At 44.2% G+C, this 72089-nt stretch overlaps 3 protein-coding genes and 2 non-coding genes across 5 annotated transcripts; 3 read left to right on the forward strand and 2 right to left on the reverse strand.

The window, feature by feature from the left end:
- Positions 1–19897: 19897 nt before the first annotated feature.
- Positions 19898–24202, reverse strand: LOC123444044 (lipid phosphate phosphatase 2-like). Its single transcript, XM_045120645.1, has 7 exons — positions 23801–24202; positions 23614–23701; positions 23408–23517; positions 23212–23305; positions 22870–23058; positions 22680–22739; positions 19898–20226 (listed from the first exon to the last, which is right to left on the reverse strand). The coding sequence occupies exons 1-7, from the start codon at positions 24032–24034 to the stop codon at positions 20057–20059; spliced, it is 945 nt and encodes a 314-aa protein (XP_044976580.1). The 5' UTR covers positions 24035–24202; the 3' UTR covers positions 19898–20056.
- A 432-nt stretch (positions 24203–24634) lies between these two features.
- On the reverse strand, positions 24635–24785 carry LOC123445897. Its single transcript, XR_006631251.1, has one exon. It is a non-coding gene; the product is annotated as a U4 spliceosomal RNA (small nuclear RNA).
- A 225-nt stretch (positions 24786–25010) lies between these two features.
- Positions 25011–27788, forward strand: LOC123444045 (high mobility group B protein 14). The gene is made up of 5 exons (XM_045120646.1): positions 25011–25275; positions 26431–26488; positions 26566–26610; positions 27478–27558; positions 27640–27788. Exons 1-5 carry the CDS (start codon positions 25097–25099, stop codon positions 27670–27672), a joined length of 396 nt encoding a protein of 131 aa, XP_044976581.1. The 5' UTR covers positions 25011–25096; the 3' UTR covers positions 27673–27788.
- Positions 27789–28054: 266 nt separating this feature from the next.
- Positions 28055–28127, forward strand: TRNAR-ACG. Its single transcript has one exon. It is a non-coding gene; the product is annotated as a tRNA-Arg (tRNA).
- Positions 28128–35107: 6980 nt separating this feature from the next.
- Positions 35108–36561, forward strand: LOC123444047 (GDSL esterase/lipase At4g10955-like). Its single transcript, XM_045120647.1, has 2 exons — positions 35108–35345; positions 35441–36561. The coding sequence occupies exons 1-2, from the start codon at positions 35215–35217 to the stop codon at positions 36435–36437; spliced, it is 1128 nt and encodes a 375-aa protein (XP_044976582.1). The 5' UTR covers positions 35108–35214; the 3' UTR covers positions 36438–36561.
- Positions 36562–72089: the final 35528 nt, after the last annotated feature.

The raw sequence follows: 72089 nt of genomic DNA on the forward strand, positions 1-72089 counted from the left end.
ATGGCATTCCCTTTGTCCTTTGATATGTTACTTGCCCGAGATTCGATCGTCGGTAGCCGCATACCTATTTCAATCTTGTTAACGACAAGTCTCTTTACTCGTTTCGTAATACAAGATCCCGTGACTTACACTTAGTCATATTGCTTGCAAGGCTTGTGTGTGATGTTGTATTACCGAGTGGGCCCCGAGATACCTCTCCTTCACACGGAGTGACCAATCCAGTCTTGACCCATACTAACTCAACGGACACCTTCGGAGATACCTGTAGAGCACCTTTATAGTCACCCAGTTACGTTGCGACGTTTGATACGCATAAGGTATTCCTCCGGTGCCAGTGAGTTATATGATCTCGTGGTCATAAAAATAAATACTTGACACGCAGAAAACAATAGCAACAAAATGACACGATCACATGCTACATTCATAGTTTGGGTCTAGTCCATCACATGATTCTCCTAATGATATGATCCAGTTATCAAGTGACAACACTTGCATGTAGTCAGAAAACCTTGACTATCCTTGATCAACTAGCTAGCCAACTAGAGGCTTGCTAGGGACATTGTTTTGTCTATGTATCCACACATGTATCTATGTTTTCATTCAATACAATTATAGCATGGATAATAAATGATTATCTTGAAACAGGAAATATAATAATAACTATTTTATCATTGCCTCTAGGGCATATTTCCAACAGTCTCCTCAGCACGAAGTTCAGCAAGTACCTCTATGATAGGAACACGACCACGAGCAAGCAAGTGAGCATGCGAGGCTCAAACTGAGAGCAGAGGCGAGCTAAGAACTCATGGACACACTAAAACTCCAAGTCGGGTCGCATAGTCTAGCAACAACGGCAAGCTCCACAAATAGTTTTCCGAAGAGAGTCAAGCTGGCACCAGATGGCGGAACTCTGTGTGTAGAACTCACCAACATAAGAATCACTTTGCTGAAGAGGTTGCTCCTGACGCACCACACATAAGTAGAGAGCATCACTAGAGGGCTGATAGCGCTGACAGAGATAAGACCACATTGTTGCAACAGTGTCGAGACCCATGAACTCTGAGTCAAACTGAGGGGGACACTTACAGTGAGAACAGCAGCACCCCGGGTATCATTATTGCACTACTGACTGTAAGCCGACAGATCATCACGGTATACAAAAAGAGCATCTGAATAAGCTAATACATGTTGATCATAGGCATCGACCGTAGCATCATCAAGAGCCTTGGCTGCATCCCAATCAGCCTAGGAAGCATCAGCAGCCAGAACAAGCGACACCGATGGGGTAGGAGCCACGGGAGCAATAGGACATGGCGGGCAGGGGAGCTCACCAGAGAGAACACCCCACACCAGAAGACCGCGCATGTGGATACGCATGAAGCCCACAACTCAACATAGTTAGTGCCATCAAAGATCATTGAGCACCGAGGAACAGCCACATAGCTTGAAGAAGACATGTTGACCTCCTTCTCTCCTCTCTCTCTCATTTTTTTACTCAGAGGCAGCCGATCCCGATCTGGATCGGGCCCGAGCGGACCAGCGGCCGGCGGCGACCCACGGGACAGGCACCCGCGGGGCAGGAGAGCCATAGGCAGGGCCGGACGGCCGCCTGCAGCAGCCGCAGGCCGAACGACAGCTACATGAAGCAGCAACCATGCAGTGGGCGAGGAAAAGGAGCGTTGGTCGGAGGCAGCTCCAACGGTAGCGCAACCGAGGCCAGGTCGGGCGAGAAGTATCCGATGGCGGATCCGGGCATGGTCGGGCGAGGAGCAGCCGTCGGCGGCGGATTCCGGGCTTGGCCAGGCGAGGAACGGATGGCAATAGCGGATCTCCGGCGGGGCCGGACTTAGGGCAACTGACGGCGGCAAGACAGGGCAGAGGAGAGGGCGGTTGGAGCCGACGACAAGCCCAGGGCGGCCGGACGAGGAGAGGGAGGGCGGAGGAGCAGCTAGCTCGCACCTAGCAGCGGCTACGGCGATGGAGGCAGAGAGCGCGGAGCTGCAGCGCGTGGGGTGGGAGAGAACCTAAGCATGTGATACCATGTTAGGAATGAGCAACTAACATTCATACGAGGGCCAAAGGCTAATACTTATACAAGTGGTAAAAGGTAAGAAACCCTTATACAATACGGATATACACACAAGGGACTATATACATCTAACAAGATCTAGTGTTGTTTCTTCAAAAGAGGAACTGCAAAGTTCACACTTATAGTTGGAAAGAATGTAAGTTTTTCTATGTAGAAGATTTCTGACATTCACTCTGTGAGCTATACACATCGGGAGCATTGAGTATATATGCTATATACTAAAGCGGGAAGCTTTCCATTTTTCTGTTTTTTTTTACTTTTTTCCTTCCCTCTAGTGTACAATTACATTGGCAGTAAGTGGGAAGGTTTTCATTTTTGGGGTTTTTAAAAAAAAAATTCCTTCCTCTACTATTCAATTACATCTGCAGATGTGAAAAGTAATGGGCAGTACTGGGCGTCGGCGCACCAGTGCGAATGTTAGCGTCGGTCGCAGAGCGGTCGTCGGATCTGCGGGGCGCACCATTAGATCTATCCATGCAGTATTTTTTCCTCGATGCAATAAATTTCGTCCACGATGCAACAATTTTCGTCAACGGCTGCAAAAAAATATATAGTTGTAGAAAATAAAATATCTACATGATCGTAGCAAAAATCGAAGTTGATGATGTGTGGCAACAAAACAAAATAAGGGTTGTAGCAAAACAATCTGGTGAACTCAAGTTGCAACTCTAATGAACGCGTATGCAACTTTTTTAGTTAACGGTTGCAGCAAAAAATGATGCCGGTTGTAGAAAAAATTAAGACGGTTGTAGCAAAAAAATCCAACGAACTCGAGTTGCAACCAAACGTGGATGTAGCTTTTTGAATGGACAAATTGTAGCAAATTGGAAAAACATTTGTATCAAATTTACACATGGTTGCAGCAAATCTGACGAAAAAAAGTTACGTACCCCTAACCAGCGAGGCGCGTGGCCCGCGCGCGACCGGCCGAATGATTCAGCCGACGCGCCGGGTGGAAGCGTTTCCCAAAAGTAATAGTCAAGAGTAAAACACATGAATAGTGAAAGGTTGTGAGTAGGAGCACATGAACCGTTTTTCTAGTTTTTTGAGTTTTTTTCTTCCTCCTATTGTTCAATTAAATCGGCACCTATGAAAAGTAGTAGTCAACAGTAACACTCATGAACAACAAAAGGTTATGAGTAGCAGCATATGAGTCGTGCCTATTTGAATAGTGTCACACTCTGTTTTCACTACCACTTTTTCTGTAATTCAAAAATCTGAGTTTATTAAAACTTTTTCAAAACTAATGTTATGAGTGCCATGATTGTCATTGTATGCTTGTATGCTTGATCATGTGATATCGCAAACCACATTTCTCACGACTTAATTATTTTCAAAACCCTTTTTCTTATTTTTGGTTAAAGTAAAACCCTGCTTTCGGATTGCACTACAAGTCCTTGATGGCAAGAAGTGTTCTTACCCAAAGTTGGTGATTTGGTTCTAGCACCATTTTAGTGCACCAAAACAACAAAATAATAATTTTATGAATTGTTTTCTTAATTTATTTGCATGTCCATTTTTGAGGCGAGACATGGTATTCCTATATGGAAAAATACTTTTATGCCTTAGAAAAATCGGAGAAAATTTGATGATGATCAGAAGGACATATATTTTCCATACATAAGATTTTCAACCCCTATTTATATTATTTTTATTTGAGTAAAACCCTGAAAATCCTTTCTCTCTGTTTGACCTTTTGAAATATTTCCAAAGGAAATATTCTCAATAAATTCCTAGAAAATCCGAGTGGTATCCCTAAGCCATATTTGGTGCCCATATAAAATTTCACCTTGATCCAAGGTGATTAAGGACACCAAACAGTTGCAAAACCCCTTCTGTCCAGATTGAAGTTAGAGCAACTCTACATAGCAAAATTTGTTCAATGGAGTTGAGACTTTGTAGGAGTGCCTAATACCTCATATGAGGGATCCATACCAAAAATGGGATTTGTGGGACTTAATTTGCCCACTCTCTCTTTGGAAGGAACAGATCTGGTCATTTGGTGAAGTTTTCAAGTTTACAAAGCTAAACTTGTCCAATGGAGCTCAAACTTGGTGAAGCCCCTTGTTTTAGCACCAAACCTAATCATGTTAAGTTGCAGAGCCAGTGGTGGGGTGAAACCATCCCAAACCACTGTCGATCACCTTCTGACAGTTGGGTAAAATCCCTCCTAACCTTAGCTAAACCCCAACCCTTTCTCCCAAACTCTCAGATTAGGTGGCCAGCATCAATTCCAAGCCCCAGTCAACTAGCCCCTCTCTGGTTCAAAGTAGAAATGCCAAAAACCCCAATCTAAGCTTCAGCTCAAGGCTGACAACACCTGATTTCCATGTCCCTCTTGACCAGCCGAAGCTCCCATGGGTCTCCAACGGCTAGGCATCTCTCAGCTAGTGCCCAGGACACGCTAGACACGTCCAAGGCACCCCAGAGCGCGCCAACATGTCGTGGCATGCCAAAGCTGCGCTCTGGGCGCGCTACAGAGAACCACCGAGGTGGGGGCGATGCTCTTGGCCAGTTCATGCCTCCCCCGAAGTGTCTAACCTCTTCCCCGACAGCCCCTCTACATTAGGCGACCATCAGGGCCCCTTCTCTCCCGCAATCCAGAACCAGCCAGAGCTGCGCGGCAACGGGTGCTCTCCTCTCCTCTCTCTCCCTTGCTCGCAGTGAGACCTGGCAGTCCAAAACCACGTCCTGAGACCGTGCTTTCGATCCCAGCTACTCTCCGCACCCCCATGCGCGCCACGGTGAATAACCGGCGCTCCCGAGTCGGCTCACCATCGCGGGCCTATATATAGCCTCTCCCCTCGCTCCAGCACCCCTCAGTCCTCAACGCAGCAACCTCAATCACCTCCCTGGCCGCCCAGTAAGCCAGGAGAGCCCCGGTGCTCGAGAGCGACAGAGGCCCCTATGCCTCGGAGCTTCGGTCGATCTCCGGCTACATGTCGGCTCCTGCGTTCCTCTATGCACCAAACCACTCCCTGTGACCTCAGGAAGCTTTCCCCCTCTTCCCCGAGCAAATCCGTGCCCCTAGCTACCACCTCCAGTTTTGCACGAAACCCCTCCGCCGAGGCTACCTCGTCGCCGGTGAACCTGAGCCCCTCTGACGTTGTCTCGACCACCATTAGGTAGGCGACGACGAGTCGGACCCATTCCCGTTGTCGTTAGGGCCCAAGGACGTCAGTAGCCATGCCGGCGTGCGTGCTCCTCCTCCTCTCTGGCCAGAGGTAGGAGACGACCCCGACAGGTGTGCCCCACCTTTCGGTGGCCCATCTCTCTCCCTCGCTACCCGTAGCCACTGACCGCACGGGCCCGTGCGTCAGGTTCAAACCTGATGGCGCGCGCGCTTGGACAGGCTGGTTGGCTGGCCTTTGGGTCGGCCCAGTCCCAGGCCAAGCCAGGCTAGGGTCTGTAGCCTTTTTCTTTTTATTTAAAACCTGAGTTTAAAAGATTTTTATAAAAAGATTTAACGCGTGTAAAATATAATTTTTCCACTTTTATTCTTCTAAAAATGTGTAGTATTTAACAGAACCATTGGTTGAATTTTTGCAGCAACTATTCTGTTTTATAATAATAAAAAGGATTAAATTGGAATAGTTTTGCTTGTGTTAAGTTGATTTGAAAAATATTCCTTCCCTAAAAACAAACGCAAATATTTTTAAAATAACAACGTGGATTTATCAGAAATAACCGACATAATTAAAATGACTTTGTGATCTGTTTTGGAGTGAGCTACTTATTATTTTTATCTTTATACGACGATAGAAAACCCGTGTGACGAAGGAGTCAGAGCGGAAGACCTCGAAGACCCCGGATACCTAGCTGACCAAGGCAAGCAGCCCTTTGACCATGTCTGAGCATATGTTATGATGCATCCTAGTGTAGCTAATATTTCCATTGCATGTGATCATAAGTGCCGGTAAATCATTGAAGTGGGGTTACCGATGGCTCCTTCGAGCACATGCATTGAGCTTGATCCTACCACCTATGAGGATCATGCTAATATCATGTTGACAAGTAAAGCTAGAATAGTATTAGCATGAGCATGATGATCACATAAATCAAAGGTTCATGAAAAACCCATCGGGTGCCACTAAAGCCCGAGGGTGATGATGAGATAAGTGGCCACTTTTGGTGAAGTGGTGCACCTGGTATTTTGAGTAAGTATGGTTTTGGAAATGGGATTAGATTTATGATGTGTCGACTGTCCCAACCTTACATGTGCGACCACGTTACCCCTTTGTGGGATGGGGCCTTATTGATTACTCTGGCCGGTGCTAGCAAAGAGCCACATTACTAGTGGTGGGAGTGATGTGTGGTCACTCTCGTGATGGGATCGTGCCAGGTAGGGCGACTATGCCGTGTTTACGTGTTTCGGGCACACCGTTGGTCCCCGCATGGATGATACTGTCCAGAGTCGGTGCTCGTAAGATGTACATCATGTGGGATGGGTACCAATCAAGTGGACCTCTTTGTCTAGTATCGTCAGGGGAAAGGCATTGATCGGGTACTTACCTCGGGTATGTTACATACTGACAGTAGTGGATGACATAGAAGTTTTCCGGATCTCGTGGGTACAGCGTATAGCCTCTGCATAGTGTAAAACTATTCGAATAGTCGTGTCCACGGTCAAGGACAGTTGGGTGGTGCTGCTTAAACTACGTCCAATCGTTTCCGCATAAACTAAGTGTGTGTGAATATGGGAAAGAGTTGATATGACCAAGTTTGGTGACTTGGCATATAGGGTGAACCCGGAATGTTCAGCCCTCAACAGATATATTGATGTTTGTAACCTGTTCTTCAAATCAATATTTAGCTTATGATCATGTTTATTACAACAAGTTGTTATCCCCCAAAGATGCATATTATTGTTATCCTCCACTGTCATTGTTCATATCATGGGCTGTTTGCGAGTACATTCAAAAGTACTCATTGGCTTGCCAGTGGTTATATTATTGACCAGACATGGAAGGACCGGAGTTTGGAGATAAGTACGTCTTCGGAGACGCCCCTGCGAACTAGGACGCTTCCCAGTCAGAATGCATGTTGGTGTAGGCTGATGGCATGGGCACCCACTTAGCCCTAAGATTTCTGCTACTAGTTGTATTTGTGTGATTTGGCCTTATAGGCCCTACCTTGTGAACTGGACCATTCGGTCACGTGATGTAATATTTCGGTATCTGGATGTAAGACTCTTAATATTCAGTATATGTGTGTTCGGTGAGCATTGATCTGTGGGATCACTGAGCACGTTCATTTGACGATCTCGACTCGTAAGTCGGGGTCCCCACGGAGCTGCTATCAGAGCCATCCTGACTATAGGAAGCCTTAGGTAGCATGGACGATAGCCGAGACGATTAATGCACCTAGACCTTAACCTGAGATTTCTGCACCCATTAAAAACTTTCTAACCCTCTCTCCCTACATCTTGTAGATGGTCGCCGTACCTGAGATGCTTCTCGAGACAGGCTTTCCCCTACTTTTGGGTGATAGCCTCGAGAAGTGCCAAGTACGCCGCACGCCCATCTTCCTCTACCACAAGCACTGGGTCAACGCTGACACCAAGGAATATCACGTGGATGTGATAGTGAAGGCTAATGACTCCCCGACTAGTTGGTTCTTTGAAGGACCACAAATGGAGGACCTGATTCTGGCAGTGGAGACAGCTGCTCGAGAGGCGCTCGTGCGTCTCCGTGATATCCTTCCCGAGATGGCTAACGAGCCAGCTACTCGTCACCTACCTTTTATTAAGGATGGGATAGACGGGAGTTGGACACTCAACCCATATTCAGAGGACGGGACACCACTAAGGTTTCAGACCTACTTCAGCCTCTCCTCCGACACTTTGACACACCTTTTGATCAAGGAGTCAACAAAGATTCTCCAAGAACTGCACCAAGTTAAGGATCTGCTCTGCATTGAGAAGATGAAGACCCGCAAGGTGAAGAAGGAAGGAGCACCCGAAGGACGATCAGGCGTTGCTTTTCGAGGAGGAGTACCACCGCTAGAGGCCACTCCAATTCAGAGTCGTTGCCTGACCGCGGAAGAGTATGCTGAAATCTTTGTTGCCTCGCCAACCAAGAGACGCTGAGATGGACCACTTCCTTCTCCCACTCCTCTGAAGGAGGAAAGTACTGATGAAGGCGAAGACGAAGACCCAGCAGAACCCGCCTACGAAACCGAGCAGTCAGCCGCATAGGGTTACGACTTAGGCACTTAGGAGATTTCCCAAGCGTAGTACGTTTATGTATCGGTTCATGCGAACCATGATGTTGTGAGCATGTTGGATGAAAGTCACAATCTGCCTTAGGCAGCTTGTAAGCGACTACATCGCTTGATTTAATCTAATGCATTAGTCTTTTCCAAAAAGATCTTTGGCTTAAAAATCTCACACTAGCACAGCACCAGACCCCCTTTTTACTAGAACATCATCACTTATAATTCCGGTCAGTTCGGTAAATTGACATGTCTACTCCCCTGACAGGATGGTGATTGCAACTCGCACCAGGACCTTCGGCAACCCTGGCTCTGCCTCTTCAGGTCAGCAGCAGGGAATCGGAGGGGACGCTCAAGCTGGAGATCACCACGAGCAGCAGCAAGAAGATGTTCCACCGCCTCCACCTCCCCCTGAAAGCTTGACTATGGATGAGTTCCTTCAAGCTCTCCGCGAGGAACGTCAAGCCAATAATGCGGCTATTTAGCAGCTGGCTCAAGTCTTGGTGAACAACCAGCCACAGAACAGGAATGGCAATGGTCGCTCTACTCTCTCTGAGTTCATGCGAACTACGCCACCCATATTCACGGAGACGACTAAACCATTGGATGCCGATGACTGGATACGTACTATCGAAGACCTCCTCGCGCTGGTCAAATGCACTGATGATCGTGAGAAAGTTCTCTATGCATCTCACTGTCTCGGAGGCACGGCCAGATCTTGGGGGGATGGATTTCAGATCATGCGAGCAGGACAAGTCATCACTTGGGCAATGTTCAAGGAAGGATTCTGCCCTACTCACATTCCTCCCGGAATGATGACCATTAAGAAGCGTGAATTCCGAGCCTTAAGGCAAGGCAGTGGATCCGTCAAGGAGTATTTGCAGAAGTTGAACCTCCTGTCAAGATATGCACCAGAGGATGTCAACACTGATGCCGCTAAAGTGGAACGCTTTATGGAAGGACTGCAACAGTCACTCCAGTATCAACTGGTTGTTTGTGAATGTCGGACCTTCAGCGATCTGGTTAATAAGGCCCTTATGTTGGAGGACAAGCATCGTACAATGGACGACACCCGTAAGCGCAAGCTGATGGGTAGTCGAGGACCTAGTAATCCGAAGCCACGCCCATGGCAGTCAGCTCCAGCAAGACCCGGCTATCAACATTAGCAGTACAAGTCTCCAACATTTCGCCAGAACTACCAGCCTTAGCAGCAAGTCAACACCAAGCCAACATTCAACCCACCAAACAACAGTGGAGTCAAGACCAACCTTCCAGCACAAGTTACCTGTTTTGGATGTGGGCAGACATGGCACTATTCCAGGCAGTGTCCCAACAAGAATCCCGCACGCATCGCGCCCCAATGCGCCAAACCAAGGCCAAGGAGCACGAGGCAGGAACCAAGCTCCCCGCAACCAGCAGTATCACAGCAGGGGGAGGATCAACCATATCTCCGCAGAAGAGGCACAGGAAGACTCGGACTGCATTCTGGGTACGTTCCTCGACAACTCCACCCCAGCAACAATATTGTTTGATTGTGGTGCTTCGAATTTTTTTGTCACACAAAATTTGCGGAAAAATGTGCTTTAAAGCTTACTCTGCTTAACGGGCAAATGGCGATACAAACCCCGGGAGCAGAGTTAAGGACCAATCTAGGGTGTAGGAAAGTTGGGATTGTTATCAATGGGATAAGCTTCTCACCAGATCTCATTGTCATTAAGTCGCAAGGCCTAGAAGTAATTCTCGGGATGGATTGGTTGGCCAAACACCAGAGCATCTTGGACTGTGCCAACAGGGCTATTACCATGACAAGCGACCAAGGGGTCAAAGGAAAGTATGTCTCTGAGCCAGTAACCATTCGTGTACCGCAGGTTAACATCGTGTCAGGAGAAGAGCTGGACCGAGTGCCGATAGTCTGTGAGTACCTGGATGTCTTTCCTCATGAGCTACCAGGGATGCCTCCCAACCGAGACATCGAGTTCATCATTGAGCTCATGCCCGGGTCAAGGCCTATCTATAAGAAGCCTTACAGGATGGGATCCAAAGAGCTAGCAGAGCTGAAGAAGCAGCTGGATGAGCAACTCAGGAAAGGGTTCATTCGTCCGAGTGCGTCACCTTGGGGATCACCTGTTATGTTCGTGTCTAAGAAGGATGGAACTATCAGACTCTGCGTCGATTACCGTTCTCTCAATGAGGTCACGATCAAGAATAAGTATCCACTCCCCAAGATTGAAGACTTGTTTGCCAGTTAAATGGAGCTAAGGTATTCTCCAAGATCGATCTCCGATCTGGATATTACCAATTGAAGATCGGACCTGAAGACATACCCAAGACTGCGTTCATGACCCGGTACTGTCTATACAAGTGCACTGCCATGTCTTTCGGGTTGACTAATGCCCCAGCTTACTTCATGTACCTCATGAACAAGGTCTTCATGGAATACCTGGATAAGTTTGTTGTCGTATTTATTGATGACATATTAATCTTCTCCAAGTCCGAAGAAGAGCATGAGCAACACTTGAGGTTAGTGTTGGACAAGCTTCAAGAGCACCAACTTTATGCCAAGTTTAGCAAATGCCAATCCTGACTGAACGAAGTTGGGTTCTTGGGTCATACCATGGCAACAAGTGGATTGGCAGTCGATCCCTCCAAGATTACTACGGTAACCAACTGGGAGTCGCCAATCGATGTGAAGGATGTCAGGAGCTTCCTCGGGCTCGCGGGATACTACCGCAAGTTCGTAGAAGGATTCTCCCGCATCGTTCGACCCATGACTCAGCTCTTGAAGAAAGGCAAGAAGTTTGAATGGACGCCGGAGTGTGAACGAAGCTTCCAGGAGTTGAAGAAGAGATTCACTACCTCCCTAGTATTGGCTACTCCAGATATCAGCAAGGAGTTTGTGATATATTGTGATGCCTCCAGAACGAGGCTCAGTGGAGTCCTAATGCAAGACGGCAGAGTCGTGGCGCATCTGTCACAACAACTGCATCCGCGTGAGGAGAATTATGCCACCCATGATCTCGAATTGGCAGCTGTAGTGCATGCTCTAAAGACATGGCGACGTTACCTTTTGGGGAAGCGATGTGAAATATACACCAACCACAAAAGTCTGAAGTATATCTTCACTCAAAGGGAATTGAATATGAGGCAACAAAGATGGTTGGAATTAATCAAATATTACGATCTCAGCATTCAATATCACCTTGGTAAGGCTAATGTAGTGGCGGATGCCTTAAGCAGAAAGACCAACACCTTGAACGCTATGCTCAAGGAAAGGCTACCCGCCTTATATGAGGAAATGGAAAACTTCGGGTTGGAGCTAGTGGAATCAGGATTCCTAGCTAACCTCGAAGTCCAACCAACGCTGGTTGACGATATCAAGGCAGCCCAGAAGGGCCACAAGAGCATTGAAGGCATCAAGAAGAAGATCCAAGAAGGCAAGGCCCCAGAATTCTCACTGGATGAACAAGGAGTAGTGTGGTTTGGGAAATGTTTATGAGTATCCAACAAGGCAGAACTCAAGGATTTGATCCTACATGAATCACATGATACACCCTACTCTGTTCACCCCGGTGGTACCAAGATGTATCAAGATTTCCGAGAATTTTTTTGGTGGCATGGCATGAAGAGGGAAATAGCGTCTTATGTTGCCAAGTGCGACGTGTGCCAGGGAGTCAAGGCTGAGTATCAGCGACCTGTTGGACTGCTACAACCACTTCAAGTACCAGAATGGAAGTGGGACAAGGTCGGCATGGACTTCATCACTGGATTGCCCAGGTCAAGCAAGCGACATAACGCCATATGGGTCATTGTCGACCATATGACCAAGGTGGCCCATTTCATTCCAGTCAACACCACTTATGATGGAAGCTAATTGGCTAGTCTGTACATCCATCGTATAGTAAGTCTCCACGAAGTTCCCAAGGAGATCGTATCTGACCGAGGCACGCAGTTCACCTCAAGATTCTAGAAGAAGTTCCAAGAAGCCCTCAGAACCAAACTTTTTTTCAGCACCACTTTCCACCCGCAAACGGGCGGACAAACGGAGAGACTAAACCAGATACTCGAAGATATGCTCCGCGCTTGTGTCTTGGCACATGGTACCAAATGGGAAGACTCCCTGTCGTTCGCTAAGTTCTCATACAACAACAGCTACCAGTCCAGTCTCCAAATGGCCCCATTTGAAGTGTTGTACGGACGAAAGTGCTCCACCCCGCTCAACTGGTCCGAAACCGGTGAAGGTTTGATTTTCGGGCCGGAAGTTCTACAAGAAGCAGAAGATAAGGTGCAACTTGTTCGAGAAAACCTAAAAGCAGCCAAGTCACGACAAAAGAGCTATGCGATTTCTCACGGCAGAGATGTGGAGTTCGTTCCCGGAGAGCAAGTGTACCTCCGCGTCACACCTCTCAAGGGAACCAAGCGTTTCCACGTCAAGGGGAAATTTGCTCCAAGGTTCATTGGACCTTTTAAGATCACGGCAAGGCGTGGAGAAGTTGCTTACCAGTTGGAGCTACCTCCGAAACTTTCGGGTGCGCACAACGTCTTCCACGTGTCACAACTTCGGAAGTGTCTTCAAGCGCCAAACCGCCCCAATCTTTACAAGGACATTAACCATCAGGCCATTGACCTTCAGCCAGATCTCACTTACCGCGAGAAGCCGATCTGCATCCAGGATAAAGCAAAGCGTTGCACCAGAAGCCGCACCATAAAGTATTTCAAGGTTGAGTGGAGCAACCACACCTAAGCAGAAGCAACATGGGAGCGTGAAGACTATCTCCGATCTGAGTTTCCGTACCTTTTTAGCACCTAGCTTAGGAATCTCGGGGACGAGATTCTTGTAAGGGGGACACGTCTGTCACACCCTGTTTTCACTACCACTTTTTCTGTAATTCAAAAATCTGAGTTTATTAAAACTTTTTCAAAACTAATGTTGTGAGTGCCATGATTGTCATTGTATTCTTGTATGCTTGATCATGTGATATCACAAACCACATTTCTCATGACTTAATTATTTTCAAAAACCTTTTTATTATTTCTGGTTAAAGTAAAACCCTGCTTTGGGATTGCACTACAAGTCCTTGATGGCAAGAAGTGTTCTTACCCAAAGTTGGTGATTTGGTTCTAGCACCATTTTAGTGCACCAAAACCACAAAATAATTTTTTTATGAATTGTTTTCTTAATTTATTTGCATGTCCATTTCTAAGGCGAGAAATGGTATTCCTATATGGAAAAATACTTTTCTGCCTTAGAAAAATCTGAGAAAATTTGGAGATGATCAGAAGGACATATATTTTCCATACATAATATTTTCAACCCCTATTTATATTATTATTATTTGAGTAAAACCCTGAAAACCCTTTCTGTCTGTTTTGACCTTTTGAAATATTTCCAAAGAAAATATTCTCAATAAATTCCTAGAAAATCCTAGTGGTATCCCTAAGACATATTTGGTGCCCATATAAAATTTCACCTTGATACAAGGTGATTAAGGACACCAAATAGTTGCAAAACCCCTTGTGTCCACATTGAAGTTAGAGCAACTCTACATAGCAAAGTTTGTCCAATGGAGTTGAAACTTTGCAGGAGTACCTAATACCTCATATGAGGGCTCCAAACCAATAATGGGATTTGTGGGACTTAATTTTCCCACACTCTCTTTGGAAGGAACAGATCTGGTCATTTGGTGAAGTTTTCAAGTTTACAAAGCTAAACTTGTCCAATGGAGCTCAAACTTGGTGAAGCCCTTTGTTTTAGCACCAAACCCAATCATGTTAAGTTACACAGCGAGTGGTGGGGTGCAACCACCCCAAACCACTGTCGAGCACCTTCTGACAGCTGGGTAAAACCCCTCCTAACCTTAGCTAAACTCCAACCCTTTCTCCCAAACTCTCAGATTAGGTGGCCAACATCAATGCCAAGCCCCAGTCAATTGGCCCCTCTCTGGTTCAAAGTAGAAATGCCAAAAAAACCCAATCTAAGCTTCAGCTCAAGGCTGAAATCACCTAATTTCCTTGTCCCGCTTGACCAGCCGAAGATCCCACGGGTCTCCAACGGTTAGGCATCTCTCAGCCAATGCTCAGGACACGCTAGACACGTCCAAGGCACCCTAGAGCGCGCCAGCATGTCGTGGCATGCCAAAGCTGCGCTCTAGGCGCGCTAAAGAGAACCACCGAGGTGGGGGCGACGCTCTCGGCTAGTTCCAGCCTCCCCCGAAGTGTCTAACCTCTTCCCCGATAGCCCCTCTACATCAGGCGACCATCAGGGTCCCTTCTCTCTCGCGCTAAGAGCTGGTGCGACGCGTGCCCGCGCGCACCAGAACCGGCCAGAGATGCGCGGCCACGGGTGCTCGTCTCTCCTCTGTCTCCCTTCCTCCCAATGAGTCATGGCAGTCCAAAACCACGTCCTGAGACCGTGGTTTCGACCCCAGCTCCTCTCTGCACCCCCATGCCCGCCAAGGTGAATCACCGGCGCTCCCGAGTCAGCTCACCGTCGCATGCCTATATATAGCCTCTCTCCTCGCTCCAACACCCCTGAGTCCTCATCGCAGCAACCTCAATCACCTCCCAAGCTGCCCGAGTAAGCCAGCAGAGCCCCGATGCTCGAGATCAACCGAGGTCCCTCCGCCTCGGAGCTCCGGTCGATCTTCGGCTACACGTCGGCTCCTGTGTTCCTCTGCCGACCAAACCACTCTCCGTGACCTCAGTAAGCTTTTCCCCCTCTTACCCAAGCAAATCCGTGCCCATAGCTACCACCTCCACTTTCCCCGGAAACCCCTCCGACGCGGCTACCTCGTCGCTGGTGAACCTGAGCCCCTCCGACGTTGTCTCGACCACCATCAGGTAAGAGACGACGAGCCGGACCCATTCCCGTCGTCGTTAGGGCCTGAGGACGTCGGTAGCCACGCCGGCGTGCTCCTCCTCTTCTCTAGCCAGAGGTAGGGTACGACCCCGACAGGTGTGCCCCACCTGTCGGTGGCCCATCTCTCTCTCCCTCGCTGCCCGCAGCCACTGACCGCAAGGGCCCGCGCGTCATGTTCAAACTTGACGGCGCGCGCGCCTCGGTAGTCTGGTTGGCTGGCCTTTGGGCCGGCCCAGTCCCAGGCCAAGCCAGGCCAGGGTCTGTAGCCTTTTTCTTTTTATTTAAAACCTGAGTTTAAAAGATTTTTATAAAAAGATTTAATCAGTGTAAACATATAACTTTTCCACTGTTATTCTTCTAAAAATGTGTCGTATTTAACAGAACCATTGGTTGAATTTTTGCAGCAACTATTCTGTTTTATAATAATAAAAATGATTAAATTGGAATAGTTTTGCTTCTGTTAAGTTGATTTAAAAATACTCCTTCCCTAAAAACAGAAGGAAATATTTTTAAAATAACAACCTCGATTTATCAGAAATAACTAACAATATTAAAATGACTTTGTGATCTGTTTTGGAGTGAGCTACTTATTATTTTTATCTTTATATGACGATAGAAAACCCGTGTGACGAAGGAGTCAGAGCGGAAGACCTCGAATACCTCGGATACCTAGCTGACCAAGGCAAGCAGCCCTGTGACCATGTCTGAGCATATGTTATGATGCATGCTAGCGTAGCCAATATTTTCATTGCATATGATCACAAGTGCCGGTAAATTAGTGAAGTGAGGTTACCGATGGCTCCTCCGGAGCACATGCATTGAGCTTGATCCTACCACCTATGAGGGTCATGCTAATATCATGTTGACAAGTAAAGTTAGAATAGTATTAGGATGAGCATGATGATGACATAAATCAAAGGTATATGAAAACCCCGCCGGGTGCCACTAATGCCCGAGAGTGATGATGAGTTAAGTGGCCACTTTTGGTGAAGTGGTGCACCGGGTATTTTGAGTAAGTATGGTTTCGGAAATGGGATTAGATTTATGATGTGTCAACCGTCCCAATCTTACATGTGCGACCACGTTACCCCTTTGTGGGACGGGGCCTTGTTGATTACTCTGGTCGGTGCTAGCAAAGAGCCACATTACTAGTGGTGGGAGTGATGTGTGGTCACTCTCGTGATGGGGTCGTGCCAAGTAGGGTGACTATGCCGTTTTTACGTGTTCCGGGCACACCATTGGTCCCCGCATGGATGATACTGTCCAGAGTTTACATCATGTGGGCTCGGTACCAATCGAGTGGACCTCTTTGTCTAGTATCGTCAGGGGAAAGGCATTGATCGGGTACTTACCTCGGGTATGTTATATACCGCGAGTCATGGATGACACGGAAGTTTCCCGGATCTCGTGGCTACAGCGTACAACCTCTGCATAGTGTAAAACTATTCGAATAGCCGTGTCCACGGTCAAGGACAGTTGCGTGGTGCTGCTTAAACTACATCCAGTCGTTTCCGCATAAACCAAGTGTGTGTGAATATGGAGTTAAAATGAAAGAGTTGATATGACCAAGTTTGGTGACTTGGCATATAGGGTGAACCCGGAGTGTTCAGCCCTCAACAGATATATTGATATTTGTAACATGTTCTTCAAATGAACATTTAGCTTATGATCATGTTTATTACAACAAGTTGTTATCCACCAAAGATGCACATTATTGTTATCCTTCACTTGGATTGTTCATATCATGGGTTGTTTGCGAGTACATTTAAAAGTACTCATTGGCTTGCCACTGGTTATATTATTGACCAGACATGGAAGGACCGGAGTTTGGAGATGAGTACGTCTTCGAAGACGCCCCTGCGAACTAGGACGCTTCCCAGTCAGAATGCATGTTGGTGTAGGTTGATGGCATGGGCACCCGCTTAGCCCTTAGATTTCCGCTACTAGTTGTATCCGTGTGATTTGGCCTTATAGGCCCTACCTTGTGAAGTTGATCATTCGGTCACGTGATGTAATAATTCGGTATCTGGATGTAAGAGTTTTAATATTCAGTATATGTGTGTTCGGTGAGCATTGATCTCTGGGATCACTGAGCACGTTCATTCGACGATCTCGACTCGTAAGTCGGGTCCCCACAAACAGTGAATCCCGGATAATCTAATTTCCTTTTATTATCTTAGCTTCCATGAAAGAAAAAGACGCACAAAAAAGAACTGGTTTTTTTACACAATATTTCTCTCCTCCTCCTCCGCCATCGTGTCCTTATAGAGTTATTAAGATTTATATTTTTTTACACATCATTTTTCTCACTGGCGTACCGATGCAGAACCATCGCAGTCGTCTCTTGATCCTTCTCGATGATGGTGCTACCGAAACATAGAACAGTATGCCGAGACATTATATTTCCATAAACAGTTGAGAAAATAAGTTATTGACCGATTACTACCCATTTCTACACCACGACATCAGCAAATAGTTTGCCAACAATTACCCAAACAAAAACCATAACAATATCCGAATAAATGCAGAAATGCTAACCCGAGCAATACCACAAATAAGCAGATACAACAAACCACAATAACATGGAACAGTAAAACCAATGAAAATGGAACTATACCTGAATAAGCCAAAATAAAAATTAACCCATCCTAAACATAAACTGAAATAGTAGCCAAATTGTGATCTAGAACAGTACACCTGAATAAACCAGAACACCATACGAAAAAATATTAATAGGCTAGCCGGCTTGCTTAATTTGTTAAGACATTTAGTATTGGTTCTGTTCGTTCATAGATCATGGGGTAAAGATGAAAGTACTCCACTACATAGCAGCGTCACACCTGCGCCTTGTCGTGCGACGACCCAACTAATCATCAATGTAATGTAAAATTATTATGCATGCAAAATTAGTGTCTTCCCTTCGTTGCTTTACTTGAAAAAGTTTGTCATGCCGCAAGAAATCCACGCTCTATCTCTCTCATGCATGCACGCAATGATGTCATCATAATTTCCTCTCATGTTTGGTATTCAAGAAGTTTTATCTCTAAAACAGTTAATTTGGTAGACGTTCTGTTTCACGATCGACTTTGTTGTAACGAGATCTTCGAAACTAGATCCCATGTTGACATGTTTTGACAAAAAAATCCGTCCGTACTTGCCACATTGTTGCATTTACTTGTCATATTTTTAAACACTCACTTGTCTGACAATAAATAACTTAATTGCCATATTTTTGCAATTGCATGTAAAATATGACACCTTGATTTAATTAAATTCCAAGCACACAAAAATTGTTTTTTGACAATGACATGTAAAAAGTTGACAACTCATCATATTTAAAACTGGCAAGCACAACAAATCATTACTCGCAATCACCTGTAAACATGACAAAGCATAGTTATAACTAGCAAAGGACAACAAATCATTTGTGGCAATTACTTATAATAAAAATGACAATTCAAAATAGTTAAAACTGGGAAGTACATTTATGGCATTGTTTTGAAAAAGCTATTTTTGATATGCATGCAGATTGAGAGGTGATAGTACAAAACAAATGATGAGAGTTTTCAAATGCAGCTAATTAGCTCCCACCTTTACCAAATGCGAGTAGGTGAGTAGCAAAGTAAACAAAACGCAGTATAGCGTAGCACTGTAACGGTTAGCATAAAGTACTGTAGCTAGACAGCGACATATGCACACATATGATACGGAAGGGGCCACCGCATGCAAACGTGGTTGTGCGCGCCCGCCCGCCGCACAGGAAGGACCCGATGCGGCGTCTTTAATTTAGATTTTCTCAAGATAGAATTCGTGTTATCCTCTTAATTTTAGTTTACCGCGTAATACATGTTGTTTTTTTGCTTATTTAAAAAAATACAAACGGAAACGGTCACGGGAGCGATGTGCGTCACGCTTCTTCAACGCTAGTATGTACATATAGATACAGTGAAATCTCTAGCCCTACATATTAAGTTGCAAGCTAGATCTCCATTATCCAAGGCTTAGACCCGGACAGAATAGATCCACATTACATGTGTATATACATACAGATTCATTGACATTTCTAACCCTACACATTGGAAGTTGGAAACTGGATCTCCAAGGCTTAGATGCTAATGGATCGATCTAAAATACATGTTACATAAGGGACATCCAAGACATAATGCATCGTAAGGCTCTTAGTGCAAATCGTTTGGCCATCCGAGGTTGGCCTCATGACGAGGTTTGCAAGTTATGCCTTACTGGATATGAAACAAATGAGCACCTCGCACGGGAGTGCTTTTTTTCCCGTGGGGTCTGGGGCATTGTCACCACTTGGTTATCTATCCCCCATGGAGCGGCACCTATTTTCTCCACCTTAGAGGAGTGGTGGAATGCCAATACTCAAGGGTGTGATGCGGCTGCTCGCATGAGGTTCGGTCATGCGACTACATACGTGTTCTGGAATGTTTGGAAGGAGCGAAACAGGCGAATATTCAATGATGTCTCGCGTTCGGTGCTCGATGTTGCCTATCTAGTCATGGAAGACTTGAACCAAGTGTGTTGGACATTTGCGCTCACTTTGTAGTTTCATTTTTTTGGATTTGTAATGTAAATCTTGGACTAGTTTGTAAACTTGTATGTAACTCTTGTACATTGTTTTTTTCCTTTTTTTCCTTCTATATAAAATGGGCAGAGCGTCTGCCTTTCACGTCAAAAATAAATAAATAAGGGACATTGTCATGTCCTACGTACCGGACTCGAAGAAAGTACTATATATACAGTGATATTCAGTGACACTTTCAACCCTACATTTTGGAACTTGGTAGCTGAAATCTGCAAGGCTTAGGGTAGGGGACAGCGGATCGATCCACAGGACACAATACATGCATCCATTTTACACGGGCCATCACCCTGCCCTACGTACCGGACTCCATCGCGTCCAACGTTCGGCTCGTGTTTGCTCCAGCCACACCTTGCCAAGGGACAACTGCGGTTGAGTCACTGTTGCTCATTTCAGTAGCGCGCCGCCTCCGGCTCTCCTCTTCTCTCTCGCTGACGTACTTGAAGTGTGCATGTGGCCAGAAACCTGCAGCCATTGCGTGGATTTTGGTTGTTCGTTAGATCAAATTCAGCAAGCACATATTAGCTTGTATCGACAGATAAAGCAGCGGGAGTATAGCTTCAAACCTGCATGTGAACTTTTTTTGTTTAAGAGTTTACAGCATTGCACTAGAAGTGCAGATTACTCTGTATTCAGAATATTAACTAGGGTTCTAGTCAACTTATTATCCAATACTATTATACAACTTTTAGGGCCTTTTTGGTTCATAAGATTCTGTAAGCATAGGAACACAAAAAATACACAGATCAAATATGAATGCACATGTAAAATAGAGGATTTGAACAGACAAGAATCTTGCAAACTTGGATGTTTTTTTTAAAAAAACGGGCAAAAGATTTGCCGCATATATTAATTAAGGAGGGGAATAATTATTGTATTACAAACCCGCTGACTACAAGGATGTTACTCTCCCGGGATGATGTTCCCTAACTTTTTGACGCCAACGGCAAACTTGGATGTTCAAGTATCGGAAAAACACATACATTAGTTTTTTTTGAGAGAGAGAGAGAGAGTAGAAACACATATATTAGTTGTAATAATAAGCACAACCAAATTAAAGTCAAACCACATAAAACATATAATAAAGACGTTGGGATCCCATTAAAGATCTCACTTCGTACTTCATGTGTGGAAATTCTAAAAAGACATTCAAGATGATATGTAAAATCAGCGTATTTTTCCTTAAAAACTAATATCACAAGGAAATGGTACCTTTTTCGAACTAAGAGGTTTGCTTTAGTACACCTTTTCATGGCGCGGTGGTGCATACTCTACTTGAAATATATTTTTGACAACATGCTGCCAATATGTGGCATTCGGTTTGTTTAAGGAAGAATTAAAATTGCTAAACAAGCATTAGCAAACCTATGTAGTGGTAATCACCCTACTAATCATAGCCTTCTTAGTCAATACAATAATCATGAAGCAAGATTCTTGTCATGGAAACGACCGGAACACACAATGCTGCGTCAGACAAGGTAATAATGCTTTCCCTTATTTCTTGTTTTTTAGGTGCAAATCAATATTCTGTAAATTCTGAATTTTCCCCTTTATGTGCAGTCATCCGCAATAAACATCAACATATTTAGTTGTGTGCCATACATTCTATTTGTGACACAACAAGTGACTTTGTTTAACTCCAATGACCCATAGATGTTTCTTTCTCAGGTTTGTGTGCAGTGGCGGCGCTACCCAAAAATAGTTGGGCATGCGTGCTGTCTCCCGAGACCATCTTTGGAGTGGTGTGCGTGGGCTCTTTTTGTATGCTGCTTAACGATTGTAACGGTTTTTGTCCGGTTTTTCATGATTAACCGGGCAACCTGGTTTTCGTTCGGTTTTTCTTAATTAACTGAGCAACTCTTTTCTTCTTAATGAAGCAGGATAACTGCCAGTTTGAAAAAAAAATAGTTGGATGGGCCGAAGCAATCCATGCTGAAGGAAACCTATTTTTTTCTCTGAAAAGGCTCGGTTTTTAACTGTACTTTTTAATTTTTGGCCATGGGCTGGGTGGGACATGACCCATCTAGCCTTGTTGAAGCTCCGCCGGTGTTTGTGTGTGCTACATTCTACATCAAATAAGATATGAGGACATTCCAAATTCATCCATTATAATCTTAAAATAAAACCTAGTAGAAAAAACTATTATAAGTTGAGGTGTCATACATAAATCATCCGTTTTGTTTGATTTTACCCCGACGATATGTATGTTGCATGTGGGATGAGGTAATGCGATTTCTCCCATATCTTACATTTTTAGGTGTTACTTGATGATTTTTTTAAATAATTCCTTGAATAAACTCCGTTGTAATTTACTTCTGTCACGAGTAGTTCTCCGCTAAACAAAACATAGTTTATGACAGTTCATCAACATACTTTATTGCATTGCTATCCATTTCTCGTGCAGCAAGCGATTTGTTTAATTTGCAGAGTGTGACCAATAGATCCTCCAATATCAGTTTTTTTAAGAAATGCTGATCAAATTGTTATTAACCTATCCTTTTCAGAATCATGTGAAAAAAATTGTATTTGTTTGGAGCCGTCTCCTACATGTATGCATCTTTGGGGGGGGGGGGGGGGGGTTAGTTAAAGCGACAACTTATGTTTAAAAAAGCAGCTTGCGTAGTCCAATGTATTAATGTTCATATTTAGCCTAACTGTTGCTCTTCTCTTTTAGTATGTGTGGAAATCACACAAATATCACATGAGATCTTATTTTCTGTTTATTCTTCACTTTTTCTTTGCACCATGGACACGTGTGATCCATGCAATTGCAGGTCCTCACATCAAACCGAAAACACAGATGCACCAAAAGAGATCGGCCTCGGTGCTTAGTTTTGGTTGGCATTGCTTCAATAATTAATAATATGATTGGGTGCATCATCTGATGCAATGCAGAAAAGAAAAGCACTGATGTATACCTTTGTCACCAGAGGGTGGTGGAAAGAACTGCAGGTAGCAAACAGAGGCAACCACCATTCCTTCATGTACACGACAAACCTCGTCAGCACCAAAGATAGTTCAGAGGTTTCCCGCAAAAGCAGAAATAGAAAAGGGATAAAAGTTCAGAGATAACAATGAATAGGCGCGAGCTTATTCTGAAGCACAAACCAAGGATGCCGCCCGCGAAGACGTCCTGCCAATGGTGCCAGTAGTCATCTACCCGCGAGATGGCGATGACAGCGGCGACGAGGAGAGGCAGGATGACGACGCACAGCTTGGCGACGTGCCCTCGTCGGTCGAAGACGGCGACCTTCCCGGCGAGGTACCACGACAGGAACCCCAGGCCGGCAAAAGACCCTGCAACACCCGCCGCATGACAACGAGCTTATTATCCTCGAGCACATAGCACACGTAGAAAAATCATACACCGTTATGTTGCTGTCATCAGTTTGTGACAGTAACTGTGCAACTGATGAATCTAATGAAGTGAGTGGCGTAATCGAGTCATACAGGAAGAGTGGCCACTTGGGAAGCTCTTGTGGCCTTCTTTGATCACGCTGGCGTCGCCGTGGCATATGACTGCTGTGGTGATGTTGTCGTACACCTGGACAGCAAGGGAACCGAACCAGTCTAAGTCTGGATGCCAGCAAGGGGATATCTGAAGTTCATTCACTTAGACTTTGTGAGTAAATCGGAGTGTTATTACAGCGATTCCATCAGGGAAGCAGCGCCAGAAGAAGTTGGGGCGCGGACGGCCCACGGCATCCTTGATAGCATCGGTCAGGACGCCGGTGATCAGCACAGAGAACAGAATACCTGCTTGTGTAACTAATGTGCATCAGAGCGAAACCAAGAGGACAACTACTGCATTTCCATCAGGAACTTAGATGAAAATATAAACAAGTAAGGTACCAAGTATAGCATGGTGCAAATCATACGCATTCCTCCTCCAGATGTATATTGCGACGAAGATGAGCACGGGCACAATGACAGCAACGACCTGCGTGAAAACACTCAAGTAAACTTCAAGCTCAGGAGATGTGTAGTTTTCAAATTTAAATGACAGACAGGGTAAACACGCGGGAGGGGTCGCACGCACCGCAACGGCCCAGACCGGGACGGTGTTGCTCTTCATGGGGTATCTGAGGTCCGCGATCATGTCTTCGCCGACGAACCGGTGGAACGGCTCGATGGCGTTGAGGACGCCTTCGACGGCGACGAGGAGGAGCAGCGCGACCCAGTCGTAGGCGTGCGACCTGGCGATCCTGACGCCATGCGACAGCATCGCGGGTGACGGGCACGCCGGAGCATTGGTACCGGCCGGCGCCTGCATCTCAGCCTCTCTCTCTCCGGGGTGGACGTGGATCCAACACTACTTATCCGTTCTAGTGAACTGCAACGCCAATGCAGGAGTGGAGACAGCGATGTTGGCGTATTTGCTCTCCGCTCTGGGTCGACTTCGTTTTCTTTTATTTCGTTTCTGGGACGGTGCATCAACCCTTGTTTATACTAGCTCGCAGAATGGAGGACTTGAAGAACGACTGGCAGTTGCCAAGGAATTTGGCTATGTACTTTGAATGACTGGGGTACTGCAGTGGGTTGACTGACTTGCTGCACCGCGTGTGGACAGCGATTGCACCGCGTGCCACGCGGTATCCACTGGGTCCACTACCCGGCTTGTCGGTTATATATGTAACTGCAGCATCAACCGTCAATGCTCCCAGGTCATTTATAACTCATCATCGTCATCACTTGTACAAGCAGACCAGAAAAAACAACTTTAGTAGTACCGACTTAGAAGCAACTAGCACAACGGTACCATATCCTTCAGGAGGTGTTTGGTTACAGAAATGATAATGTTAACGTGAACGTAATCAGATCAGGTACCAAAAAATAAAAATGAATAATAAACAGTTTGAATGTTGGATTTGTGGGCTTTACCCTCCCCGAAGGAAAGGAGCCCTTTCAGAAATTCTCAGTGGCCCCGGAGGGCCAAAGAGGGGGTTTGGAAATAGTTTTCAACCAGCAATTGACGCGCCTCGGTATAACCTCACTAGCTGCGTCATTGCCCCAAGCGCAAAGATGCCTTCTCCCCTCCGCCCACCACCCCATCTTATACTCGCCCACCCCTCGCGCTCTTCCCTCCACAACCGATGTGGTACAAAACTAACAACACAACCCGACCGGCTCGATGGATTAGGATTTAAGGAGCGGGCGGGCCAGCAATCCTTGCTGGGCCGGGCCTCCCACGGCCCAAAAAAGCCCGGGAGCCCGGCAGCCAGGTGATCCCGAGTACTCCCCTCCTCTGCGCTGCGCTGCGCTGCTCTGCTTCTTTCTTCTTCCTCCTCCTCCCGCAAGCCGACCTACGCCTCGGCGAGCCCGAGAGAAGCGCGGGATGAAGACGAGGTCGCAGACCACCCCGAAGCCACTCAACACCGTGCGGCTGCCCCCCGTGGAGAGCCCCCGGTCGAGGCCGAGGCCGAAGCCGAAGCCGAGGCCGGAGACGCGGAAGAAGGGGACCCTCGGCGACCTCCGCCGCCCCAAGAAGCCCCCCACCGCCTTCTTCTATTTCATGTACGTATGTCCTAGAATTCTTCATCTGTAGCTGATCCCGTGTCTACTAACTGGCGACTGCTCTGCTGAGAAGCAATTGGGATGCGGTATTAGGGGTTTCTCCGGCTTCTCGGCTGGACTGCTCGCTCCCAGTCCAGCTTTTGGGATTCGCCGGCGTTCTGTTGAGAAACTTTGAATCGATGCGTGCCTTAGTGGTGTTCTGGAGAAGAGGACTCGAGCGAGCCCCCGTGTCCTCGAGATGTTTATCCCAGTCTAACTGTCAGAGGAGTATTTGTTTGGTCAATTCGAACTGTTTTCAGCTTATCAGTAGCACCGGAACGGTTAATAATTACTGATGTGCGTATAAACAAAAATGTACTGTGTGCTGTTGACTTATGCGAAAGTTGATGTTCCAAAATGCTTCAAGTACTGATAAAGATTAACTGCTATAGGACATTGTCGCTGCACCATATAAACGTATTCTGCTTCATCCAGTCATCATCGTTCAACATATTGGTTGCTTATCCTTTGGGTTTTTCACATGGCTTTAGGTGTAACACAAATACCAAACTTCCTTCCTCGTGTCCTGGTGTTCAACATCAATCTATCATGATTCATGAACATAATAACTGCAGAGGTAAATAATATTCCTCTGTCCATCGTAGACTGTTAACCAGGGCACCAGGCTAATGATCAAATAAGTAACAAAATTGATGTACATACGATCTTCAATGTACGATTTGCATCCGACACTGAAATCAAATGGTGGAACAATGCTGAAACACTGCATCCGATGGTGGATGGAGTGCATCGGACATAAATCATACATGGATGTGTTGTACTCATAGCAGCGCTCAATAGATAATGCAAACATGCTGCGGTATCCAGAAACATTTGAATAGTTGATGTTGCCAAATGCCTACCTCGGTCTTTGTGCGACTCACAGATTGCATGCCTCAGTACATGTCTGATTTCACAGCACTACTTATGTTTCACGTTTGTGTATTTCGTCTAATTAGAAATATCTGTAGGCAAACATGGGTGTTTCTTCGCAAGAACCCAGTTAATTTCCATGGGGATCAAGAAAGGATTATATGATCATTTCGCTACCCTGGTTAAGATGTTTCATCTCTTGCACTGAACCAATTTTAATGAAGCTTTTATATTCTTTTGAAGGGAGGATTTCCGGAAAACGTATCAGGAAGAAAATCCAAGTGTAAAAGCAATGCAGGATGTAAGTTTCCATCATTTAAATTTGAAGCTTCAAGTTGGCTTTCTTAGTCTTGTAATGTAATATACCTTTCACTGCAGGTAGGGAAAGCATGCGGCGAGAAATGGAATAAAATGGCATTTGAGGTTGGTATTTTCCCTCTGATAGCCTGATGAAGTGATGATGTCTGTGGTGCATTAGGTAGCTAGTCATCACACCATGTTGCTCTCTGGTAGTATAATATGGTTGATAGGAATATGAAGTGGAGACGTAGTTTGGTTTCTTTGATGATTCACTTGTTTCCGTTTTGTTATCGGAAATCAATAGAAGCTTCTATGTCAAATCATGGAATGCAAGACCTTGCCTTGATATTTTATTCAGCAAGATCCAACTTTCACAACAAATATGTCGTCCTTTTCCGCCTGCCCCTTGGACCTTGTCGGTGTGCCGAGTAGCTAGATCAATTTCATTGCTTATCCCAATGCAGAGAAACAGCTGAAGGGATGCACTGACACAGGTTGTAGATTTAACAGTGGAAGTTTCATGACCTGTATACTCAGAATTCATTTTGTAGGATGTAAGCTAAGATTCTTATTGATGATGGTACACTATTGCGTATTTACTATGGTTACATGTTGGTTAGTAGGTTTATCGTTTCCATTTAGCTAACTACACTAAAAAAGTTGAAGTCCCTACCTTGTAGACAGTTCTACACATATGAATCCACTTAACATTGATGATGATAATTCCCCATCTTTGCTATGCCAGCCATATTATCGTGAAATTTCTCAGGAAATGTAATTTGACACATGATTATTTAGCAGTTTTGACTTCTCGTTGACTTGTGTAAGACCAAATTACATAATTCGGTAGAACTATAAAACTGTCTTGTAACTGTCAAAGATCCATTCAAATGTATGCTTACAAAAGGAGAATATGTTGCCAAAACTGCTAGACAATACATTATGCTTCATATTCTACTGATAACATTTTCACCTCGTTCATCGCACCAGGAAAAGGTGAAGTATTATGATCTAGCTACCGAGAGGCGTGCCGAGTTTGAGAAGGCGATGGCTCAGTACAACAAGAAAAAGGTGTCTGTTGTACATGTATGCACATGTTTTGTCCTGTTTTTTCGTTCATCTAATCATTTTTTATCCTACTTGTTCATGCAGATAAACGGTGAATTGTCCGAGGAATCAGAGTAGAAGTGAACATTGGGTTCTGATGATGCCACAAGTTAAATGGATGAATCATTCAAATGTATATTACGTGCCTGAACATTGTACGAATTCTGTTATCAATAGATGGCTGGAATTCTATACACCGAAATGTAACGTTAGTGCTACAATGACTTCATTAAGTCTCATATTGGCGCTATTCACCCCAACCAGTGTGTTGTGGGCAGTATGTTTACTGCTCCCGAGTGACATTTCAATAGCCCTATATCTTAATCATAAGTTGGGCTCTCGTATACACATGAAACAGACTAGATTAATTGCGAGAAATCTGAACTGAAGCGAAAACTGGCTAAATCTACTGGTTCGTGGATCAAGTAATAAAAGGGCTATGATTGTGAATGACAACAACGACTCCGTGGCCCAATGGATAAGGCGCTGGTCTACGAAACCAGAGATTCTGGGTTCGATCCCCAGCGGAGTCGTCTTCATTTTTCAAATGAGTTTTGCTCGTCTGCGTTGTCACGGAATAACAAACTTCTGTTGCTCACTGTTATTTCTAGCTGTTGAGTTCGATCCACTTAAATTTGAGTTGAACATAAGTAAGTCAATAATAATTTATACCGGTACGCTTCTTGATCAAAACTCGTACAAGTTTAAGTATATTGGCCCCCAAATAAATGCTCAACATTGTTGTGTAACTATAAATTTAGGCAGAGATGCACGTGCAACTCTCTATGAAACATCACAAAAAACGCGTGTCATCTTCTTTACTCTTTATTCTTTCTTATCGTATTTATGGGTACTGCTGATTGCTCTATTTTCTGAAGGCGTAGAACAGAAGGTTGGCTCTGTCTTCTGAACCTGAGTGTGCAGCAGAGATTTCTATGTATGACACTGTTAGTGAGTGCAGTGAACCAACATGTGCACAGATAATTTAAAAAAAAACACTTGCACAGAGAATAATCTGAAACTGGACTGTCGCTAGCTCATCACATGAATATTATTGTAAAATACGTTCTTGAAGTTTTTTTGGCTTGTAACTATAATCTGTAGATTGTAAAACTTATTTAGGTTCAACACTGAAGGGCAACAAGAGGAGGGGAAATTGAGTTTATGCGGTAAAAAACAATGTTGTATATGCTTCAACATATGTGCTTGTTACAATCAATCATTTTTCCATCAATGGTATTTCAGAATTAACAAGAGAGGAAAAGAGAGGAAAACGCAGAAAAATTACTGTCTCTCTTCTTGTCATAATTACGACTGTTCTAGTATCATCAAATGATGGACGGACAGCCCTCCCACACATCTGTGAGGTGACCAAAAAAAAGGCTCTATCAGAAGCAAGGGCATTATCACATACCATCGTTTCCTATTTGAATTACAAAATGTAAATAACTTTAAATAAATACGATAATGCATTACAGGATAACCAAATCCTTGTATACATGAAAAATAATTTAGCATATCCGATCATTTGCAGGAACAAAGTCAGAACCAACTTATGTTATTCAAACGATAGTTCACATATAATTATATGGATATTAACAAGGCCCGAGCTAAATTTGTTAACTTGTCTATTATTATTATTTTCATTTATTAATCAGGTAAGCAAGTCAAAACACCTTAGGCAACATGTATATTAGGCTGGAAGGAAAAAAATGCATAGCAAATAAATGCTTGGTGGTGCATATCCTTTGTTTGTTAAGATGTTATTTTGCAGGAGCAACTGAGACTTAGTAGCACACCTGAAGAACCATGGATCTCTCATATTCTACATAAGATCCCTTCTCTTTGTTGCTACAAAATGTATAAAAATCAGAAAAAATCATAAAAAAGATCAGAGGGTAGGTAGAAATGCTTTCACATTAAAAAAGTTGGTAGAAATGCTTTCACATTAAAAAAAGTTCTCACAAAGATTGTGCCGACTTCATCACTACTATATGTGAAGGTAAGTTGATGCCGTGCCAAAGTATTTGTTGTGCATAGAATTTGAAGACCACCCTTCAGGAAAAGCCCCTCAACAAGACTCCGATCCTTTAAGCAAAGACCACCATTATGAAACCAACTGAAATTTGGAAATACGACTATGTCAGTGTAAATTTAGACAACACCTAACATGAGTGTCCAGATAAGAAGACAAAAACACTGTAATCGGTAGCAAAATTAAGAAGGTCATGTTCCAAAGAACAAGATTCAACATGACCTTCATGTATGATACAAGACTGCAGCTGCTTGTCACTACAGGTTAAGGAAGCCTCTCGTAGATGTTCATACTGCTGCATAGATTTCATGAATGGATTTGAATAGCCAAGAGACCCTGCAGTTTGTGAGAGGCACTGTACTGCTTCTTGTGCACCTTTTCTTGTAGAACAGAAAACAAGTGCAGACTTCCCTCTTGAGTGTTGCATTAGTATATCTGTATTCAATATTCACTTTCTATTTTGAGCACTTCAATTTTGACAATTTAACTTATGGGCAGTAGGCAGTGTAATTGACAGATGAGGAGATATGACTTACCGAAAATGAAACTTTGTAGCCTCTGAAAGTGAAAGAAACAAAGGAAATTAAGTTTTAAAAATTATCAAAACAATGTCCAATATTTTTAGAAGAAAACATTGTGCAAAAAGTATGATAGAATATATCCGAACACCCCTCCTCAATCCGTCCCTAGAATTTCGAAAAAACAAACATTATAGGACAGGAGATAAAATATATTCTATCAAATGGTGTTTGTCCGTACATATCTGCACAATAGGCTCCATTGGAGATAAAATACCTTTGTTTTGCTGACATCTGTGATGAGAATCCCAGGAATATTGACAGGCACAGGATCAAACTTTGTCCCTGGGTAACTATCTTCTACAGCAACAACAAAGCGAGCTGTACCTAGACTCCTGGCTGTTTGAGACACTTTCTTGCTGTCCCAGAAATATAATTAAAAGAATAGCCACACAACAGTTCTATTAGCCCCGCTCAAATTCTGAGTGCAATGTTGTGTACGTAGCTGGAATCCAACTATCAAAGACAATCTGAATAATAAGCAATTGTTAAAAAACAACCGTTGAAGTTAAACGTAATTAGATAGAAAGTCACATTTGATTCATGACCATCAAGCTGAAAGTGACACTGGTAAAGCTGAGTCACCATGAAGAGAAACAACTAATGTGAACCTCAGGTTGTAAGATAAATAGGATGAGTCGTGTGCCGATTGCAAAAGTTTATACTTCTAACCAAATGACCATCCTTCATGAATAGATGCAAATATAGTAACAGGAAAGTGAAGTAAGGTCAAAATTTGTAACCTACTAAGGGCATAGGCAAATCTCACAATCCAGCTTCCACTGCTTGAAGAAATCAACCAAAAGCACCCACAAAGATAAAGGCCATTATGGCGTCAGATGAATGGGGGTAACTGTACCATCACACTAATTATATCATGCAAAACAATGTCTTCCCATGGTCATGCATAATACATCAGACTAATCAATGTTACTGACCTGAAGTCAGTCAAGTCACAGTTAATACATAGCAAAATCACATATGATAATTATATTCCAGGAAGTGCAAATAAACTGTGTTCTCCACTGAACCAAAGCCACTCAAGCCACAAGTAAAACCATTCCCAATTGCATAAGCACCAAAAGAGGCGATCGATTTTACTCACCTTGATTGGGATGATTAACCCTTCTCGACATAAGTGATCATGATGTATCGCGTCAGGAAAAAATCATGGGGTTTTCCCAAAATAAAATAAAACAAGTCTAGTAGTAAAAAAGAAATCATAAGAATTCAAGCCTATTAGACAAACAAGATGGCATGTGAACAAAGAGACAAAACAAACCCTATATGCCACAATTTTTTTCCTACTAAAAAATGTTAAGCGTATCCAGTATCCACATCCAGAAAATTCATAGAAGCAATAAAGAAAAGATGAACAATAAATTGAATCTGCAAAATTCATGTCGAAACACATACACTTCCCCCGAGAGCAAAAATGTGTAATGTTAGAAAAAGGAGTTAAATAAAATGTATGTGAATCCGCATCCAGAAAATTCACAAAAGAAATGAAGAAAAGATGAGCGACAAATTTAATCTGCAGAATTCATGTCGAAACACATACTTTCCCCGAGACCAGGAAAGCTAGAGCGCAACACACACACACACACACATTGAAGCAAGCAAATTACTTTGGTTGAATCCATTCCTTCGCATATATGGCATAAAGGCATCTAGAGAAGGAAAATCTTGATGTTAGTTTACCTTGCCAAGCTCATCAAATCCATCTAAATGAATAAGAAGCTCCATCGGTGTCCGTTGGATCTCATGGTCGTTACTGGTTCCCTCACTAAATCTTCTCTCACCAATTGCAACAAGAGAGCTTGTGTGTGGAGGCCTTGTTGCTGCCGGTCATGTACTAATGTGTGCTCTACTCTGTACGATCCGGTGGTTTTTCTGCTGCTGCTTGCTGTATATATAGGACAGTAGTGGAACACGTGTGCAGGAAACGGTCTTTACCACTTCAACTTGTAGGAATAAAGTGGATCCTAATTAAAGACATTTGTTGTCCAATTGAACTTGGGGTGTCTGCAATAAATATCACGATTGCAGACCCCTCATGCGTGCAATTAAGAGACGAGCATGCGAAGCATCGGTTTATCTGCTTAAATTAGTTGAATCAAAAGCACAAAAAACTCAACATCATAACCATAACCTTTTAGAACAAGGATGAGCTTACAACAATTATGTCTAGGAAAAGACAATTCGGATGCATGAGGTCAATGATAGATATGCACAAGTAATAAGAATTACCCAAAGAATGGAGAAGCATGTAAAGCATCTCAAATTCAAGGCAGATCTTACCGTAAAGTAAGAAGAAGAAGAAAAACAAGGCATGCCATCGGTGAATCCAGCAAACAGTGAACGAACGTGAGAGGTCGCAGTGCCGACGAGCGAGGGTATCATGCCGCCGTAGAGTCCCTCCCACCCATCGTTCTTCACCACCTACTACAACAGCAGAGAAGGTTGAAAAACGTCAGGATGCCCCACTCTTCAAAGTAGCCGATGGCAAGACAAAATAAAATGATTTAGGTTGCCTGTGGTGGATCTCCTCATACCTGTCAGCTACCCCTCCATGACTCACGTACAAGGTGGGTCGTTGGCTATGCTGTGGGGAGAAGAGGGGAGGGGCAGAGGACCGGTTGCGGAAGAGGAAGAACGTGCGACGGTGACGAGGTTCTCTGTCTGGCGCTCCTCCCATCGATGGAGGGCGTGTCAGATCTGAGCCTGCATGGCTGCATCGGATTTGTACCAGCTGCTCGATCTAGGGCGAGGAGGGGGCGAGGGGGAGAGCTATGGGGGAGGGGGCTGGTGGTGCAGCGGTTGTGGGGAGGGCGATAAGCCGGCGGCGAACGAGGGAGATGGAGAGGGATGGATGGGGATTGGGAATGAGGGCATGGTCGAACCATCACGACGGTTCAGGGTAAGCAATGAGGGATGAGATGTTTTTTTTCTGTATTTAATCGATCGGTTTATGGAGGGACAAAAAAAATCGATGAAACTGCTAACGGTGGCAGTGCTAACGAAGGGATCTGTCGTGGTCGAACCATCACGACGGCAGATCCCCCTTAATAGTAGAGATTTCATCTAATTTGATGGGTTGTTGTATTCTTGTATTCATGCAGATTCGTCCCTTATTTTTTTTTCAAATACTCCACTTAATCCTGGTATTGATAATTTGATGGAGTACTAAGTTTTATGGCATACGTGTGACAGAAATATGTCAACTAATCGACTACTTGGCTTTCACTTCGTCATGGTATCAACAATGTTAGAGGAGTGCGGATAAAAAACAAACCACTTTAGAATACTACAGATGTCACACGTAAGGACTTGATGGCCAAAGTAGCAAAAATGCTAGACCTACGGATTTCTTTTACGGAAGGTTACGAACTGACATGCTTCTTCCCTTATTAATCTTCTTCATTTTTCCTTACTAATCTACTCCTTGATTCTTAAGATGGGGTCGACCTCATCTAAAAGGTTGTTCGGAATCTCTTTCGCTTAAAACTCCGCTCCGACGAAAGGAGTCCGATTTTAGCCATTCCCTCAAATTACGCTGGCACTCGGAGAGGATCCGAACAGATCCTAAGAATCAATTAAAGGGAAAATCTAATTGATAGCGTGCGCAGGGCTGCGTTGCCGTGCAGCGGAAGGACAACGTGCGATTCCCTTTTGATGTTTGAAATTCAAAAAGTTTTATCTATAAAACCGTTAATTCAATCGATGATCCGTTTTCACCATTGGCTTTCTCGCGACGGATTATTCGAAACTAGATTCCATGTCGATATGTTTCGTCAACTTTTTTTTCTGTCATACTTGCCACATTTTTTAACCCACTTGCATATTATTAACCACTTACTTGCCTAAAAAAGATAACTTGATTGCCACTTTTTAATGTTGTTTCGTACAAAAGCCTTGTAACAGATTTCATTATACATGATATAAAAGCATGTCATTTAAGTAGAATTTAACTGACCGACACAACAAAACACTACCACAACTACGTTTCACAACAATCAAGTGTCCTTTTATTACCACACAACATAACAGTTGAGGATAGAATTCAACAGATAAATACAGCAAACACCGTGACAACTATTTTTTTTTACAATGATTGACAACTTGTATGGGACAATATGATAACGAGGTAGGATTAAAATGACAAGCACAAAAATATATGTGACAACTGTGATTTTATAAGCACCTACAAGCTTTATGAGACCACATGACAACTTAGTAGAATAAAAATGACAAGCACATCAAAACATTTTGGGGACTGCATTTATAAGCATCGACAATCTTTGCATGAAAGGACATAAAAAATATGGCAATTAAGTTATTTTTATTGGACAAGGTAGTGGTTAATAATATAGCAAGTGAGTGGAACAATGTGGTAATTACGGAAGAAAAAAAATTGTCGAAACATGTCGACATGGAATATAGTTTCGAAGATCTTGTCGCGACAAAGCCAACGGTGAAAACAGATCATCAATTGAATTAACGGTTTTAAAGATAAAACTTTTTAAATTTCAAGTATTGAAGAAAATCTTTACATGATGCATGTGCATGAGAGCCGTCGCATGAGAGCACGGGCGCCGCTGCCGCTGCATAGTTGAATCCCCAATTAAAACAATCCACCTCAGCCTTGCCTGTAAAAAATCTTGTAAAACGTTCCTACTTATAGCAAAGCTGGTCAAAGTAGAGGGCCGAAAATTACATCCCCCAATTCAGTTTAGCGAACATAGTGCTGGCGCATGGCATGGCAACTGTTGGGGAATCTTGTGCGCTCCACTCTATCTGTGATCCACCGGTTCTAAAGCGAAACAGAGAAAGAATCAGGTGCCGTATTCCCCTGGCCGGGGACGATGATGGAATAGAGACCATGGATAAAAAGTCCCGTCGCACTTTTCTTTTTCAACTTGAAGCAAACTATTCTTGCCGACCTTACATATATCATCCAAAGTCCGAGCCATTGCGTGTGCGTGCTCTTGATTTCACGCGGGAACAATGGCCAAGGCGATGCCAGACAAGAAAGCCGGCGATGCAGCGACGGCGGCAGCTAATCCGCTCGAGTTTCATGTGTATGGCCCCCGCAACCTGTCGTCCATCAGCTGGAAAGATCTCCTTAGCTCAAGCTGGTCAGTATACTCAGCACTACTGCCTAGCTAGTCAATCACACTTGCCCAGATCGCCTCTGGGAATTACTGGAAGCTCATTGCGATGGTTGATGCAGGAAGAACGCCAACTACCGGCGGATGGTGATCGCGTGCTTCATCCAGGGGGCGTACCTTCTGGAGCTGGACCGGCAGGAGAAGCGCGACGAGCGCACCGGCCTCGCGCCGCAGTGGTGGCGCCCGTTCAAGTACAGGCTCGCCCAGGTGCTCGTCGACGAGCGCGACGGCTCCATCTACGGCGCCGTCCTCGAGTGGGACCACCAGGCGGCGCTGTCCGACTACATCCCGTTCCGCCCCACCCGCGCGCCGGCAGCCGTCGTGGCGCTGCGCGGCACGCTGCTCCGTGCGCCCACGTTCCGCCGCGACGTCGTCGACGACCTCCGCTTCCTGGCCTGGGACAGCCTCAAGGGCTCCGTGCGCTTCGCCGGCGCGCTCGCGGCGCTGCGGGACGCCGCGCGCAAGTTCGGCGTCGGCAACGTGTGCGTGGGCGGGCACTCGCTGGGTGCCGGGTTCGCGCTCCAGGTGGGCAAGGCGCTGGCCAAGGAGCGCGTCTTCGTGGAGTGCCACGTGTTCAACCCGCCTTCCGTGTCGCTGGCCATGAGCCTCAGGGGGTTCGTCGAGACGGCCGGCGAGCTGTGGGGCCGTGCGCGCGCGTGGATCCCATACGTGGGCTCTCAGCCTGCTGCGGACACGAGCGGCGGCCACAGTGAAAGTGAGGCGAGGGCGTCGCTGGCGCAGTCGGGGATGGGAAGGTGGCTGCCGTACCTGTACATCAACACGAACGACTACATCTGCTGCCACTACAGCGACGCAGCGGGCGGCACGGCGACCGTGGCGGTCGACAGCGGGGGCGGGAACGGCGGTGGCAAGGCGGGGGCAGCGACGATGCTAGTCGTGTCCAAGGGGCCGAGCAAATTCCTGGCAGCGCACGGGCTGGAGCAGTGGTGGGCTGACGATGTCGAGCTGCAGGTGGCACTCAACCACAGCAAGCTAATCGACCGCCAGCTCAGGTCGCTCTACGCAGCGCCGCCGGCCGCACTGCGTGCCCGGAGTTAGGCTTGTGCCGTCGTTTTACCAGGGAGCAACAAAATACTTCTGATTCCTTAAAAGAATATTCAAATGTCTGAGTATTTGTGCGTGGAGAATTTTTAATGAAAAGATTCACAATTTTGTTTTTTTATAAAGGGCACTTTATTATCTTAAAATATAGCATCAATCAATCGGATATAAAAACATTATAAGTAACATCCGGCTTTTTCATAACTAGAATGCACATAGCCAAACACCAAAAGTCCGACAAAGTAAAAGCAATAAAAGATAACACAAAAACAGTAGAGTCATATAGACCGACACTATGCTTATGTCAAAGATGATGGTGGATCGATCCGAAGATTATGCTGCCACCCATGTTCGAAAAAAACCTTTGTAGCCGTGTGCTCCAACCGCGCACACACCACCTTAAACATCGGTTGGTGCTCCGATTGTTGTAGCATAGACCACATATGAAGCAAGTGTGTACATCGAAAAATAACCTCGAGAGGAGAAGATTTTTTGTCATTACAAATTAAATCGTTTCTACATAGCCAAAGCGGCCAAAGTAAGGCATACGATCCCACCCTTAATAGCGTTTTGAACCTATCTCGGATCCCACCCTTAATAGCGTTTTGAACCTATCTCGGATACCGTCCAACCAATGATCAAATATATTGGCAACACTTGTGGGCGGATATAAATTTAACGCTATTTGGATGACTGACCATCTAGAACGTGCAAACTTGCATTGGAAAAAAGGTGTTTGATTGTCTCATCATGAGAACAAAAGCAACACTGCTTACTTCCTGGCCAGTTACGCCGTGCAAGGTTGTCTTTGGTTAGCACAACTCCCCTACGAAGATACCACATGAATATTTTAATTTTAGTGGAATCTTCGACTTCCAAATTTCCTTGTTCTTACTCGCTGCTACCTCAGAATGCATTAAGACACGATACATAGAGTCTACTGTGAAATACCCCGATGTAGTAAGGTTCCAGCGAAAAACATCCCGGCCTTGTGTCCGATTAATCGAATCCAGGCGGGATAAAAGATTATGCCATGACAAAACTCGGGGGCGAACCAAAACCCGCCTGAACGAAATAATCGGTGGGGGTGAACTGAGCACTTGTGCAATAGTGTTATTTTTATCGCGAGCAATGGCATATAAGGCTGGGTATTGTTCTCGGAGACTGGCATTGACTAGCCATATGTCTTCCCATAAACGAATTACCGACCCGTCCTTTATCGTGAAAGACCCAAAGCGAAAGAGATTTTTCTTTGCCGCCATTAGGCCAGCCCAAAAGTGTGAGTCGCCAGGTTTCCAATAGGCACAAGCCACTGCCTTTTGGTCTAGATACTTGCTGCGCAACATGGTTTGCCAAACACCATCCTCAGTAAGAAATTTAAACAACCATTTACTAAGTAGGGCCACATTCTTGACCTCGAGGTGATGAATTCCAAGGCCACCTTGGTATTTTGGCCTACAAACCATGCTCCATTTGGCCAACTTGTATTTTTTTCTTTTCACCATCTCATTGCCAAAAGAATCTGGATCTAAAATAGTCTAGTCTTTCCAACACCCCTTTTGGGAGTTGGAAAAAAGAAATCATATAGAGAACCATATTGGTGAGGACAGAGTTAATCAAAACCAACCGTCCTCCAACTGAGAGCATCTTGCCTTTCCAGTTGCTCAATCGTTTCTCTAAATGCTCCTCTACATGTTTCCACTCCACAACAGTGAGACACCGATAGTGAATTGGTATTCCCAGATATTTAATAGGGAATTGGCCATGTGCACAACCAAACAGGTCAGCATAATCGGCAGCCGCCTCAACAACATCTCTAAAGCAGAAAATTTCGCTTTTATGGAAGTTGATTTTGAGACCCGAAATTTGCTCAGATGCTCAAAGTAAGAGATTCAGGTTTCGAGCCTTGTCCAGGTCATGTTCCATAAAAAGAATTGTGTCATCAGCATACTGCAGAATAGAGAGGCCACCATCCACAAGGTGTGGCACTACTCCTGCAATCTGGTCGTCCTGCTTGGCACGCTCAATTAGAATAGACAACATGTCAACGAAAATGTCAAATAGCATTGGGGATATGGAGTTACCCTGTCGTAATCCTTTTTTTGTCTGAAAGTAATGGCCTACTTCATCATTGACTTTGATGGCCACACTACCTCCAGTTACAAAATTTTGGATCCACTCGCACCATTTATCGGAGAAACCTTTCATTCTAAGGGCCTGTTGGAGGAAAGACCATTTGACTTTGTCATAGGCTTTTTCAAAGTAGATCTTGAATACTACGCCACTCATATTTTTCCGATGCATCTTGTGAATAGTATCATGCAAAATTACTACTCCATTGAGTATATTTCTTCCTTGCATGAATGTCGTTTGAGATGAACGGACAACATGGTCAGCTACCGAGTTTAACCTATTCGTAGCTACTTTGGTGAAAATCTTGAAGCTAACATTAAGGAGGCATATAGGTCTGAACTGTTGGATCCGTTCGACCTCCTTAATCTTTGGCAACAAGACAATCTCACCAAAGTTAAGTCTGCATAGGTCTAGTCGGTCAGCATGAAAACAATTGAACAACTCCAAAAGGTCAGTCTTGATGATATCCCAGAAATTCTGATAGAATTTCGCGGGGAAACCATCAGGGCCTGGAGCTTTGTTATGTTCCATTTGGAACACCGCCGCCCTCACCTACTCTTCCGAGAATGGTGCCGTTAGGATATCATTTTCTTCTATTGTGACTTATGGAATATCATCTATTCAGGTCTCGTCTAGAGAGAAGTTCCCTTCAGTCGACGCCCCAAATATAGATTTGTAGTATTTCGTGATATACTTTTTGAGCTCCTCCTGACCTTTGACCCATCCCTCATCTTGTTGGAGACTGTAAATACATTTCTTCTTATGCCGCCTGTTGGCAACCAATTGGATGTATCTTGTATTAATATCACCCATCAAAATAAAATCAGCTTTGAATCTCTGGTAGTATTTGATCTCCCTTCTCGCAAAAGACGGGAAACCTTCTCATTAGATTGATTTTTCAATTCAATCTCTTGAAGCGATAAGGTTTGCGTCTGTGCAATTTTGTCGAGGTCATCAATAATGGTACAAAGTCGTTGTTTTTCTTTTTTATATATTCCGTTGGTGTGTTTCGCCCATTCAGTGAGGTGTTGCCTCATGGTTCTTATTTTACAGTTCCATCTCTGAATAGGCATAGGACCAATGGCGGGCTTTTCCCAAACATTCTTGATTATGTTTATAAATCCATCTCGATGCAGTCATCCCAACTCAAATTTGAAAGGACGACGTGGAGGTGGGTTCATAGAATTAGGATTTAGAATGATGGGTGCATGATCCTATAACGCCTCGATACGCTCTAGGTCTCGCACGGTTATTAGAGGATATGTTAGTTCCCATTCGGTATCCATGAGTACCCTATAAAGCTTCTCGTATGTTGGCACAGATCGGTTATTAGTCCACGTGAACTGCCGCCCTGACATACTGGCCTCCCAATGATCTAAATTGTATGTGACAACATTGAATAGGAAAGGCCAATGAGTGTCGAAGCGATCATTATTTTTCTCTTGCTGGTACCTAAGGATAATAAAGTCCCCTCCAATAAGCATTGGATACAGGTTATCCTTAGCCAGATTCACCAATTCGCGAAGGAAAGCCGGTTTAAGCTCATCTTGGGCAGCCCCATAAACTGCGACCAGGCTCCATGTAAAATTATCAGCTATGTTTCGTAAGTGAAATTTGATAAGAAATTCACGAGTCGAAAAAGCCAACAAGTCCATGGTTGTGGTGTGTAGGCCAAGAAAGATTCCTCTTGACCTTCCACGAGCTGGTAGACTATGCCATGTGTAGTCTAAACCACCTGATAGGTGACCGAGGACATGTTGGCAGAAATCACATTTACCAGCCTAAGAAATTGCCACAAAATCCAACCCATGTTCGCACACACAGTCACTGACGTGTTTATTTTTTTGAAAGAAAGGGGTTGCCCCCCTGCCCCATTTTATAAACGAAGGAGATAGTAACACAGTTCAACAGCGCCTGATAATCAGGCCAAACTACCACACCACAAATCAGGCGATACACACAAGTAAAGTCCTGAAAAGTGGCCTACCAGAACCATATATAGCACTTCCACAAAACTAAGGTCTGCAAGGAAGTTTAAACTAGATATTACAGTTGAGATCACTCATCCCTCCAGGCAATCCGAAGCGCCTCGCCTCGATGTTTGTCCAGGAGCAGAGCAAATCTTCTCAGCGCCTCCACTTGTGCAGCGTCGCAGAGCACCGTCCATTTTTGCAAATTCCCTTTTAACTTGGCAAGGCCGCATCCCAGGCCCCTCCATGATCGTCCCTGGAAGCAGAAATCATTCCTCAAAGTCCAGATACTCCAGAAGGAGGCAACAGTGATCATATTAAGCATAGTTCTCTTCTTTTTGCTTTTCCACATGGAAGAAATATCATCAAAACATTGGATCTTTCTTATCATAAAAAATTCAGAAACAATAGACCAAATATGTTCAACATTGATACAATCAAAAAACAGGTGTTGCATAGACTCCTTTTCATTACAAAACAGGCAAGTTAAGTCATCCACGTTTCTCCTCTTAGCCACATTATCTCTAGTCAGAATTTTATTATACAAACACAGCCAGAGGAACACAAGGATGTTCTGAGGACAAAGAACCTTCCACAAGTCATCTCCATACAGAGATCCTACCGCACCAAAATTGATGCATTTGTAAAAAGACTTGACTGAGTACCCCCCCATTCTTCTCTAACACCCACACAGGTATATCAGGATTATTAGATAGTGGGTATTTTTTAATATGCTCAATGAGACTCTCCCACTTATTCATCAAATCCAGATCTACACATCTTCTAAAGGTAAGTCTCAGATCAATACCATCCCAAACCTTGGATACCACACAATCTTGTTGATTACAAATCTCAAACAAACCCCAAAATCTAACTTTAAGGGAACAATCCCCAGCCCATTTATCATGCCAAAATCTAATATTACTACCATTACCAATCTTCCATTCATAAAAATTCCTAGCAGCTTGGAGAGCCCAAGAAACACTCTTCCAAACAGGGGAACCCCCTTGTTGTCTGGACCAGAAGATATTAGGATTATCAACATTATATTTCAAAACAAGCAATTTCTTCCAGTCACTATCCCTATTATTATAGAACCTCTTCCCCCAGGAAGCCAACAATGCCATATTGTATTCTCTAATATTTGGTATAACCAATCCACCAAACTCCTTCTTCCTGGAAACCAGTCCCCAATTGGCCAAATGATATTTGTGATGGTCTCCCATATTCCCCCACAAGAAATGAGCCATCTGAGAGTTGATGGCATTAATGGCCCACTTAGGAAATTTCAGTACATCCATCAAATAAGGAGGGATACTAATCACACATGCACAAAGCAGAATAATCTTCCCCTTATATGTAAGATATCTACCTAGCCACCCAGAAATGCCTTTGATTATTCTATCAATGATAGGTTGGAGATCCTCCCTTCTCAATTTATCATAATGCAGGGGCACACCCAAATACTTAATGGGGAAGGAACCCATGTTACAGCAGAAAATCTGGGCAAAGATATTTGCTCTCTCCTCATTCACATTAATGGTAATAAGATCACTTTTATGGAAATTGATTTTCATACCAGAAATGCTTTCAAAACATGACAAGATCCATTTAAAGATTTTTGCTTTTTCATAAGAATCCTCCAAAAAGAGGAAAGTATCGTCTCCATATTGAAGACTAACAATTCCCCCTAGAATGACATCAATCAAAACCCCTGAAATCAAACCCTGTTTAGCAGCTTTTGCGAGCATCTTGGTGAATACATCCGCCACCAGATTAAAAAGAATTGGGGATATCGGATCCCCTTGTTTAAGACCCTTCCCTCCTACAAAGTAGGGCCCCGTAGTATCATTAATACGGACACTAAAGGTCCCCTGGAACAGTAATTTTTGTATCCACGAAATCCATTTAGATCCAAAACCTCTAGATTCAAGCATTTCAAACAAAAAATCCCAGTTAATACGGTCGTATGCTTTTTCGTAATCCAGTTTGAGCACAAGCCCAGGATTATTGGAATTTTTCACCTCATGAATTACTTCATGAGCTAGCACCACACTCTCTAAGATATACCTTCCCTTAATAAATGCAGTCTGATTAGGGGAAATCAGTCTATCACTAATAGGGACAGCCTATTAGTCAAAACTTTGGAAAAAATCTTAACAACACAATTGCTTAGACTAATAGGTCTAAAATTTTTCATAACATTGGCATCAGGCTCTTTTGGAATTAATATGATCAAAGCGAAGTTTAGCCTATGAATGTCTAAATTACCCTCCTCGAAGTCCTTAACCATTGCCATAAAATCAAACTTAATCAACTCCCAAAAAGTTTGGTAGAACAGAAACGAAAAGCCATCCGGCCCAGGGGCACCATTGGCATACGAGCCAAAAATGGCTTCTTTAACCTCCGCTTCTGAGAAAGCTTTTTGGAGATTTTCATTTTGAGCCATGGTAATTAATTCATCATCCTCCCAAAAGGTAGGGCCCAAATGAATATTATGTTTGGCCTCATGGCCAAATAGATTTTTATAAAAGGATGTCGCCACCTCCAGCATCTCCTTAGAAGAGGAAACAGGACCATGCTCGCCAACAAGTTCAGCAAGATGGTTCTTCCTGTGACGATGATTTGCCAACGCATGGAAGTAAGCATTATTTCTATCACCTTCCTTAATCCTACGATCTCTAGATCTTTGCCACAAGGCAATTTCCTCTTTCCTCATGATCTCTTCTAGTTCCATCTTAATATCTTTCATACGTTTAATGTCCACATCTGTGACACGATTGGTTTCAGCAAAGACATCTAAAATATCAAACTCCATAATAAGATCTCTCTTTTTCTTTTTAACAACAACTTCAATATTAATACTCCACCCTTTAATTTTCTTCCTAAGTCGTTTGGATTTTGCAATCCGAATATCAATAGCAGATCTGCCCACAATGGGAGCATTCCACAGTAATTCAACAATATTTTTAAAATCAGGTTGTTCCAGCCACCATTTTTCAAATCTGAACATTTTTGGGAGGTAACCCTCTGAGCCATCGTATCTATAATTAGAGGGGTGTGATCACTACCGATTTGGGGAAAAGCCCTAAGAGTTGAAAGGGGAAACATGATGTCCCAAGGAGAAACAAACACTCTATCAATAGTGGAGTAGATGGGGTTTTCCTGGTTATTACACTAGGTGTATTTCCTATTAGCTACACTGATTTCCATCAGCCCCCATTTGTTAATCCAGTCATTAAACAGGAAAGAATTGGAATGATTCACATTACCATTACTCTTATCAGATCCTGATCTGGTTAGGTTAAAGTCCCCACCCAACATAATTGGATAAGAGGCTTTCTCCATAACCTCATGCAGGTCTGCAATAAAATCCATCTTGTTCTCATTATAAGCCGTGCCATAAACAACAACAAACTGCCAAACAGATTTATCCGTTTTATTCCTAATACTAGATGTAATACAGAACTCATGGTTTAAAAAACCAACAGTCTCAAAAAGATCTCCATTAATGCCCACAAGGACACCACCAGCTGTACCTCGAGCAGGTAGTTGATGCCAAACAAAATTCTTATTACCCGCAATCTTATCTAGAAGCTTACTATCAATGTTTTATTTCTTGGTTTCAGAGAAACCCACCAAATCCACATTATTAATTCTCAAAAAATCTTGCAGGCGTTGACTTTTCCAGGTTGTCCTAGACCACGTATATTCCAAAAAGCTCCTATCATGATATTTTAAAAGGATGTGATAGGCTACAAAGCCTCTTAGCATTAATCAGGTTTGGACAAGTACTACCAGAAGCATCAACGCCTACTGCTCTGTTAAGTATCATGTCTTCACCACATGGAGAACCCTCAGTTTTTTTATTAACAGGTGTGTAAAGGTCATCAGGGAGCACAATCTCAGGGTTGGAATCTGCAAATTCCAGGCACCTAATACTTTCCCTCAGGACCAAATCCTGAATAATATCCCCCTGCTCCTTATCACTATCTCCTATGCAAATATCTACTTTAACAATTTGATCAACAAGAGTTTGAGTATCATTTAATGCAAACGATTTACCTTGGAAGGAAGCAGGAATCTCCAAGTTCTTCTTCTGTAGGTATGCAGTAGCCTTCTCCATAATCTTTATATTACCATGCTGTCTTGTAGTAGGTCTGGTGGAGAGCACATGCGCCCATCTCTTTTCTTTGCCTGTATCTTCTTTCCTTCTCTTATCCATTTCCTCCATATCCACGGATTCTAGCAGTGATGTCTTAGCAGAACCAAAGCTTGTAGCTATTTGTTCAGGCAGACACACCATCTCAAGCAGACTGTTTTCCTCTTCATCTTCAGAATCAGCCACTTCAATCTTCCTCAACTGTGCAGAGCAATAGTCCATGTGAGAACCAATGTCCATATCATGATTCAGATCCTCAATATTCTCCTCAGATATCTCCATTTGTGCAGTGGGTGTTTTACACTCAGCTTCCAACAAAAACTGCTCATGCATCTCATCCATCAGCATCTCAGGGTGAAAGCTGGCAGCAGATGTGCACACCATTTCCTCCTTAATCCCAGAACCAACTTTCTTATCCTTTGAGAAGTTTGCTCTATCTAGCTCATCTATAGGTTCATCAGCATCCCCATCCATATACTCCTTATCCTGATCAAACTCTTCATCTTCTTTATCCTCATCTTCCACATCCAGATCAGGGTCATCTCCATCTCCTCCAGGACCTTCTCCATCTTGGTCAAATCCTTCCACAGTGAACAACAATATGTATAGCTTCTTTTTCATCTCCACCAATCTCTCATAAGGAATCTTGGTTGGATCTCTACAAGCAACCTTAATTCTAACTTTATCATAGAAACTCTTAAAAATTCCATTCCAATCCACATCAACTAGGATACGAAAGCAGGAGGCTATTTGGGCAAAAACCTTCCATGCACACCATCTGGGAGGAATACCCTCCACTTGGATCCATACTTCAGTCAGCTCACCATAAGGTTCCAACATCCCAACCCATTCACATATCTTAACAGAGACTCCATCAATGGGAAGATCAAATGCAGGAAATTCAATGAGATCCTCCACTTTCTTCCAAGGTGGAAATCTCAACAAAAACTTTTTTTCTTCTAATTCTCTCACTTGCCAAGGCCACTCTTTTCCTTTGCAGAAAATTCCATTTAGTTGCACAATTAGATCAGAGGCAGAGACCTCTCCTTTAAGCACCTTCAAAACTGCACAATTCTTGTAGTTCAACCAGTTGGATTCAGCTGCCACAGGTATGTCAATATGATAGAATCCTAGTCCTACTGCTGCACTACCAAAGTACTCAGCAGTAGGTTGTAGACGTGCCCAAGCAATACAATTATTGACATTGTGTGTACCAGAGCAGATAAAGCATCTTTTTGGTTCTACACAATTGCCTACATAGTGCCCAGGCCAGCTACAGTTGAAGCAGATCATCTCTTTATATCTGGGATCTAAGACTTGCACAGTGGGAGTTGGAACAGGGGCAGGGACTGGAGCAGGGACTGTATTTTGAACACTTGGGGCATTCTTACTAGTATTACCTGGTTGCTTCTGACCTGCTACTGCCCCCTTGACAACATGAGCTACATGAGGTGGAGGAAGGGCCCCCTGTCCACCTTTCTTGGGAGGATTCTTCTTGGGCCTCAGTTGCCCCGTGGGATCCATGATCCCTTTCGCCACAGACACGAATGAAGCTCTCCTAGCACCACCTTCTTCACAGATCCGAAACCTAGTGGGGACAGGATCAAAACGACCAGGGTGGGTAATGGGATAGCAATCTTCAACAGAGAAGCTTCCAGATTGCAGCAAGGTTTTCTTGATCCAGAATAGGCGGCTGCCTATTGTCGATCTAGGGTTCGGGGGAGGAGGGCGATATTTATGATTGGCCTGCCGATGTCTGGGGGAGGGAATGACCCACAGCTGTCCATAAAACTCCTCCACCTCTTCCTCCTTTCTATCATCATAGCCAGAAGGCATCTTCCTCTTTACCGCTTTATCCTCCACCACTGATCCATAGATCATCGATGGTGTGTGATCCTGGGCCCTCAAAGGAGGCCAACATTTTTCCACATCCCCAGTTTGCCCTTTAGACCAAGCCCCACCACCAACTAGCCCTGGTCTCTCTATAGGAGGGCCTTGGATACAAATCCATCGTCTCCCTGCAATTTGTTTTGGGAATCTCCATCATTTTCCACCTTTGTTGTCCCAATTATCGCACCTTCATCACTATCAATCTCCTTAATCACAGTATTACCAACTTCTCCTCTGCAAACAGCACCAGAACCTACATACTTGCTAATAGAGGTAGTAACACTGGACACAAGTCCATCAGGGTCAAATGGATGGATGAGAAGTTCATCCCCAACTCCACAATCCCCAGCTAAAACCTCAATCCCCCCAAATTGAAGCCGAGGAACAATCCTCCCCTTACTAACCCTAGATTCATCACCTCCACACTCTGAATAAGAAGGAAAACTGTATTTAATTGCAAATCTACGTACCTTAGCATCTTCCAGAGGGATCTCACCCCTGTTCCCCATCCATGGAGGAGGCTCACGAAGACGAGCCCCCATGAGACGCCCGCGACGTGCTCCCTGGCCACGTCCACGGGCATCATCCATCAGGGGAGGCGGGGTGGGCTGACACCACGCGACAGGTGCTCCAGTGGGATGCTGGCCAGCTCCATGATCGATGGTGGTCGGATGTTGAGCCGCGCCGGGCTTGTATATTTGAAGCGCCTCCACCTCTCCGTCTGGATCGGATCGGGCGACTCCGCCTCCTGGATGGCCCAGAAGATGATGTCGTAGTCCATCCCTCCCTCGTCGCCGGCGAATCGGCAGCGTTCCGAGAACGAACTGCTCCTGATGACCTTGACGCAGATCTCCGGCCATTTCTCTCGCAGCGGAAATGTCTCCCTCACCACCCGCAAAATCTCCTCCCGCGCCTCCGGCGAGTGCGAGTCGATCTGCGGGCGCATCTCCACCGGCGCCACTTCCTGGATCACCACCGGCGCCGCTACCTGCGTCTGAGGTCGCAGGCGGCGGATTCGCCTCCTCCATCGCGGATTCACCATCTGCGCGCCGAGGGGAGAGGTGGGGAGGAATGGGAAGCGGTGGAGACCGAACCCCTCTCGTGCACTCGATATGATGGGCGCAGTAACTTTGGGGCGTGGGTAGGTGCGGGAGTGGGCGGCCATTAATGGCGGCCGCGACACGCTCAGGCGTCGCCCGCTGCGCACGCATGTTACCAGACGTGTCGGCCATCTTCAGTCTAACTATCTTCGTCTCACGAACTATCTTTATGGGACGGTTTATGAGACCCCCACTGACGTGTTTATGTTTAGCCAAGTCTGAGAGACCTCTGCTATGCCAAAACATGCCTATCATGTAGAAACTCGGTTTGGTGTGGAGCGTTTCGCCTTCTTGGGCGTTTTACTTTTCTTTTTAGAGGAATGTGATTTAGATTTCCGCAAAGACGTTGTGAAGTCACAAAACATGGACTCAGGTCTTGCGTCAGCCAATACAATTTCAGTAACCTCTCCAACCAAGTGGGAAATAAGCGAACCATCATATTTGGCATGTGCTTCATCGTCGTCCTAGGTTTCGGGGTTCGGTATGGAGGTATTATACTTTGAGAAACCTTTAAACGGTCAATCTTCATATGTTTAAGTACCCCAATCGATAGATTGATTTCACTATCGTTCTTTCCCATAGATACACCAACATTTTTTAAGCTAGTAGAAATGTGAGTATCTGAAAAGGAAAGAAAAGTTTGATCGGGCGATGTACCTACCGTGGGGTCCAGATTCCTCGAAGCCTGGTGTCGCATCGCCTTCGTCAGAGAGTGCTCATCGATCGAAGAATAACCATCAGCGGCAAGGGAGTGACGGTTACTACGTAAGAGGGGCATGGTCATCCCTCTAGATATAGTACACATCAGCGTCGACAGCGTAGCCGTTGGCGGAGTCTTGAGTGAGGACGATGGTGATCGTGCAATCCCAGAGGTCGGTGAAGAAGGACACATCGAAGGACCCAACGAAACAACCGCAATGGGTACTAAGATGTACCCACTAGCATGATCCGCTGCTGGGTCTAGTGGAACCACGACGCCTGCCGCACGTGCCAAAGATGTAGTGGGTGGCATTGTCAAAAAATACGAAGCAGGATGTGCAGCTGGTGACGCAGCCGAACCCACGTCCAGCTCTAGTCTCGTTAAATCTGGGGCAACAACATGCAGGGCCTGGTCACCAGAAGCATGCAACGTCGAGTCACCATCAGCGTGCAACGACGCGGCAACAGTGTCTGGCTGCTTGATTACGAGACTGATGTGAGTAGCTAAGCCACGCTTGGTGGCTGGGGCATTGCGCATGTTGTCATGAACCATGGACCGGCCCTCCCGAGCTGCGGCATGCATGACGCATGCAGTGGTTGACTGCGCCTGGTCCAAAACATGCATGTGAGTAGGAGCAGGTACGTGCAGCTCCGTCACTGCCATAGACACGTCGGGACGAGCGACTGAGAAGTTCATAGCCACTGCGTGAGCTGATCTCTGCATGGTATGCATGGGGACTGCAGAACTAGTTTGAGCCTCCGACGTACTCCCTCCGTTCCTAAATATAAGACCTTTTAGAGATTGCACTATAAACTACATACGGATGTACATAGACATATTTTAAAGTATAGATTCACTCATTTTGCTCCGTATGTAGTCTCCTAGTGAAATTTCTAAAAGGTCTTATATTTTGAAACGGAGGGAGTAGTATTTTCACCAGTATCTTGGACATTTTTGACCTTTTGCTAGTATTCCTGCCAGTCATATCCTCATCTCGCTTAGCGTCGTCCTCATGGCCATCATCATGGTTTTCCTAAATTCGTGGGATTAAGTCAGCATCAGCGATGTAGTTTAAGTTTAACATAAGTTTAATGAATAGCTATTAAGTTTAACATTAACATATACATCCGAGAAACTGAAGCATCAACAGATCCGTCTTTTTTGGAGAAAATATCCAAGGAATGTACGGCTGATAACCCACAAGTATAGGGGATCGCAACAATTTTTGAGGATAGAGTATTCAACCCAAATTTATTGATTCGACTCAGGGGGAAGCCAAAGAATATTCTCAAGTATTAGCAGTTGAGTTGTCAATTCAACCACACCTGAAAGATTTAGTATCTGCAACAAAGTATCAGTAGCAAGGTAGTGTGATAGCAACAGTAGCAATAGTAACGAGTAGCAGCAAAGTAACAACAGTAGCAACATAGTAACAGTAGCAGCAGTGACATCAGTAGCGACAAAGTAACATAGCAAGAACCAGTAGGAAAAGACTTGTAGGCATTGGATCGGTGATGGATGATTATGCCGGATGTTATTCATCATGCAACAGTTATAACACGGAGAGATATGTAACTAGCTCCAGTTCGTCAATGTAATGTAGGCATGTATTCTGTATGTAGTCATACGTGCTTAGGGAAAAGAATTTGCATGACATCTATTGTCCATCCCTCCCGTGGCAGCGGGGTCCTAATGGAAACTACGGGATATTAAGGTTCTCATTTTAATAAAGAACCGGACCAACGCATTAACACTTGGTGAATACATGAACTCCTCATACTATGGTCATCTCCGGGAGTGGTTCCGGCTATTGTCACTCCGGGGTTGCCGGGTCATAACACATAGTAGGTGACTACAACTTGCAAGATAGGCTCAAGAACACGCATATATTTACGAGAACATAATAGGTTCAGATCTGAAATCATGGCACTCGGGCCCTAGTGACAAGCATTAAGCATGGCAAAGTAGTAGCACATCAATCTCAGAACATGTGGATACTAGGGATGAGTCCCCGTCAAAACTAACTCGATTACATGATAGATCTCATCCAACCCATCACCGTCCAGCAAGCCTACGATGAGATTACTCATGAACGGTGAAGAGCATCATGGAATTGGCAATGAAGGAAGGTTGATGATGACGATGGCAACGATTTCCCTTCTCCGGAGCCCAGAACGGACTCCAGATCTGCCCTCCAGAGGAAGAACAGGAGGTGGCGGCGCCTCCGTATCTAAAATGCGATGAACCCTTCTTCTTGATTTTTTTTTCCGGATGAAACGGACTAAATAGACCTGAGATTGGAGGCGGTGGAGTTTTGTGGGGCCCACAAGCCTGCCAGGCGCGGCCAGGGGGGGCGCCTGGTGGGCTTGTGGGCTCCACGCTCCATTCCTCCGTTGATTCTTGCGCTAGTAATTTTTATATATTCCACAAAAATTCTCCGTAAATTTTCAGGTCATTCCGAGAACTTTTATTTGTGCGCAAAAACAACACCATGACAATTCTGCTGAAAAACAACGTTAGTCCGGGTTAGTTCCATTCAAATCATGCAAATTAGAGTCCAAAACAAGGGCAAAAGAGTTTGAAAAAGTATATACAATGGAGACGTATCAACTCCCCCATGCTTAAAACCTTGCTTGTTCTCAAGCAATTCAGTTGACAAACTGAAAGAGACAAAAGAAAAACTTTTACGAACTCTGTTTGATCTTGTTGTTGCAACTATGTCTAACTCATAACCAGAATTTCAGCAAGATCACAAGCTAACCACATAAGCAAATGACATCTAGGTCTCACGGTAAACTCATATCAATGGCATAATCAACTAGCGAGCAAATAATAATAAGTCTCAAACATCAACACTTCAATCAAAACCATCATGAAGCAGTATGAAGAGATGGTATCTCGCTAGCTCTTTCTGAGACCGCAAAACATAAATGCAGAGCACCTTCAAAGACCAAGGGCTGACTAAACATTGTAATTCATGGCAAAGAAGATCCAGTCACAGTCATACTCAATCACAGTTAAAAGCAAATCATAAAAATGACAGAGGTGCTCTCTAATTGGTGCTTTTATAAGAAGAGGATGACTCAACAGGAACATAAATAGACAGGCCCTTTGCAGATGGAAGCATTGATTTGCAGAGGTGCCAGAGCTTAAGCTTTGAAAACAAAGATAATAATTTTGGGTGGCATGCTTTCATTCTCAACGTAATGACTAAGAGTTTTCACCATCTTCCACGGTACACATGCTATAGGCGGTTCCCAAACAGAAAAGTAAAGTTTTGACGCCCCCACCACCGATCAATCACACTCCACGACTAGCCGAATACTCGGGTGCCGTCCATACCAACATCAATCCAGGGGGGATTTGTTTGCAATTATCTTTTCGATTTGAGCATGGAACTGGGCATTCCAAATACCGGCCCCTTTCTCGTGAATGATAGTGAATAAACACATATTGAGGATAACATGCCCAGCATGGAAGATACTGATAGCCCCCTGTCACCACATGAGCGGTTCGGGCATGCAAAACAGATTATTTCTTGAAGGTTTAGAGAGTGGCACATGCAAATTTACTTGGAACGGCTGGTAGATACCGCATATAGGTAGGTATGGTGGACTTATATGGAACAATTTTGGGTTTATGAAAGTGGATGCACAAGCAGTATTCCCGCTTAGTACAAGTGAAGGCTAGCAAAAGACTGGGAAGCGACCAACTAGAGAGCGACAACAGTCATCAAAATGCATTGAGATTAACCAACATTGAGTGCAAGCATGAGTAGGACATAAATCACCATGAACATGAATATCATAGAGGCTATGTTGATTTTGTTTCAACTACATGTGTAAACATGTGCCAAGTCAAGCCACTTGAATCATTCAAAGGAGGATACCATCCTATCATACTACATCATAGTCATCTCAAAATTCATGTTGGCATCCAAGGCAAACCATTATAAGCTCCTAGCTAATTAAGCATGACATCAAAAACTATGATCTCTAAGTTTTCATTGAAAACATGTTTCTCTCACAACAAAGCTGAATCAGGGACGATGAGCTAGTCATATTTACAAAAATAAAATAGATCGAGTTCATACCAGCTTTTCCAGGCTCAGTCACTTCATCATATATCGTCATTATTGACTTCCACTTGCACGACCGAATGATGTGAAAAATAATAAGCGTGGTCGTGCATTGGACTAAGTTGGAATCTGCAGGCAAACACAAAGGAGAAGACAAAGTAATATGGCTCTTTAACACATAAACAGATATGCATGCGAGAGCCACTAAACATTGTAACCATGGTTTTCTACCTCGACCCAAAGAAAAAGAAAACTATTTACACGGGAAAGCTCCCGACAAGCAAAAGAAGAAAATAAAATATTTTTGGGTTTCTCAAACTAGACAGACACACGAAAAGAAAACGAGAAAAATAAATAAAATAAACTAGCATGGATGATAAAGTGGCAAAGTGTGAACACCGACGAACAAAGTGAAAGCATAATCAAGAATGTAAAGTCGGTGAGAAACATGTACTCCCCCAAGCTTAGGCTTTTGGCCTAAGTTGGTCTACTCCCATGGATGGTCCACACGATACCCAAAAACATAATGAGGGTTGTACGAGAGCGCTGCAGCCACTGCCTGAATAGCTGCCTCACGGAGACGAGCAGCCTTTGCCTCCCTCTCATACTCCTCTGCCTCTCCTCTGGTTATGTAATATCTCCATTTTACCTGAAAGTCAAACAAGGCAGGAGCAGGAAGGGTAATATGGAAAACACGCTGTCGGTTAAATATTAAACAATATAGGATGGATTCATCATCCCTCTCAAGGAACTGATAGCGTGTCAAAGCGGTGCAATCAAGGAAAGCTCTATGGAGCGAGGGATCTCCTTCGCGGATGGGTACTCCAAGAAAATTTGCTATGCGAGTGGCATAGATCCCACCAAAGAAATCCCGTTCATTAGCATTATTATTCAGCCTCCTTGCTATTATAGCTCCCATTACCTAAATCTATTTGTGATGTGCTTGGTCTCACTAATATTCAATAATGTTCCCTAAACTTGCATCTTGCGGGTTCTACAATTAAGAAACCCTTATGTAGAATTAGTTATGTTCTCATTATTGTAAATAATAATTATGTGCCTATAGATTTCATTGTGTTTTATACTGATTGCAATCCTACTTGTCCAATAATACTTCGAAGAGCTTTCCTACAAACTATAGGTGCAATTATTGATATGAAAGAGGGAAACATAAGGTTCCACTTTCCATTAAACATAGGGATGGAACACTTCCCTAGGGACAAAATAAAAACACCTCATGAATCTATCATGAGAGCTACTTATGGTTTGAGTATCAAAGATGAGAACACTTGATCATGTGCATTATGCCTAGCTAAGGGCATAAAACAATAGCGCTTGTTGGGAGGCAACCCAATAGTTATCTTAATTTTTTATTTTTTCTTTCTGCCTTGGTATGATGACATGATTAACCTTTGTAATGATTGTGTTTTATGTTTAAATTAGTGTTTGTGCCAAGTAAAACCTCTGGGTTAACTTGTATGATAAGTATTATTGATACAATGCAAAAAAACAAAAACTTTGACGTCCATTGCAGAATTTCTCTGATTTTACTGGAACGTATTTTTAGGCTGAATTTCTTACACAGTATTTATGTACAAATTCCTCCCGTCTTTCTATTTTTTCAGAATTTTTGGAGTTATAAAAGTATAGTGTTCTATTTTAGACAGATTCTTCTTTTGCTTTCATAGTTTACTTGTTTTGATGATGATATGGATTATATCAGGGGTATAAGCCATGGAGAAGTTAGAATACAATACCTATTATGCAATAATGAAATATGAATCAATTTACAATAGTACCTAAGTATTTGATATGTTGCTTATACTAAAGGATCTCACAAAGTTTTGTTAAGTTTTGTGTGATTGAAGTTTTCAAGTTTTTGGTGTTATCGCGATGGACTATGGAATAAGGAGCAGCAAGAGTCTAATATTGGGGATTCCCAAGGCACCCAAGGCAATATTCTAGGAATACTCAAGTGTCTAAACTTGGGGATGCCCCGGAAGGCATCCCCTCTTTCGTCTCAATCCATCGGTCTGTCACTTGGAGCTACATTTTTATTCATCACATGATATGATGTTTGCTTGGAGCGTCGTTTGCTTTAGTTCACTTTTTATTTTTAGTTTGTCACAATCCTAATTTTTTGGACACACCAACTTGATAGAGACAAAAATTCATCATGATATGTTTGAATACTCTATGTGCTTCACTTATATCTTTTGAGCTAAGCAGTTGCTGTAGTACTTCACTTATATCTTTTTGAGCATGGTGGCGTGTAGATTTTATAGAAATATTTGTACTCTAGTTATTCACTTATATTTGTTTGGGAGTTAATAAACAGTAATGGTAATTTGTGTGGGTCATAAACCTAGTCCAAAAATAATAGGTATTCAATGAATGACAATCAAAACCAATGTGTAGCACATTAAGAGAAATCATGGATTAATGATATTGATGTGGTAATATGAAAAAAGTATAAGTGCATAATTGTTGGTCTGCAGAAGTAGCTGTACTAAGAGGTGTCAATTTCTAGTTTGTCTGAATATTAAAAAGGCATGGACAGGATGTGTGAGCATTTCTATTCCTTGCTAAAATCCTAGTGTTGTTTCGAGTCGGTGTCGTGCGATCATTAACTCCTCCCAACCCTCTCCCTCATGGCATGCGAGTAGTGCTTTTATTTGTGATGAAACTAACAAAACTTTGTAATAAGTATATGATTTCTTCATGACTAATGTGAAAACATGGATATACGCAATCTCACCTCCTCATATTTTTCTAGCCTCTCTGGTACTGTGCATCCAAACCCCATGGCATGATATGATGTGTCACACATAAACCTTCCTATATCTTCCTCAAAACAGCCACCATACCTACCTATCATGGCATTTACATAGCCATTCTGATATATATTGCAATGCAAATTCCACTGTTGCATCGTATGACTAGTTCATTCATCATCATATTGCTTTGCATGATCATATAGAGTTGGCATAGCATATGTGGCAAAGCCACCATTCATTAATATTGCGGATATATGTCACGCTAGATCATTGCACAACCTGGTACACTGCCATAGGCATTGATATTAAGTCATAGTTCTTCATATCAAGCTTTCATGAGTTGTAAGTAAATAAAAGTGTTATGATCATCATTATTAGAGCATTGTCCTAGTGAGGAAGGGATGATGGAGACTATGATTCCCCCACAAGTCGGGAAGAGACTCTAGACGGAAAATAAAAATGGGGTAGGCCAAACGATCCCACCATAGAAAAAATGAAAAAATGAATGAGAGAAAAAGAGAGAAGGGACTTTGCTACTATCCTTTACCACACTTGTGCCTCAAAGTGGCACCATGTTCCTCGTATAGAGAGTCCCATGATATGTCATTTCCATATGCTAGTGGGAATCATATTTTCATTATTATAAACTTGGCTTGCATATTCCGATGACGGGCTTCCTCAAATTCTCGAGGTCTTCATGAGCAAGCAAGTTTGATGCACACCCCCGATTAGCTTCATTTGAGCTTTCATACACTTATAGATCTCGTGCATCATTTGCATGGCAATCCCTACTCCTTGCATTGACATCTACCGATGGGAATATGCATAGCTCATTGGTACTCCTAGTTAATGTGAGACTATCTTCTCCACTTTTAACCCCTTTGACATCTACCGCCATATTCTGTTCCACCCTTATGCTATATCCATGGCTCACACTCATGTATTGCATGAAAAATAAAAAGTTGATTCACCTTTACAAAGTATGATCCAATTTCTTGACTTGGACACCTTGGTGCTTGACATTTGTATTAATGTGGTGAAGATGGAGCCATGCTTTGCTAATATGAAAGATGATGGGTAAACATTCTTCTAGGATCGTATACTTTGAAAGAATGATGATTTTGTTGCTTATGCTTATAATTATTACTATGTTGATGTTTGTTAATCGATCTTTTCTCACTGAGCATACATGGAAAATATTACATGATGGGTAGCATGTCACATCAAAAATTCTGTTTTCATCATTTACCTACTCGAGGACGACCAAGAATTAAGCTTGGAGATGCTTGATACGTCTCCAACGTATCTATAATTTTTTATTGTTCCATACTACTATATTATCACTCTAGGATACTTTTTGGGTAGTATTTCACAAATTTATATTATTTTTTAGCACTAACCTATTAACCCAGTGCCTAGTGTGAGTTGATGTTTTCTATGTGTTTTTTTGTTTTTCAGGTTTTCAGTATCAAATGAAGTCCAATTGCCATGAATTTTTTTAATGATTTTTCAGGACCCAAAAAAGACCTGGTAGCTTCGAGAGGAGACCTGAGCCACACAACGGAGTCACAAGCCAATAGGGCACGACCAGGGGATGGTCGCGCCCTGGTGGATTGTCCCACCCTGGTGGCCCCTTGTGACGCCCTCGGTTTAATCGTATGCTAATCATACAGGCAAATGCGTACGATCAAACTCAAGGACTCACGAGAAGATATCACAACACAAGACTAGACACAAATAAAACAATATCAGCTTCATATTACAAGCCAGGGGCCTCGAGGGCTACAATACGGAAGCTCGATAAACACGCGAGTCAGCGAAAGCAACAATATATGAGTACAGACATAAAACATGGGGTGCCTTAGAGAAGGCTAACACAAAAGATACAACGATCGAACGAGGCGAGGCATCCTGCCTGGGAACCTCCTAAAATACTCCTGGTCTTCGGCGGCCTCCACGAAGAAGACACCATCGGGGGGCAGACGTCGGCAGGAAACTCCATCTCCTGGGCACCATCATCTGGTCGCAGCAATGGATCAAGGGGACAAAGGGAGAGCAAAGCAACGGTGAGTACTCGTCCAAAGTACTTGGAAGTCTTTCATCAGAACTATTTTAAGTATGCATCGGTATCAAAGAAGGGGGTGGTTATATGTGGACTGACAGCAGCAATGCGAGAATAGAGAGAGAAGGCCTAGTCCTGTCGAAGACTAGCATTTTCAGGGTCTTGCAGCAATAGACGAGAGTAGAACAGGTGTAACACAAAAATAATAGTCATATTGTTGTAGCAATATTAACATGAGGTCATGGCCAGAGATCCTCCCTCAACTCCCATGAGGAAGAAATCCCGGGGCAACTAATTCCAGTTAAGCAACAATTGTAGTTGTATAAGATCAGGGCACAACTCCAAGTCGTCCTGTAACCGTGGACACAGCTATTCGAATAGATAAGTTCTTCCCTGCAGGGGTGCACAACATATTCCCCGACGCGCTCGATAACACTCTGGCCGGACACACTTTTCTGGGTCATGCCCGGCCTTGGAATATCGACACGTCGCAGCCCCACCTAAGACTCAACAGAGAGGCCAGCCCGCCGGTCTAACTCCTACGCACACAGGGTTCGTGGGCCCAGTTCCCCTTCGCGCTCCTGCACGATGCGTGGGCGGCCGACGTCAGTCCTAGCATCCCTTAACCACAAGCACGATGCATCTCGGGACCACTCGGGCGCGCGCTGCTCCATTGCTGACATCTGAAAAGCTTCGGCTGATACCGTGATGTCGAGTACCCATAATTCTTCCCACGCAGACGGTTAGTGCGTAATAAGGCCTCCCGACCAACCCAGATCAAATACCCAAATCCATTATCATTTTAATTAGGCCATCGACACAATCTCGCGGGAATCCATCCGTCTATCAACTAATCACCAATGATCCAAGTAACATGGTCGAGTAACTGTGTGGTTGTAACATCGGGGGGGATCCGAGGTATCACCCTCGTTGGAATCCGAACGATGTATCCGTCAAGGTGGGCTTAGAGGAATCACCCTCGGGGGTCCCACACTTGAGGGGTTAAACGACAGAGGCATCATCGGGAATGGTGAAAGAGGAATCACCCTCGATAACCACGACCGACTAGCTATACTACAGAGATATCGTCAGGAGTACTTAGCAAGGTGTCACCTTCGGTACCCGATAGTATCTTTGTAGCGTCGTACAACTAAGGGGGTGTATGTGTTGTGTCGGGTCTGGCTCATCGATCAGGGATCGAGATTTGAAAACAAGCGGGGCAACTAGACTACGGGGTCTGAAGGGATGACTGCTCCACCTATACTAAGCAGATTTAAAGTACAGTACTGAAAGTAGCAGTTCATAAAAAATAGGCTATGCATCAGATATAGGAGCTAACTACAACAATAGCAAAATACTAATGCAAGCAGGAGGAAGAAAGACATAGGCGATATAGGGATGATCAAGGGGGGTTTGCTTGCCTTGTTACTCTGCGGCAAAGGGCTGGTCGGCAGGGTCGTAGATGTACCCGACAGCAGCGTCAGTCTCGGGGTCTACCGGCAAGAAGAGGGGCAGAAACAATAAATAATACCAACAGGTGCGACACGATGCATGAGATGGCAAGATGCAGGCTAGACATGAGCTAACGCAGGGACATCCATCATAGACGGGTCGGAAGAATATTTGACGATATTTTCCGGGTCTCGGGCTACTACCGGTCACACGAGAAACGAGGGAAAAGTTCCACGTTTGCTATGCTAGGGACGCGTGACAGACGAATGGACCGTGTATCCCGGTTCGTCTCGTTTTGCTGATCAACTTTCATGTTGAAAATATTTTGATGTGACTTTCGGATTATTTAATATTAATTTTTAAAGTTTTATTAATTATTTACGAATTAAAAACAGATTTAATTAATTTAATTAAATGATATTATGACATCAGCATGATGTCATGCTCACATCAGCAGTTGATTGGTCAATTGACCAGTGGGTCCCATGCGTCATAGACACACATTTTTAATTAGGTTTAATTATTAATTAACCAGATTAATTTAGTGGGGGACCCACGTGTCATACTCTAATTATCCTAATTACTTAATTATCCATCTAATTAATTAAATAATGTATCTAATTATTTATCTGTTTATTTATTTAATAAAAAAATATTTTTATTTTTTATATAATATTGTTATTATCATTTTTTATTTACCAACGTGTGGGGCCTCCCTGTAACTGGGAGTGGGGGTTTGGCCACACCACAATTTACACACACACATATTTGCATCCATACATAACATAATGTATTTTCTTTTCTTTCATACATGCATATATACGCAATACATACATACATACATACATTAATACATACATACGTGTTTCATACAAAATACATAGACGCTTTCAATACATTCTTATTTTTCTTTTTCTAACTTCTCACCTCCAACCTCTTTGTCTCAACACACACATCTCTCTCAACACAGAGAGGGAGGAGGCAACTCCACCTCCACCTCCCGGAGCACAACGGCGCCGGAACGCGACGACGATCACCGGAACGGAACCGGTAGAGGGAGGAGGAGAGGATGGCCGGGGCCCGGAGCTCACCGGTGTTGACGAGAAGGCCCGGTGAAGCCGGAGTGCATGGGAAGTCGGGGCGGTTCCGACAAGGAGGAGCCCCCGGTGGTGGTGATGGCCGGCGAGGAAGCTCCGGTGACGCCGGGGGGGGGGGGGGCGGATCCGGCCCAGAGGAGGCGAGGAGGCCGCCGGAGGGCCGTCGAAGGAAGGGGCCGCCGGTGGTGAGGTCACTGGTGGTGGTGGAGCTCCGCGCCAAGGGGGTGAGGGGCCGGCGTTGGAGGTGGGGGTCGCCGACGGGAGGGGCGAGACGTGGGGGGCGAGGTGAATTAGGCCAGGGAGGTAGGTGGCCAGCGAGTGCGTGGGGGGAGGGAGGTCGGCGCGAGGTGAGGGGCTCGCCTCGCGAGGAGGGAGCAGGGGGAGCGAGCGGGAGGATGGAGGGGCGAGGAGAGGCACGGGCGAGAGAGAGAGAGAGAGAGAGAGAGAGAGAGAGAGAGATCGCGGAGCCCCAGGGGCGAGCGATGGGACATGATGACGGGGTCCGGCGGCGATCTGGGGACGACGAGGCCGAGGCGAGGGGAGAGGGGGCACGACGCCCTTGGACCTGACGAGGGGAATGAGAGGTGCCGAGGGAGAGGGAGGGCGACAGGAGTAGGTGGGTTTGGGTGCGTCGGTGGGACGAGGGAGTGCGGTTGTTGAGGGTTGGTGGCGCGGGGGTTGCCCTGGCGGTGGCGGTGGAGGGAGTGGGGCGTGGGGTGGTGCGCCCTAGGGTTTGCCCAGGAGGGAGTGGGCCGGCCAGGATGGGCCGAGGCCCAAGGGATAGGGGGTTGTTTCCTCTTTTTTTACTTTATTTTAACAATTTATGTTTTATTTATTTAGAGGCTCTAATTCATTCCTAAAAATATCCGATTCGATTTCATAAATCATTAGGGAATATTTGTAACTCACCCGACATTTTTGTATTTCATTCGAAAACTTTCCTCGTTTGACTTTAAATTAAATATGATATTTGCTTTGCCCTTTGTTAAGTGACAACTTATTTTAGATAAACTTGATGACGTGGGAGAATTAGTGTGTGATTACTGTAGCTTAATTTTCCAGGGCGTCACAACTCTCCCCTACTAACAAGAATTCTCGTCCCGAGAATTAAGAGGTAGAAGGAAAGAGCTCGGGGTATTCATCACGAAGATGATCCTCGCGTTCCCAAGTGGCCTCATCTTTAGAATGATTTGACCATTTCACTTTGAGGAACTTGGTGACTTTGCGACGAGTCTTACGTTCAGCTTGGTCGAGAATGCGGACCGGATGCTCTCTATAAGAGAGATCTTGTTTCAGCTCAAGCATATCATGATCCACTGCTCGAATCGGATCCTTGAAGCAGCGGCGGAGCTGAGAAACATGGAAGACATCGTGAACCTGAGAAAGGTTCGCCGACAGTTCCAATTGATAAGCCACTCTTGCATGCCTTTCGAGAACAGTGAAAGGACCAATATAGCAGAGAGTTAACTTGCACTTGATCCCAAAATGGTGTGCACCTCTCATTGGTGTGACACGAAGATAAGCCTTTTCGCCAGGTTGATAGACCATATCTTGATGATGACGGTCATACTGACTCTTCTGACGAGACTGAGCAGCCTTCAGATTCTTATGGATAATGTAGACTTGATCTTCAGCATGTTGGACAACATCTGGACCGAAGAGTGATATGTACATTGAACGGTGGCCCTAGAATTCCATACGAAGTCAAGTGCAAAGGATACTTTGGAGTCAAAAGATGTACATGCGAGTCAGGTTTCAATCCTGTGGAACTTTGGGTTATGGGTCCACCATGTGGGCCGAGAGTAGGCAGAGGGGTGACATATTATATGGTCTTGGTAGCAAGATATGTCATAGGATAGCCTGTCAGTTATGTTGGCAACCACGTCGGTACCAAGGGCGGGGGACGACTAGAACCATTTTCCTGCTTGCTGAAACGAGGCGGACCAATAGGCAAGGCTCTCGTCCATCGGCGGCTACCGGAATGTTATCCACAATAGTAACAGGGTCTTACTGACAGAGTTGTATACCGAGAATTTTACCTAAGCAGGGAATTAACACTGCTTAGATAAGTTATGCCACAATAAAGGTCAAATAGACCAATGGGAAGGAAAAATGTGTTCACACACACAAGTATTAGAGTATACCATTCCCGAGGAAAACATAGAGTATGGTATACATGATAGGTCATCCAGTACATAACCATTTTGATAGAGAGGCAAGAAGAATCATTATGTTTACCCATACCACGCGGTCTGGATAAATGATCGGGAACAATCTAGCATTGCGCTTCCAATGTTCCGGTTGAAATTTGAAGTACCACATCCGTGTTTCGAGATAGTACCAACATGGTCATCCGATAAGGGTCGGAACACTGGGTACACAAAGAGGATCCATGAGGAACAACTTATGAAATAAGTCATATAGTTTCTGCATGGAAGATAGCAAATCTTACATATGGAAGAATTTATAACAATTGGTCCTTCGACCCGGTGTGCCAAACAAGACATCACCGTACCAGATTACATAAGACCAAAGTTATAATTATTGGAAAATGTTCCAACCAGCATATATTCCCAAAATTCAGATCTGATTGGTGTTAGGATACCTCAGACGCAAGATACCTAAGAAGAAAAGATGATGATGCAGGATTCTCAGGATATGAACTACACAAGAAATCTTTGGACCACGAGTTGGATCGTAAGACACATGAACACCATGTCAAGACATTCGTGTCCACGTGAAATTCTTACGTCAAAATGCAACTGGGTTCTGATTTGAGAACCATCATCGAGCATATCGAGGTCCTTGTGTAAGCCTCGATTAGCTCTTATGAAGGAACTTATTTTCCTTTGATCAAATCAGTCAGTGGCTTGGGGTGCTAAGAGAAATTATATGGAGTGAAGATAGCAATTCTTCAAAACATATAACACTTCGCACATACATGAATGATTTGGGATGGCCAGAGAGGAAGTGGAACAAAACTTCCTCGTATTCACGGCGGTAAGAATGTACATGAACTTTGGGAAACCATTTCTACTATCAAACATATTATTCGTGATCTAGGCATGAAGATAATGTTTTCAAGAGTTTCATTATCAAACAAGGAGAAAGTTGATGGTGTGGCTGATGGGCTCAACAACAATCCCTCAAGATTTCGACGGGGATGAATTTCCAAAATTATAATATCAAGGAGATAGCATTTGTCAAATCAAATGGTACAACGTCGTATGCTCGAGGGAACAACAACAATTAAACACTGGTCGAAGGGTGCACTCGGAAATACGGACGGAGTAGCACAACCAATGTCAAAAATGATGAGTCAACACCCAACACACTAAGAATGAAACAATCAGTTGTTAACCTCAAGGCAATAGGGTTGCCAGAAGTATCGGAATCACACATCAAAGTTCACTTGTTGGTATTCCGGTTTGAAACATCAGGGACCAAGAAACGAATAGTGATGGCGAGAAGTATTACTATATCAAGAATTCTTAAGACGTGCAATTTTCATGACATTCTTGACATACCAGATAGTATTACTCCAAGGTAGAAGATAACATAAGCTGAATTAGCAAGGAACTCAAAGGACAACACAAAGCATGATCAATTCTGTGTTGGAGGGGAGGCAAACAAGGATGCCGATGATAATACAATTCATCAAGGGGGCAAGGATGGCATTTCTCATCATGCATTGGATTGATACCCTGCAAGAGCTCGGCATGTTGATGATGATCATGACACATTTGTCGAGAAGCTTCATGAAGATGTAATCGAGTAGTGACGACATCAAGCAAGGGAATGATGAAGCAAGAGGTTGTCGAAATCACAGATAAGACTGCTAGCTTAGAATTGAGATTGCCTTTTAAGACAACCAACATGATGTGGAAAGCTCGATGCAAGCTTAACGCACAGCTGAATATGTGCTCCAGAGATGGACGACATAGATAGTATGTTCAAGCTCCAACATGACGATGATGATGTAGTTTAACAGATTGGAATGACATGATCGAGTACAAACTCGTAAACAAGGAAGATTACCAAAAATTGTTGGATCGCAACGCGTACTCGATTCAGTTACCGATGTACTCGTGTGTCCAACAACTCAAACACGAGGAAACTGGAATAAATGAAAATATCATAGTTGATGAGGAGCTCACAAGAAGTTATATAGCTCTGTGATATCCTCAAGCTACAAGGAATAATACTTGGAGGTAGATCAACATTAAGGCTTGGACCGATGTATTGATCTGAAGAAGACAAGTAATTTAACTCGTCTGAGAATGAAATCAAGGTAGGACAACATGGTAAGAACCACGATTGCAAAAGACAAGATCACATATACCCGATTAAACCACATAATGAATGATTATTGATACGGGAAGTTTTTATGGTAGGATCAACGTTGTTTCCATGGGCATGAACACAAGTTCAAGGTCGACTCCCACTTCATCAATGCATCACCTGCCATCTATTCCTCGCCTTTGATCAGGTTGTAGCTTTGAAAGAACATTCGGCAAAACACCAGAAGAGCAAGACTCGTGAAAACATTACGAGTCATATTGATTTAGGAAGGCATAGGTTCAAACCATCGGGGCATCTTAGGAACATATACCACAAACTTCAAGAGTAATTAACACATGCTTGACAACAGAGCATGGCCGACAAAAGTATAGGATACAATTTATCAGAGGGAGAAGACACAATTTACCAATGGTATTATGTATGAGTGGAACACTATTAGAAGAATTTTTTGAATGTAAAGGGATGCCGTCGGTTAATAACCCAACAATGTGTCTAGCAATCCACAAAGGATGTGATGTGATTATCGGTACTCACTCAGAGGGAGATAGGATGCAATGCATCGGGTTATAGAACATAAAAAAAATACTGATACTTAATTACCAAAGGAATTTGGATTTCCAGGTTGGTGTATCATAATCAGATGCTCCGATCAAATACAAGTAAGTTGAATGGACTTAGTTGGACAACCAACCAAAGATGATTTGTCGAGAACCAGCTCCTGTCTGGAAAGGACGTATGAGACAGAAAGATAATTTATGAGTATCAACAGAAGATTGTGTGCATTCACACAAAGGTAGAATCAATAAGATCATAGGAAAATCACAAAGGATTTTAATGAATGCGGCTAGACATATGGATTGAACCATGATGCAAGAAGATGAGAAATCTCAAGAGCGATAGACTATTAGGGATTCCGAGAGATCGAATAACAATTCGAAGAACTTTCGAAACCCATGACAACTGATGACGGACGAATCCTCGATCAGATAGTCTATTGCATCTCGTAAAACAAAGAGCAATTGGAAAACAAAGTATGGACGACATTTGTATGTCATCATCCATAGGGGTTGATGGAGGAAGGGAAATCGCAGAAGCGATGAGCACAAGTTCTCGAGAGAACATCAGAGAGTATCCTCGGAGTCTTCTGAGGAATCAAGCCATCGTCTGGCATGGGGGGCTCTCCAAGAGGAAGTATTTACGAGAACCTAGAGTTAGAGTTAGAGTTAGCAAAATCTTTAACCCGAAAGAGAAGAGAGAGTAGAACCCAGAGTATAGGAAAGGAGTAAAAGATACTAATACCACTCAATTGAGATGTGGGCCCGTAAGCCACGACATCAATGTTAGTAAAGTTTTTTTTCAAACACTAGACTCAACTTCGGCCAAGGAGTTGGAAAAGGGGCTACCTACAGGCAGTCGGCTCTGATACCAACTTGTGACGCCATCGATTTAATCGTACGCTAATCATACACGCAATTGCGTACGATCAAACTCAAGGACTCACGGGAAGATATCACAACACAACACTAGGCACAAATAAAACAATATCAACTTCATATTACAAGCCAGGGGCCTCGAGGGCTAGAATACGGAAGCTCGATAAACACACGAGTCAGCGGAAGCAACAATATCTGAGTACAGACATAAAACATGGGGTGCCTTAGAGAAGGTTAGCACAAAAGATACAACGATCGAACGAGGTGAGGCCTCCTGCCTCGGAACCTCCTAAACTACTCCTGGTCTTCGGCGGCCTCCACGAAGAAGACACCATCGGGGGGGGGGGGGCAGACGTCGGCAGGAAACTCCATCTCCTGGGCTACGTCATCTGGTCGCAACAACGGATCAAGGGGACAAAGGGAGAGAAAAGCAACGGTGAGTACTCATCCAAAGTACTCGCAAGTCTTACATCAGAACTATTTTAAGTATGCATCGGTATCAAAGAAGGGGGTGGTTATATGTAGACTGACTGCAGCAATGCGAGAATAGAGAGAGAAGGCCTAGTCCTATAGAAGACTAGCATCTTCAAGGTCTTGCATCAATAGACGAGAGTAGAACAGGTGTAACACAAAAATAATAGTCATATTGTTGCAGCAATATTAACATGAGGTCATGCCCATAGATCCTCCCTCGACTCCCTGCGAGGAAGCAATCCCGGGGAAACTAATTCCAGTTAAGCAACAATTGTAGTTGTATAAGTTCAGGGCACAACTCCAAGTCTTCCTGTAACCGTGGACACGGCTATTCGAATAGAGAAGTTCTTCCCTGCAGGGGTGCACATCATATTCCTCGACGCGCTCGCTAACACTCTGGCCGGACACACTTTTCTGGGTCATGCCCGACCTCGGAATATCGACACGTCGTAGCCCCACCTAAGACTCAACACAGAGGTCAGCCCGCCGGTCTAACTCCTAAGCACAAAGGGTTCGTGGGCCCACTTCCCCTTTGCGCTCCTGCACGATGCGTGGGCGGCCGACGTCAGTCGTAGCATCCCTTAATCACAAGCGCGATGCATCTTGGGACCACTCGGGCGCGCGCCGCTCCATTGCTGACATCTGAAAAGCTTCGGCTGATACCGCGACGTCGAGTACCCATAATTCTTCCCACACAGACGGTTAGTGCGTATAAGGCCTCCCGACCAACCCAAACCAAATACCCAAATCTATTATTATTTTAATTAGGCCATCGACATAATCTCGCGGGAATCCACCTGTCTATCAACTAATCACCAATGATCCCAGTAACATTGTCGAGTAACTGTGTGGTTGTAACATCGGGGGGAATCCGAGGTATCACCCTCATTGGAATCCGAATGTTGTATCCGTCAAGGTGGGTTCAGAGGAATCACCCTCGGGGGTCCCACACTTGAGGGGTTAAACGACAGAGGCATCATCGGGAATGGTGAAAGAGGAATCACCCTCGATAACCACGACCGACTAGCTATACTGCAGAGATATCATCAGGAGTACTTAGCGAGGTGTCACCCTCGGTACCCGATAGTATCTCTCTAGCATCGTACAACTAAGGGGGGTGTATGTGTTGTGTCGGGTCTGGATCGTCGATCAGGGATCGAGATTTGAAAACAAGCGGGGCAACTAGACTACGGGGTCAGAAGGGATGACTGCTCCACCTATACTAAGCAGATTTAAAGTACAGTACTAAAAGTAGCAGTTCATCAAAAATAGGCTATGCATCAGATATAGGAGCTAACTACAACAGTACAAAAATACTAATGCAAGCAGGAGGAAGAAAGACATAGGCGATATAGGGATGATCAAGGGGGTTTTGCCTGCCTTGTTGCTCTGCGGCAAAGGGCTGGTCGGCAGGGTCGTAGATGTACCCGACAACAGTGTCACTCTCGGGGTCTACTCGTAAGAAGAGGGGGAAGAAACAATAAATAATAGCAACACGTGCGACACGATGCATGACATGGCAAGATGCAGACTAGACATGAGCTAACGCAGGGACATCCGTCATAGACGGGTCGGAAGAATATCTGACGATATTTTCCAGGTCTCGGGCTACTACCGGTCAGACAAGTAATGAGGGAAAAGTGTTGGAAATATGCCCTAGAGGCAATAATAAATTAGTTATTATTATATTTCTTAGTTCATGATAATCGTTTATTATCCATGCTATAATTGTATTGATTGGAAACACAATACTTGTGTGGATACATAGACAAAACACTGTCCCTAGTAAGCCTCTAGTTGACTAGCTCGTTGATCAAAGATGGTCAAGGTTTCCTGGCCATAGGCAAGTGTTGTCACTTGATAACAGGATCACATCATTAGGAGAATCATGTGATGGACTAGACCCAAAACTAATAGACGTAGCATGTTGATCGTGTCATTTTGTTGCTACTGTTTTCTGCGTGTCAAGTATTTATTCCTATGACCATGAGATCATATAACTCACTGACACCGGAGGAATACTTTGTGTGTATCAAACGTCGCAACGTAACTGGGTGACTATAAAGATGCTCTACAGGTATCTCCGAAGGTGTTAGTTGAGTTAGTATGGATCAAGACTGGGATTTGTCACTCCGTGTGACGGAGAGGTATCTCGGGGCCCACTCGGTAATACAACATCACACACAAGACTTGCAAGCAATGTAACTTAGTGTAAGTTGCGGGATCTTGTATTACGGAACGAGTAAAGAGACTTGCCGGTAAACGAGATTGAAATAGGTATGCGGATACTGACGATCGAATCTCGGGCAAGTAACATACCGAAGGACAAAGGGAATGACATACGGGATTATACGAATCCTTGATACTGAGGTTCAAACGACAAGATCTTCGTAGAATATGTAGGATCCAATATGGGCATCCAGGTCCCGCTATTGGATATTGACCGAGGAGTCTCTCGGGTCATGTCTACATAGTTCTCGAACCCGCAGGGTCTGCACACTTAAGGTTCGACGTTGTTTTATGCGTATTTGAGTTAGATGGTTGGTTACCGAATGTTGTTCGGAGTCCCGGATGAGATCACAGACGTCACGAGGGTTTCCGGAATGGTCCGGAAACGAAGATTGATATATAGGATGACCTCATTTGGTTACCGGAAGGTTTTCGTGCATTACCAGAAAAGTTCCGGGCTCATCGGTAGTGTACCGGGAGTGCCGGGAGGGGTGCCGGGGACCATCGGGACGGGTGTCACGCCCCAAGGGGTCTCATGGGCTATGGGAAGAGATAAACCAGCCCCTAGTGGGCTGGAATAAGTTCCCACTAAGGCCCATAAGGTTTGAGAAGGAAAAAACACAAGGTGGAAAGAGTTTCCAAGTGGGAAGGTGGAATCCTACTCCAAGTAGGATTGGAGTAGGACTCCTCCACCTCCAATTTCGGCCAAACCTTTAGGTTTTGAGGCTGCCTCCTCCCCTCCCTCCCACCTATATATACGGAGGTTTTAGGGCTGATTTGAGATGACTTTTCCACGGCAGCTCGACCACATACCTCCACGGCTTTTCCTCTAGATCGCGTTTCTGCAGAGCTCGGGCGGAGCCCTGCTGAGACAAGGTCATCACCAACCTCCGGAGCGCCGTCACGCTGCCGGAGAACTCTTCTACCTCTCCGTCTCTCTTGCTGGATCAAGAAGGCCGAGATCATCGTCGAGCTGTACGTGTGTTGAACGCGAAGGTGCCGTCCGTTCGGTACTAGATCGTGGGACTGATCACGGGATTGTTCGCGGGGCGGATCGAGGGACGTGAGGACGTTCCACTACATCAACCGCGTTCACTAACGCTTCTGCTGTACGATCTACAAGGGTACGTAGATCACTCATCCCCTCTCGTAGATGGACATCACCATGATAGGTCTTCGTGCGCGTAGGAAATTTTTTGTTTCCCATGCGACGTTCCCCAACAGTGGCATCATGAGCTAGGTTCATGCGTAGATGTCTTCTCGAATAGAACACAAAAGTTTTTGTGGGCGGTGATGTGCGTTTTGCTGCCCTCCTTAGTCTTTTCTTGATTCCGCGGTATTGTTGGATTGAAGCGGCTTGGACCGACATTACTCGTACGCTTACGAGAGACTGGTTTCATCGCTACGAGTAACCCCGTTGCTCAAAGATGACTGGCAAGTGTCGGTTTCTCCAACTTTAGTTGAATCGGATTTGACCGAGGAGGTCCTTGGATGAGGTTAAATAGCAACTCATATATCTCCGTTGTGGTGTTTGCGTAAGTAAGATGCGATCCTACTAGATACCCATGGTCACCACGTAAAACATGCAACAACAAAATTAGAGGACGTCTAACTTGTTTTTGCAGGGTATGCTTGTGATGTGATATGGCCAACGATGTGATGTGATATATTGGATGTATGAGATGATCATGTTGTAATAGATAATATCGACTTGCACGTCGATGGTACGGCAACCGGCAGGAGCCATAGGGTTGTCTTTATAACTAACGTTTGTGCTTGCACATGCGTTTACTATTTTGCTAGGACATAGCTTTAGTAGTAATAGCATGAGTAGCACGACAACCCCGATGCCGACACGTTGATGGAGATCATGATGATGGAGATCATGGTGTGACGCCGGTGACAAGAAGATCGTGCCGGTGCTTTGGTGATGGAGATCAAGAAGCACGTGATGATGGCCATATCATGTCACTTATAAATTGCATGTGATGTTAATCCTTTTATGCACCTTATTTTGCTTAGAACGACGGTAGCATTATGAGGTGATCTCTCACTAAAATTTCAAGACGAAATTTTGTTCTCCCCGACTGTGCACCGTTGCTACAGTTCGTTGTTTCGAGACACCACGTGATGATCGGGTGTGATAGACTCAACGTTCACATACAACGGATGCAAAACAGTTGCGCACGCGGAACACTCGGGTTAAGCTTGACGAGCCTAGCATGTGCAGACATGGCCTCGGAACACATGAGACCGAAAGGTCGAGCATGAATCGTATAGTTGATATGATTAGCATAGAGATGCTTACCACTGAAACTATTCTCGACTCACGTGATGATCGGACTTGAGATAGTGGATTTGGATCATGTACCACTCAAATGACTAGAGAGATGTACTTTTTGAGTGGGAGTTCTTAAGTAATATGATTAATTGAACTAATTGTCATGAACATAGTCTAATGGTCTTTGCGAATTACGATGTAGCTTGCGCTATAGCTCTACTGTTTTATATGTTCCTAGAGAAAATTTAGTTGAAAGTTGATAGTAGCAAACTTTGCAGACTGAGTCTGTAAAACCGAGGATTGTCCTCGTTGCTGCACAGAAGGCTTATGTCCTTAATGCACCACTCGGTGTGCTGCACCTCGAGCGTCGTCTGTGGATGCTGTGAACATCCGACATACACGTTTCTGATGACTACACGATAGTTCAGTACAAAAATACTTAATGGCTTAGAAGCAAGGCGCCTAAAACGTTGTAAAACGTCACGGAACATAAGTGATGTTCTAAAGAGATGAAATTGTGATTTCATTCTTGTGCCCTTGTTAAGAGGTACGAGACCTCCGACAAGATTCTTTGTCCACAAAGCACAGGAGAAAAGGCTCAATCGTTGAGCATGTGCTCAGATTGTCTGAGTACGACAATCGCTTGAATCAAGTGGGAGTTAATCTTCCAGATGAGATAGTGATAGTTCTCCAAAGTCACTGCCACCAAGCTGTGAGAGCTTCGTGATGAACTATAACATATCAAGGATACATACAATGATCCTTGAGCGATTCGCGATGTTTGACACTGCGAAAGTAGAAATCAAGAAGGAGCATCAATAGTTGATGGTTTGTAAAACCACTAAGTTTCAAGAAAGGCAAGGGCTAGAAGGGATACTTCGTGAAACGGCAAAACAATTGCTGCACTAATGAAGAGACCCAAGATTTAACCCAAACCCGAGACTAAGTGCTTCTGTAATGAGGGGAACAATCACTGAGGCGGAGCAACTCAAGATACTTGGTAGATAAGAAGGCTGGTAAAAGTCGAAAGAAGTGTATTTGATATACATGATGTTGATGTGTACTTTACTAGTACTCCTAGTAGCACGAGGGTATTGGATACCGGTTCGGTTGCTAAGTGATTAGTGACGCGAAATGAAAGCTACGGCATAAACGGAGACTAGCTAAAGGCGAGGTGACGATACGTGTTGGAAGTGTTTCCAAGATTGATATGATCAAACGTCGCACGCTCCCTCTACCATCGGGATTGGTGTTAAACCTAAATAATTGTTATTTCGTGCTTGCGTTAAGCATGAACATGATTGGATCGTGTTTATTGCAATACGATTATTCATTTAAAGAGAATAATGGTTACTCTATTTTCTTGAATAATCACCTTCAATGGTTTATTGAATCTCGATCATAGTGTTACACATGTTCATGATATTGGTGCCAAAAGGTACGAGTTGATGATGATAGTACCACTTACTTGTGGCACTGCCGCTTGAGTCATGTTAGTGTAAATTGCAT

This window comes from Hordeum vulgare, chromosome 3H (genome assembly GCF_904849725.1).
Source record: "Hordeum vulgare subsp. vulgare chromosome 3H, MorexV3_pseudomolecules_assembly, whole genome shotgun sequence".
Lineage (NCBI taxonomy): Eukaryota > Viridiplantae > Streptophyta > Magnoliopsida > Poales > Poaceae > Hordeum > Hordeum vulgare.

Coding starts and splice junctions, on each gene's coding strand:
- LOC123444047 (XM_045120647.1), top strand. CDS start 35,215: ATGGCCAAGGCGATGCCAGACAAGAAAGCCGGCGATGCAGCGACGGCG. Junction 35,346..35,440: donor GATCTCCTTAGCTCAAGCTG/GTCAGTATACTC, acceptor TGGTTGATGCAG/GAAGAACGCCAACTACCGGC.
- LOC123444044 (XM_045120645.1), bottom strand. CDS start 24,034: ATGCAGGCGCCGGCCGGTACCAATGCTCCGGCGTGCCCGTCACCCGCG. Junction 23,518..23,613: donor TTTGCACCATGCTATACTTG/GTACCTTACTTG, acceptor TTACACAAGCAG/GTATTCTGTTCTCTGTGCTG. Junction 23,059..23,211: donor CCCAAGTGGCCACTCTTCCT/GTATGACTCGAT, acceptor CGGGTGTTGCAG/GGTCTTTTGCCGGCCTGGGG.
- LOC123444045 (XM_045120646.1), top strand. CDS start 25,097: ATGAAGACGAGGTCGCAGACCACCCCGAAGCCACTCAACACCGTGCGG. Junction 25,276..26,430: donor ACCGCCTTCTTCTATTTCAT/GTACGTATGTCC, acceptor ATTCTTTTGAAG/GGAGGATTTCCGGAAAACGT. Junction 26,489..26,565: donor GTGTAAAAGCAATGCAGGAT/GTAAGTTTCCAT, acceptor CTTTCACTGCAG/GTAGGGAAAGCATGCGGCGA.